General features: G+C 39.9%; 2 protein-coding genes across 8 annotated transcripts; one reads left to right on the top strand and one right to left on the bottom strand.

Annotated features, from left to right (window-relative positions):
• Positions 1-6,234: 6,234 nt before the first annotated feature.
• Positions 6,235-33,557, top strand: Cap1 (cyclase associated actin cytoskeleton regulatory protein 1). Of its 6 annotated transcripts, none has more exons than XM_027937401.2 (14): positions 6,235-6,335; positions 7,195-7,269; positions 20,965-21,089; positions 21,673-21,773; positions 23,541-23,618; positions 25,174-25,317; positions 25,417-25,502; positions 27,279-27,384; positions 28,865-29,042; positions 30,746-30,927; positions 31,103-31,226; positions 31,376-31,458; positions 31,785-31,928; positions 32,384-33,557. In XM_027937401.2, the coding sequence occupies exons 3-14, from the start codon at positions 20,978-20,980 to the stop codon at positions 32,465-32,467; spliced, it is 1,422 nt and encodes a 473-aa protein (XP_027793202.1). In that variant the 5' UTR covers positions 6,235-6,335; positions 7,195-7,269; positions 20,965-20,977; the 3' UTR covers positions 32,468-33,557. The 6 variants fall into 6 exon arrangements, with proteins under 6 accessions (XP_027793202.1, XP_027793200.1, XP_027793201.1 ...); XM_027937399.2 differs by having other exon boundaries at positions 20,968-21,089; XM_027937400.2 differs by having other exon boundaries at positions 6,249-6,354.
• Positions 33,558-33,624: 67 nt separating this feature from the next.
• On the bottom strand, positions 33,625-58,919 carry Ppt1 (palmitoyl-protein thioesterase 1). 2 transcript variants are annotated; one of them, XM_027937403.3, is made up of 9 exons: positions 58,791-58,919; positions 54,490-54,599; positions 54,153-54,280; positions 53,721-53,791; positions 51,160-51,262; positions 39,380-39,470; positions 38,321-38,419; positions 36,565-36,636; positions 33,625-35,005 (listed from the first exon to the last, which is right to left on the bottom strand). In XM_027937403.3, the coding sequence occupies exons 1-9, from the start codon at positions 58,912-58,914 to the stop codon at positions 34,883-34,885; spliced, it is 921 nt and encodes a 306-aa protein (XP_027793204.1). In that variant the 5' UTR covers positions 58,915-58,919; the 3' UTR covers positions 33,625-34,882. The 2 variants fall into 2 exon arrangements, with proteins under 2 accessions (XP_027793204.1, XP_027793205.1); XM_027937404.3 differs by lacking the exon at positions 38,321-38,419.
• Positions 58,920-71,835: the final 12,916 nt, after the last annotated feature.

The following is a 71,835-nucleotide window of genomic DNA, read 5'->3' on the forward strand; positions in this document are numbered from 1 at the left end:
TCCTCTAGCTAGGACTACAGGTATGTGCCACCAAACTACAAAGATTTATTATAGAGGACATCTACCCTCCTCATTGGACACTAAACATTTTCATCCCCTTCCAGCGACTTCCCAAATGTGTGAGATAGTGCACCTTATATTCTCAAAGCTGACAATGCTAACTGTCAGTTCCTACTGTAGTGGGCCCAACCAATTCCAATCTCTTTAGTTTGGGTTCCCTGAAACAAGTTGTAGAAGGCAGAAAAGTCAAAATAGGGTTTGTTAGTGAGTGGTTATTACTGTGGGCAACTGGGCTAAGGCCCTTTCTGGACCCTCAGAAACAGTGTGAAATGCATCTCAAAAATCTTCCTCTGAGAAACAAGGAAGCTGAACTTTTTGTTCACCATTAGATCTGGCTGTGAGACGGGAAGCAGGGTTTATTTTGTAAGTTCCTTAGAAAACTAGCTTCCCAGTTTCAGAGGCTGCGCCTTCCCTTCTTTTTCTTCTTTCCTTGAACATGATGTGACAGTAGGGACTGCAAAGGCAATAAGCTACTCTAAGGGTAAGATGGCCTGAATCACAGACACAGCAACTCTGACATTACTGAGCTGGTAAAACTGCCTATCTCCACTTTTCTTCTATGTGAGAAAAAAAAAAAAAAAAAAAAACTTTAGCTAGTCATGCTAACTTTGGCACACACCTCTAATCCCAGAGACTCAGGAAGTTAAGGCAAAAGGATACCAAGTTCAAGGCCAGCCTGGACAACTCAGACCCTATTTCAAAATAAGAAAATAAAAAGGGTTGGGGATGTAGCTCAATGATAAAGCATTCCTGAGATCAATCCTCAATAACGGGGGTGGGGTACTTTATAAGAAGTATCACTACCATCAAATTCTCTGTTATCTGTAGGCAAAAGCATTCCTATCCCTAACTGATTTAATTTAGTTTCACTTGCAGCCAAGGGCACAGGTCCTGGCTTTGAATCAAAAAGATAGCGATAAAAATGAGCAGAGACTGGGGAAACTGTCTGGTGACAGGGATAGTAGTGATAATAATTCTGGTACCATCATCTACTGTGTTGACACTTTAGAGCTTATTTCCTTCACCAGGGTCACAAACAATAGATTTTCTGTACTGAATTATAAGTGTTAGTAGTCACTGAAGGTCTACGTGGGTCAAGTGTTTTATACATTTTCTCTTAATTCATATCAACTATTCAAGATGGGTGTTAATTTCCTTCTCTGAGGTTAAATGAGGATATCTCCAAGACCACACAGTCAGTGCCAGAGTTGGGATTCTGTTTCAGGTCAGAGTGACTCCAAGGCAAGCTCATATCCACTACAACTATATTGTTGTATTTCTCTTGGCAACTCCTAGTTTTTGGACCTGGGATCCTGCTCAGGCTGCAGTCTAGGGCCCTATCTTAGAAGGAGAAGAAAGACAGGCTCCCATAGACTGTTGTCTGTCATCAGCTCCTTCTGGCAGGGGGATACAGGATCTGCCCAAATGTAGACAGGCTCTGAGCCAGGCTGCACAGATGTACACAGTCCTCTGAGCCAGGCTGGGAATGCTCCAGATGAACTGCCAGACTTCTGTGTCTGAAACTCTGAGAGATAAGGAGGAAACTTGGGTGGCACCCTCAGAGACAAAGCAATTCTGCAGGTTTGGAATGTGCTGAAATCCCAGCAAAACCCAAGAAGGTGGTAATATATTTGAAGAGGGGGGCATGTGAGAAAATCAATCAACTTTGTAGCAATTCTTGCTTGTAAATTAACTAACTACATTCCTTTCTCCCCTTTTCTTTCCTGACTGGGTTTTGAGGTTTGAGACTCACTGCCCATAAATCCAGAATCACTCCTCTTCCCCTCACTCCTTCCATCACTGAGATTCCAAGGCTCAGAAATCCTTGGCCCCTCTCACTTTTTCCATTTAGTCAATTTTTCCTACAAATATTTATTGAGTACCATTTTTTTCAGGTAGACAAGGACTTATAGGGAGGAAGAAACTTACAGGGGAGAAAGATAATTGCATATATAATGAGGATGTAATACCTGTGACAAAAGAAAAGTAGTATCAAATGAGAGTGAATACCTGGTGTCTTAGCTCTTCCTGATACTAACAAAATACCAAAGACTAAATTGTTTATAAAAAGCATATATTTATTTCTCATAGTTCTGTAGACTAGAAATTCAAATCAAGGTGCCAGTAGATTTAGGGCCTGGTAGAGGACCTGCTTTCAACTTCCATTATGGTGCTTTAATGCTGCATCATCACATGGTAGAAGGGAGAAAGGCAAAAGGGCCTTACTAGTTTCCTCAATCCTCTCATAAGACCCTAATCCCACCCATGAGGGCAGAGTTCTCATTGCCAAATCATTTCCTACAAGCCTCTTAATTGGTGACTAAATTTTAATATGAATTTTGGAGGGGTACAAACATTCAAACCACAGCACCTGGGGCCAGATCTAATCTGAAGAATCATATTCAAATCACCTCCTTTTCACTTGTCCTCTTCCTATCATCACCCTCATTATTCCTTTCATAAGAATGGTGTCTTCTGAATTGGCCCCTTTGCTGTGTCCCTATACCACAGCTTTGATTCAGATCCTTCCTAGATCATTGTATCTATCATCTAATAAGTCTTCCTGTTTCTTTTTTATTTTGCCACTCAAGCCCATTCTATACACTGAAGCTATAATCTGTAAAATACAAGCTCCTCCTTGCTTTCACTTTAAAGTTTTTATTTCTCCTTCCTGTACAGTTTGTTCAATTTTTTTTTAAAGCCTTATCTCCTATTCTTCTACAGGGACCTCTCACTTCAGCCTGACACAGTTTCCCATCTCCAATATTGTTTATTCATGGCCTGCAGTGTTTTATGTATCCATCTCAGTACAGGAAATGACTCTTCTGAATTCAAGGCATTCACTGATGAGAGCACACTATAGATGAAGCACTTTGCTAGGCACAGGGCAAGATGAGTGAGGAAGAAAAAGCTGGAAGCCAGAAGTCAGCACATTTGATGACCACCCCAGATGGTAATACCTGTTTCCAGAATAGACTACATACTTTTTGAAGGCAGCAACAGGGTCTGACTAAGGATACTGCAGTATCCTTGGTTAAATGATACATAGAAATAATTCAATAAACTTATTTTACTGTATAAATAAATAAATGAATGAATAAAAGTGACAGATGTTGGAGTCTGGGGAATAAACCCAGGCCTCAAACATACTAGGCAAACACTCTATCACTGAGCTACATCCCCATCTCTTTTCAAAAATTTTGAGACAAGTTTTTCCAAAATTATCCAGACTATTTTTGAACTTGTGATTCTCCTGCCTCAGCCAGGAGAGTAGCCAGGGTTACAGGAACGCACCACTACACAAACCAGATATTGTTCTTAAACTATCTTGCTCTGGAGTTACAAGTGTATGGGTCTAGACTCCTTAAAAGAGAATATCCTGAGGGGTAGGAGTTATGACTTATGTGCACTTTTCACAAACAATTATTTTACAGAGTGGTTTCACATGGATTATTGCTTCTGTTTCTCTTTACAACCCCATGAATTACCATCTCCATTTTATAGATGAGGAAGCTTCCTTTCTTTCTTTCTTCTTCCCATTTCCTCCTCTCTCCTCTTCCTTTAGGATGCATGTATGATCTGTGCATTTTGTATCCCTATCACAGAAAGAGATTTGGAAGGGTTAAATGTAAAACGAAGATTACAAGGGCTAGTGGGGCTATTTGCCCTGGGTTTCACATACACTTAACCTTTCTTCTTTTTTCCTTCTGTTGGGGATTAAACCCAGAAACACTCTTCCACTGAGCTATATCCCCAGCCCTTTTATATTTTGAGAGAATCTCACTAAATTGTTGAGGCTGGCTTCCACCTTGTGATCTTCTGATGAGGCCTTCCCAGTCCCTAGGATTATAGGCCTGTAAGACTGCCCAACTCACTCCAGAATAGTAATTATAAAGAATACAAGTAACAATAAATGTCGTGAGGATGTGGGGAGAAAGGTATTCTCATACATTTCTCATGGGACTGCAAATTGATGCAATCACTATGGAAAGCAATATGGAGATTCCTTAGAAAACTTGGAATGGAACCACAATTGACCCAGCTATCCTACTCCTCAGTCTATATGCAAAGAACTTAAAATCAGCATAGTACAGTGACGCAGCCACATCAATGTTTATAGTAGCTCAATTCATAATAGCCAAGCTATGGAACAAACCTAGGTGTCCTTCAATAGATGAATGGATAAAGAAAATGTGGTGTATACACTCAATGGAATATTACTCAGCTTTAAAGAAAAGTGGAATTATGGCATTTGCCAGTAAATGGATGGAGTTGGAGAATATCATGCTAATGAAATAAAACAGTCCCCCAAAACCAAAGGCTGAATGTTCTGTCTGAGGGAAATAGGAAGGACAGTAGAATTAATGGACATAACTTTCCTATCTTTGTATTTGAATACACGACCAGAATAACTCTGCATCATGTACAACCACAAGAATAGGATCCTAATTAGAATAAGTTATACTTTATGTATGTATAATATGCCAAAATACATCCTACTGTCATGTGTATCTAAAAAGAACAAATAAAAAGAAAAAAAGACTATGCCCAGCCTAAGTTTGACATGCCAATGTTGTCCAAATATAGTTAGTGTGTACTGTGAGACAGTGTTTTTGGTTAAATGTAAATTTAAAAATGTACTACAATTTTTGTACCATACTTTCTCACGTTGTCATTTTTCTTTTAAACATACTGGAAGTTATAAAATTGGGAAGAGGCCCAAGGTAATCGAGCAAAGTCTGACCCCTAGTAAAGGGCTCAGGCTAGGACTGAGATGATGAACCTGAGATCTCCAGATGCAGAGGCTTTCACTGCCTCAAATAATTCCAGTATGGTCTTTCATATGGGTTAAACTCAAGGGGGTTAGAGTCAGATGTGTTCCCTTCAAAGTTCCAACAGTTACTTTATGACCTTGCTTGGCAAATTATTCAGCTTCCTTATTTGAAAACCTGAGGGCATAGAACAGAGATGCTTTTAGAATTAAACGAAATCGCGTTTGAAGCATTCAGCACAGGCCTGGAGTGTAGTCACTGCACAGAAAATGGTAACTATTATTATAAGAACTATATTTGTTGAATGACTCTGGCATATAATACCTGCATTCCACTTGAACACGGAGCTGTCACAGGCATTCGGTTGAAGGGGTGGGAACTGTAGCACTTACCAATTTTTTTCTAGAAATAAATCATGTGGGAGGATAACGACCGGTTGGGAAAGTGTGAACCCAGAAGGAACAAATATGCAATCACCGGTCCAAGGAGCAAGGAAGCGAAGTCTTTCCCGCAGGCTGCAACGCTAAATCGCCCTCGGATTTATTAGCAGAGGACTGGGTATACCTGCCTGGAGCAAGGATGCCTCAGAAACCGGATTTTTGCGTAATGAGACAATTTCCTCATTCAGCTCATCTTATTCTCAGGGACCACACCCTGCGCGCCGGGAGGAAGGACTGCAGCTGCTAGGCGGCGGCTTCCGCACAGACCCAGACCTGACCATCTATGGTCACAGAGTGCACCCAGCAAACAGGAAGTGGGGTGAGAATGGAGAGTTTTTCTCCACCTTCCCAGCCCGGGGCGAGAAAGTCGGGCGAGGGCGGGAACGCCCAGACCCACGGGCTGGGTACAGAGCGTGCTAGCTAATAGCCTTTCTATCGCCCAGCCTCCCCAAGTCCTCTTAGAACACTGGGCAGCCCAGCTGCCTCTGCGTATCACAAACCCGGAAACCGAAGTAGAGGTGAAGTTGGCCTCGACCCCCCATAGAGAGTTGATGGCCTCCCGGGCTCGGATACTCTGACTCCGTTTCTCTAGTCCTTCCAAGACCCCTTCCATAATGCCGTGGAAACGGTCCGGACTTTGCTATTGACACCAAACTGACAGGAGAATCAGCCACTCATCTGTTCTCTCTTCTGGAGGAGGGGCTTTAGCCTGTGATTTCGGCCCTTCATTGGTCCGGGGCGACTCCTGATCGGAGCGGTGGACAGAGGAGCGTGGCCGGACCTACGAACACGCCCTCCCCGGCTCGCTCCCGCCTCCGGGCGGGGCTCTTTACCAAGTGCCCTCTGCGCTAGCCCTGATTCGCTTTCCCAAGCATGGTGGATAGGGGCGGAGTCACGAGCCGGGCAGCCGACTTCCTCTCCAGTGCGGGTCCAGCCTAGCGGTTCAATCTGAGGTTCATTTCCGGTGGGAGTGCCGCGCCCAGTGAGGGCCCGGAAGTGGGGCGCGCGAAGATTGCTGGGCGGTTCTTGCCGGAAGTGGAGAGCGGCTGAGCGGAGTCCCGAGGTGAGGCAGAACTCTTAAGGTGAGGGTACGCGGCTGGGTAGGGACTGGGGTTCTTTCCGGGACCCACCGGTTCCTGGCATTGTTAGTGGCCGATCCCTGCTGAAGGGTCTGGGGTGAGGCCCTCAGGCTGACTCGGACTCCTGGGTGCGGTCTCTTGAGGTGGGGCCGGGGTGACCGGCTGAGCCGGGCGGTCCTGGAGAGGCCCCTCCATTCGATTTCACAGCGTTTTAGGTCAGCCTCAGCGGAGACCTTATTCCTAACGTGCCCTAACTGAAAGAAATCTCCGAGACCTTAGAGTCTTCCCTTTCCCCCGACTCGCTCCCATCTCACGGATGGGTAAATTGATCCCCGAAAACGGGAAGCAGTTGGTCTATGATCATGTATAGAGTGAGGAAGAGAATCGGAATTATTACTTTGTTTTCATAGATAACCAGTACCAGATCCTTCCGACGTTCATTACCTTGATATGCCTCTTTACTTGGAGTAGTCTTCCGGTCCGGGCAGCTGTTGGTTAAAGGCCACTTGATGCGTGGAACTTTTTTTTTTTTTTTTTAATACATTTAGCTGTTTGAGATACGTGGGAAGTTTTTAAGAGAGGCAAGTCCTGCCTTTGCTTTCAGATAGCATCTCTTTACTCCGAGATTGCTGCTCTTAACTCCGAAAAGCCAAGCCAACTTTATTGGCGGGGTTGTGTACTTTCGGAACTAAAATCAGGTGTTGGTGTGGCCCCATTACTGAGAATCTATAGTTACAGATGCCTTATTTAACTGCCCTCGCTCCCCATACTGGGGATTCAACCCAAGGATGCTGTACCACTGAGTTAAACCTCCAACCTTTTCTATTTTTCATTTTGAGACAGGATCTCCGCCAAGTAGCCCAGGGTGGCCTGGAACTTTTGATCCGCCTGCCTCAAGTCTCCGGAGTAGATATTACGGTTGGCTTTATTTAACTTCTTTATGTCTCATTTTGCTTATTTTTAAGTGGTCTCTGCTCACCTCCCAGGATTAAACTCAGAGTATAACATTATCTTTATTCTGTACCAGCCTTCTCCCGGATTCAGTGAATGCTGCTTTGAAACAAAACAAGCTAGTCCCTGCCTTCATGGACTAACAGTGTTTGCAGAAACCTTTCAGAAATAAGTATAAATGTGTTGAGTGTTAGGAAGAACAGGGTGCTATGGAATTATGTAACAAGGGGTTCAGAAAAAAATTTGAACGATGAATAGAATAATGAAGAGGAGATGAGGACATTTTATACAGAGGTTATTTTCAGAACTATGTAAATTTGAGCTCTTTGTAAGGATCCCTAAATGAAAATCTAGGGGTAGCCTGACACTTTCATTATTTATGGACTTTTAAAGGTGTGAAGTACATATTAAATGAGGCATTTAGCCCTTGTGGCTAAGAATATACTTGTTCTCATGAAGTTTACAGAACAGGAGGAAACAGGCAAGTAAATCAAAGATAGCTTACTATATGTACTGTAATGTATACAAGGCTATGAGAACATAGAGGAGAAATACCTAAACCAGATTTCCAGGCTTCCAGGTAGGAATGGGAGGATAAATAAGATTTTTTTTTTTTTTTTAAACCATATAGTGATCTGGGAAAGGTATTTCCAGGTAAAGAGAACTGCATGTGCAAGGACATGGAGACCTGGACTTGTGAAAGACTGACTAATTCAGTGTGACTGGAATTCCATAAATGCTTGGAGAAGTGGAGGAAGTAATAAATGATGGAGTCAACTATGGAGGACTTCATGCTGAGGAATTTGGATTTTGCGCCAGAAGTTATGGGAATGCTTTGATGGTTTTCTTAAAAAATATTTTTATTAGTTGTTCATGGACCTTTATTTACTTATTTATATGTGGTGCAGAGAATCAAACCCAGTGCCTTGCACATGCTAGACAAGTGCTCTACCGCTGAGCCACAACCCCAGCCCCCGCTTTGATGGGCTTTATGTGGGAAAAAGATGTGATCAGATTTGTTTTAGAAAATACACTATCTTGAGTGGAAAGGAACCAGACACTGGAGAAGTAGAAGTGTTTGGAAGCTGTTGCTGTAGTCATGGCCTGAACTAAGAAGGGAAGTGGAAATGGACAAGAGGGATCATATTTGAGAAATGTTAAGAAAATGAAAACCAGGGATTGGAGGCTGATTATGGTAATGAAGAAGTAGGAACAGTCTGGACAATTGCCTGGTTTTCTGGCCTAAAAAGCTGAGTAGTATTTAAATAGGGGATATAAGAGGTAGATTGGGAGAGTGGTAAATTAGGGAAGTAGCACATAAAAAATGAATTTTGGACTTGCTTAGTTGGAGGTGTTTGTAGCATATCTAAGCAAAGATGTCCAATAAGGTGTCCCAGCTAGAGCAAACAGCAACAGCAAAGGTGTGAAGCAGGAAAGAGCCTATTTTATTCAGTAATACCGGAGTCTGGAGTTTGGCAGAAACTGGGGAGGTGGGGTGGGGTTCATCTGCCAGGTTGTGAGGGTTTTGATGCCTTGTTTGGATTTCTTTTTTTTCCTCTCTCTTTTTTTGTTCTGGGGATTGAACCCGGGGTACTTAACCACTAAGCCACATCCCCAGCCTGTTTTTAAATTTTATTTAGAGACAGGGTCTCACTAAGTTGTTTAGGGCCTCATTAAATTGCTGAGGCTGGCTTTGAACTCTTCATCCTCCTGCCTCAGCCTCCCGAGCCACTGGGATTACAGGTGTGTATTACTACACCTGGCTCCTTGTTTGGATTTATTCTGTAATTGACAGCTAATTTGCTTGGATTATTCTGTAATTGGACAGCCATAGTCCAACATAAAAGAAATTTCTTTAGGCATTTCCCACCTTCATCATATGGGCGTAATTGACATCTCCGAGGGGTTGAAATAAAATGATAGCAATGAAAGTACCTTATAAAGTACAGCCTGCCAGGCAAATCGGAAGTGGGGTATTGTAAGTCTATTTTTGTTTAGAGTAGGTTAGCTATTAAGTTTGTAAAATGTTTTGTTTCCAGCCTGAGGGTTGATCTTTTCTTCTTACCCTTTTCTTGGTCATTCATTTGTTTAGTTATAATTATGATTTTAACTAGAATCTGAGCCCTTAAAAAGTGACTTCATGAATCAGGAATGGGGGCACATGCCTGAGGTCCCAGCTACTCTGAAGGCTGAGGCAGGAGGATCACTTGAGCCCAGGAGTTTGAGACCAGCCTGGGCAAGACTAACAAGATTTCAACTCAAAAAACAAAAACAAAAAAAATTAATAAAAAGTGACTTCCTCCTTTTGGTTTTCTGAGATTCATTTTGTTTAGAACAACCAAATGTAAAGTGTTATTGGAAGTTGAACCCTCTGGTTTGAAATTTAAGTATCCTTAACCTGTATCTTACCCAGTCCTAGTGATTATTCTTTTGAAATGTCATCATCATTTTCTTTGTTTACTACTGACCTGGCTTTCATACCTGATCTTTTCTCTACTATAATTAATCTCTTATCAGTTCTTTAGAATAATTTAAATATTATTTTCGCTAGCTTTGTGTTCTCAAAAAGTCATGTTTAAACTCCTTTATCTTACTTAAAAGTTCTCCACAATCAGTTTTGTGTGGGGGGGGTGGGGGCGGTACTGGGCATCAAACCTAGCTTCTTGTGTATGTCAGGGAAGAGCTTTACCACTGCACTATATCCTCAGTTCTACCCAGATCCTTATCTAAATTTTTATTGGATGGCACAAACAGCTCTACTAGCTCTACTACTGAGCTATAAACCAGACCTTTTGGTTTTTTTAATTTTAAAACAGGTTATTGCTGTACTGCCCAGGTTGGCCTCAAACTTGAGATCCTGCTGTCTCAGCTTCCTGAGTAGCTGGGATTTCAGATTGACTTTCTAATTTAGATTGGCTTTTTATTTGAGTCGTTTGCACTTCTCATTGGCAGTTCCTTTATATCAGAATAGGGTTTCTCAGTCTAGGCATAGTTGATATATTGGGCAGGATAACTCTTTGTTGTGGTGTTGTCGTGTGCATTGTAGGATGTTTAGCAGCAGCCCTCACCTCTGCCCATTGAATGCTTGTAGCACTTCCTCAGTTGCAGCAACCAAAAATGTCTTCACACCTTGCCAAATACCTCCTGGAGGACAGAATTACCCCTATTTGAGAACTACTGCATTAGCAAGTAGTTTACTACTGACCTGGCAATAATTGTGCAATGTTGGGCTGGGGATATGGCTCAAGCTGTAGCGCGCTCGCCTGGCATGCGTGCGGCCCGGGTTCGATCCTCAGCACCACATACCAACAAAGATGTTGTGTCCGTCGAGAACTAAAAGAAATAAATATTAAAAAAAAAATAATAATTGTGCAATGTCTTATCTCCCCAGCTAAATTCTCTGAGGACAGGCTCCATGGCTGTACTTAGCACAATGTACAGATTAAACATTCAGTACTCTAGAATGAATCAGTTATTTGTTTTCATTGAGGCATCCAGAAATTATTGGGCCTTCAAGGAATTCCTGGGTGGTCCTCAAAGAACTTGGCCCCTTCCCCCCATTTTCGGTGTGATCTTGTCTTAATAGAGAAATGCCACTGATTTGCACTAGAAGTAAGCTTTGTGTTGTCAGTTCAAGTCATCAGATTTCCCTTTCCTCTGTATTGTGGATATATAAATTTCCATTTTGTTCATGTTCATATGCCTTTGTTTAACCTGCTTAGTTTCATTGGGCAGGGATTATGTTTATTTAAGTTGCTTATGATTTATAGAGTTGGTGTTCACCTCTTTTGATCGATGAAATTATTGTAGTATTGTTAATGCAGTTATAGCCTTCACAATGAAACTATTTCTTCTTGATATACTATCATGTAAACCTAATAAAAACAACTACTGCTCTAAAAATATTCTTCAGCTACATTTGCAGCTCCGTTTGCCTTGTATTACCACACATTTGTGCCAGACTTTTCCATTTGGCCGGAAAATAGTTGAAATGGAAAAGTTTGGCGCACAAGTCTGGTAATACAAGGAATGGGCTTGCTATTTTTGTTTGAGGTTTTGGTTTGGGGGTAGGGATTTGTTTGCTTTTGTTGTTGTTTCCTCCATAGATCATTAAAAAACTCGTGTATTGTTCATTATTGACTTAACAATTACAGGTCTTTTCATATATTTAGTTGTTGTTGAATCATGGCTGAGGATAAATATCCTTAACCGTATGTTTACATGTGGGAGTAGAAAATGCTGTGGGTTTTTTGTTTTTGTTTTTTAACATTTATTTATTTTTTTTTAGAAGTTGTTGGACACAATACCTTTATTTATTTATTTTTATATGGCGCTGAGTATTGAACCCAGGGCATTGCACGTGCTAGGCTTCACTGCTGAGCCACAATCCCAGCCCTATGAAATGCTGTTTTAGTAAAATAATTCAGGATGAAATCAGCCAGTGCAGTTGTTCTACAGTGGAAAATATGTATAAGATGAAAGGGCCTGCTGAGTACTCAATGCATTTAGTCTTAAAATATTCTTTGAATGTAAGGGAGAATGGAGCCAATGACCACATGAAGGTAGGTTTGCCTTAAACCATAGAAACAGCTAGTTTCTAAGTCTGACTTAAGCTTGTACACTGTTACTCATTTTGCTTACTCCTGAAGTTTCAGATAGAGGACTGTGTGTAAGGAGGGAACAGGAGACAAACACTGATACTGGGTTGGATTCCTTCCCTCCCTAGAAGATAGGCCTTTCTTTTTCTTTTAATCTAAACCTCAGGTGGCAGTAACTCAGGCACTAAATGTCATTGGTTTCATCAGCGAAACCAAATGCTTAGGGAAGAACAGTGGCTCATGATTTGGGTTATTAGATTTAGATGACATCTTTACTGGAGCAAAGTGGTGTCCTTTGGTTTCTGGGTTAAACCAGCCAGAAAGTATCTCCTATTAGCATGTTTAGGTTTTACTTGTGATATGTTGGAGCCTAGTGGTAAGAATTTCTATATTATTAGGAGTAGAACTAACTAATATATAGTTTAGTGGTAGCTTAGAAGAGATATCCACATAGAAATTTTTTTTGTTATATAAAAGTTACGTTTCTCTGTTAAAATTTGGAAAACAAAGGGGGAAATTTTTGAAGACCCCATCACCCTAATGTGACAAATACTGTAAATTTTATGATCTCATCACATTTTTTTTCTTTTTTAATATTTATTTTTTAGTTATCGGCAGACACAACATCTTTGTTTATATGTGGTGCTGAGGATCGAACCCGGGCCGCACGCATGCCAGGCGAGCGCGCTACCGCTTGAGCCACATCCCCAGCCCCACATTTTTTTTCCCACTGTGCATTTAACTATTTCCCCATAATTAGAAGTCTAAGATACATATAACTATAGTTAGATGTCTAACATTGCAGTGGACATCTTCCTGCCCATCACTTTTCCTCATTAGGGTTTACTTAAGATAAAGTCTCAGGGGGTTGGGGATTTAGCTCAGTGTCAGAGCGCTTGCCTAGCACGCACAAGGCCCTGGGTTTGGTCCTCAGCCCTAAGGGGGGAAAAAAAAAGATAAAGTCTCAGGTAGGATTTATTTTCTTAGCATAAAGTCTCAGGAACAGGATTACAAGGCTAAGAAAAGCATTTTGAAGCAGATCAGTTGGGCTACCATAGTATGTATATAGGCTGACTTGTATGGTTGCTTTTTAATTTTATTTGAGTGATAACTTAGAAGAACATCTATGGGGCAAAATAGGAAATATTTTAACATAGTAGTTACCTACCAAGATAGAAATTCTTACTTCTGGCTTAATCACCTGTTGAGATGTGACAGAACTACAGGAGAAGCCTGGTTCTACTTCTGGAATAGCCAGAAGGAATTATATTGAATTGTTAGAATAATGAAAGAGAAGCAACTTTGATAAGAATCTCTTGCCATTTCTGTTTTGTCTTGGTTTCAAAGCACCAAAGAAATTGCTGGAGAATCAAGCTCAGTTTCTTTTTATTCTGTGTGCTATTCAGTCTCATGATCTCATGACATTTCTTTGTCAATGATTTGCAAACATCATCTCCAGGCTTGATCCTTTTCCAGGCTTTATTACTAAATACTGGACATGTTCACTTAGAAACTTCCTTTTCACTTCAAACTCAGCATATCCCAAACTGACCCCATCTTCTTTTCTTTAATAGAAAATGCTAGAACGAGTTTCTGCCTATAATGTCATCATTCTCTTAAGGCCCCCCATATGTACAACTCTGGGGTCATCTTTACCTCCCTTCTCTGAATGCCACTGTGTTTTCAGTCAGTACCACACAGTTTAAGACTTGTTCTCTGTTTAATTCACACTTGTTTTGTGTGACCTCCAAGGGCCGACCAAGATCAGTGGGTGGAAGTTGCAGGGAGGCAGATTTGCATCCATATAAGGAAGAATTTTTTGATACTTTTGAGTTGCTTAATAGAATGGGCTGTCTCAGAAGTTTCAGGTTCTCCATCACTGAAGGTGTTTGATCAGAGGTTGCCAAACTAATTGCTTAGAATTTTGAAAGGACTGTTCTACCATCAGATGGTGCTTTTATGATTTCTAGAAATGCTGCTAATCCTGAGAAATGATAATTCAATTGAAGGAAGCTTTTTCTCTTCTGCTAGACTCCCCTGAAGGCAGGGAAATTATTTTACTCTTCTTTTATAGTCCACACACATTTAATTCAGGTGCTGGTTCCTTATTTGCCTAAAGGTAATTATTCGTGGGTTAATTCTTTTCATTTAGTTTCAGTATCTGGTTAGAACCAAATGTTTTCTAGTAGCCTTCTTATTTTATAGCTAGATGAATAATAGCTTTTAGCCTAAACTTCCAGGCCCTAACATTTTCACTTTTCTCTAAATTCCATTTTGTATATCAAATAGTGCTTATTTGCTGGTTGATTTGTTTTTAAGTCCTTGGTATTAAACCCAAGGGTACTTTACCAGTGAGCTATATCCCCAGTCCTTTTTTTTTCTTTTTTCTTTTGAGATAGATTTTGCTTAGTTGTCTAGCTGGGCTGAAACATGAAATCTTCCTGCCTCCGTCTCCCAAGTCATGGAGATTACTGGCAGGTACCACAGTGCCAACTCAGTGTACTTGTAAATACTTAGTTTTTATCAATAGCCCTTCACTCAAAAGATAATGTCATATTTATCACAACATTAGATCTAAATACTACCTGTGTTTTAGTGTTTTCCACAATTTGACCCAGCTTGCATATTTATTCTTATTTCCCATGATACTCCATGATCTTCACAGACTAATCTTTCTGTACATGCTTCTCCTATTTTCTGTATCTGGTTTGCTTAGTCTTTTTACTTTGATTTTCACTGAAATGTCTTTATTTTTTTTGTTTCTTTTTGTATTGGAGATTGAACCCAGGGCTTATTAACACATGCTAGGCAAATGTTAGCAGCAGAATCTTTCCCTTTTTTCCTCTTGCCTTTTTATTAAGACACCCCACTTCCCTTCTAAAACTTAACCGCCTCCAGTCTTCATTCATTTCTTCAGAACGCTGAGAGCATATATTCATTTATACCATGTAATTCAGAACCATAGCAACAACATTCTGCAAAGAAAAATCTTCAGTATTCTGATATTTTACTTTCCCTTATCTATCTGAAGTTAGATAATCTCTAACAGAACTTTTAAAAATATAGCATTCAACATCTTATTGGCATTCCATTTTGTTGGCCTTCTCAAAAATAAAAGCATCTGAACTGTAGGGACTGTTTCTTCTGCAGCAGTCACAACACACTTTGATTTTATGAGCATCTTATACGTACTTGGTTGTTCTAGGTGCTGGGAGATAGGGTGGAACTGGCGGGAGAATGGATAAGTTCCTGTCTTTCTGGAACTTGTATTGTAGTACATAGTATGCAGTGCTAACATTTTACATTTGAGTTTCATTTTAAGACTTCCAAGGTGATTATTCTCAGCTAGGAAATCAAGTTCTTTGATTTTTTTTTCCCCCACAAAACTCTGTGCTAGGTGAGGATTATAATCTATGAAACGACTGTCCCCAAGTTTCACAATTAATATGTGGCTGGTTGAAATTCAGATCTTCATTTCCTAAATTCTAGTTTTACTTTAACTTGTGTATGTTTACTTATAGTTCTTGGCTATTACCATTTAGAAATAAATGGCAAGGAACAAAGTTAGGCAGAACTGGTTTTCTGCTCTGACAGTTATCCTTTGGGAGAAGTCTTATTTTAAATATCTGCTTTCCAAATATGTCATCTATCCTGAAAGTGATTGAAAAAAATATTGGCCTCCATGGAGAAAATTGAAAGCAGAGAAATTTAAAGTTGCTAATAATGTAACTAATGACACCATAAAGAGGTCTTGAACCCACAGTGATGTTCCCAAGAAACAGTAGGGGATGGATGCTCTGATGAATCACATAAGTCCTTTAAAAGCCATTATAGAATGACAGAGCCTCAGACCCTTCCGAATATTTGTGCACAAGGCCTAGGTTCTCTGCTTATTGGTTATTTGCTCTCTGGTAAGCTTTTTTTTTTTTTTTTTTAATAATATTTTTAGTTGTAGATGGACAACAGTTCCTTTTTTTTTTTTTTTTTTTTTAATGTGGTGCTAAGGATCGAATCCAGTGCCTCACATATGCTAGGCAAATGCTCTACCACCAAGCCACAACCTCAGCCCCTCTAGTAAGCTTTTAAATTTCTGTAAATGTCAGTTTTTTCATTCTAAAAATGGGGAATAATATCTATATAACACACCTGACAAAATTATTTTAAGTCTCAAGAAACCACAGATTGATGATGTAGAGCATAACTGCGTGGGATCAGTTTCTAATTAATATTCTAATAAATAGCGTTATTTTTCTTGTGGTACTTAGTTGAAGACCTCTATATCAGTGTGATTTGTGCCTTAGAAAACATCATTTATTTGAAAGATGGAAGTGTTTATAGGGTTCTGCAAAAGCAGGTAGGTGGGGTTGGGAGTTTGGCTCAGTGGTAGATTGCTTTCTTAGCCTGTATAAGGCCCAGGTTCTATCTATAGGACTGCTCCCCACCCCAAAGGGCAGGTAGACAAAAAGAATTACAAAATAAGAAGAGGGAGTAAGGGGAAACACTTCACAGACTTGACAGGAAGAAGAGATAGCCAGACTTGTATTGAGGGGAGAGTGGATATGGGCCTTAATTCATTCATCTCTACATCTACCAAAAACTCCTATTGATCTGTTATATTTTTAATGCCTACTACATTTATAGTTCTGGAATTACAAAGGCAAAATCTGGTCCCTATCCTGGGGAAGCTAATCGCTTACTGTTAAATTATTTTAAATGTTCTCTGTTAGAGAAAAGTGCACAATGTCATAGAAGCACATGCTGGAAGTGCTTTGTAGGGAGGTGATACCTTACCTTAGACTTAAAGGACAACAGAAGTTCCAGAGAAGGGGTAGATTGCAGAGGGAAAGCAGCCAAGCAGATAGGATAGCATAAAAAGAAGTGAGAGAAAGCACGACTTTAGAAAATGCAAGTAGGTCCTGAATTGCTGTGTTTGTGCTGAAGAAAGGTGTAACGAGATAAACCCATGGAGTAAAAGGAGATAAAGCAGGACTAGATTATGGAAACCCTTGTTTGAACTTCACCCTGAAATCTATGGGGAGTTTTGAATGATATTAAAGAATATCTTTATTTACATTTGCATGTGAGATGGATCATTCTGGCTATAATATGGAGAATGGATGAAGAAAAGGTATATTATTAGAATTAGGGGAGACTAGCTAGGAAGTTACTGCAATAATCTGTGCAAAGTCTTGATGACAACTTTTTTTTTTTTTTTTAATTAGAATGGAGCAAGGTACCTCTATTAGTTAGATATGCAAAATAGATCTTTTTTTTTTTTTGTAGATGGACACAATACCTGTATTTTATTTTTTTTTTTCTATTTTTATTGGTGGCGGGGATTGAACCCAGCCCCTCATGCATGCTCGGCAAGCACTCTACCATCGAGCCACAACCCTGGCCCCCAAGCCTATGGATTTTGATGACTGATTAGCTGTGGGGAATAAGGAAGAAGACAATTTAGTTAACATTTATGGAATTTTTACTATTTTCGAGGACTATTCTCTCTGTAACTCTCTGTATTTTGTGGATTGTTATCCCCATTATGTAAATAAGGAAACTGAAGCTCAGGAAGTTCAATTAACAGTTCAGAGCGAGGTGAGTTAAATTCAAACCCCCAATCTATCTGACTACTACTTCTTTTTTTCCTATCTGCCCTCTCTAAAGACTGCTTTTGTCCATACATAGTGGTGTATGCCTGTAATCCCAGCAATTTGTTATGCTAATGCAGGAAGATTACAGGTTCGAGGCCAGCCTGGGCAACTTGGTGAGACCCTTTAGCAATTTAGGGGGAAAGGGTCTCCAAAAAAAAAAAAAAAAAAGTCTGGGATATAGCACAGTAGTAAAACACTCCTGGGTTCACTTCCCAGTAACACCCCACCCCCACCCCCACCACAAAAAAAGGACAATTCTTGTTCACTGTTTCTCTCCTACTTCCCCAGTTACCATCTTGGTTATTCAAGTAATTGCTGATAATGTTGGATTGTAGAGACTGTGAGAGTCAGGGGTAGGAGAGCAATTTTAGGGTTTTGTTTTGGATATTTCAGTTTGAGTTGCCTTTGGAACATCTGTGTAAAGATGTGCTGGATACAAGATTCTGAATCACAGAAGAATGGCCCAAGATGGATATGCTGCTCCAGGCATCTATAATTATAGGTGGTTGCGGTGGTACCATTGGCAAATGAGCTAAGTGTCTTAGTTAGACTTCAACAGTAGTAGCTGAAGACTACAAGGAGTGCACATGACCACCTAAAGAGTGTGAATGTTTTTAGAGAGTGAGAAAAGGTGTGTGTTTTGGTCCCTTTAATTCAGGACATTCTTTCCCATAACATATCAAATCTCACCCTTCCCCCACCAAAACAAAAAAAACAAGTACTTTTCCTCTGTGTTTGATTAATGGTAGAATGAGATTAGCTATAAGTGGTAGCTGTATTGTCTCTTTTTCATGCTTCTTAACTCAGCAGAAATATAGCCTGTATAGTACAAGTTAAATATAAAAAAAAGGGAACCAAAATCCCCTGGAGGTGTATTATTAAACTTTTGAGATTGGTTGTTGTTCACAACCCTGGCAGCTTGTACAAACCTACACATCTTGTACTCCTGTCTTCATGTTAACACTAGTCTCAACTTGTAGTGTCCATTGTATATGAAGAATATGTTTTATAATATAACTGGGTAATATCTATTCATGGAAGGTAGCTTGGGAGTTCATTGTTTTCCTTGCCTTATCTCCTAGATTTTTTTTTTTTTTAATACAGTTTTTTGGTACTGGAGATTGAACTCAGCCAGGGGTGCCTAACCACTGAGCCACATCCCCAGCACTTATTTATTTATTTATTATTTATTTATGAGGCAGGATCTCACTAAGTTTCTTTAGGCCTTGGTAATTGCTGAGGCTGCCTTGGAACTTGTGATCCTCCTGCCTCAGGCTTCTGAGCTGCTGAGATTACAGGCATCTGTCACCACACCCAGCTCCTCTAGGTTTATAAAGTGTGGATTATGTCTCAGTTTGTCCTTGGCCAATACCCACTTTGGATATTGGTCAATAGTGTAACATAAGGGAGAGTATATTGGCTGCTTCTAGTTTTTCTATCTGTGAATAGAGTATAGATCTGGAAGTTTCTGCTTTTTCTCCAGGCCAGGGAATGGAGACTGATTTGGTTCTCTTTGTCATTTTTTTCCTTTGGTATCCTTTCTCTGTTTATTGTGGTATTGGGGATTGAACAGGGGCTCTCTATCACTGAGCCCTTTTTATTTTTTATTTTGCGATATGGTCTAAGTTGCTCAGCTTGGCCTTGAAGTTGGTGATGCGCTTTCCTTAGCCTCCCAAGTAGTTGGTATTACAGGCATGTACTAGCCTTTGGGAGTCTTTCAGACAGGATTCTCTGACAAGTGACTAGACACAGAGAGACCAGGGCCTATACACAGAAAAGAATGGACAGGGATTATATTGTCTTGTGAGCTGCTGATCTTTTTCACAGTGAGGACAGTGTGTTGAGATATTCTGGCATGTCATCATTTTGGGGTGAATCATAATTGCTGTGGTCATTTTAGGCATCTTCCAAAGGAGTTAAAGTCTTTCAAGTTTAATTACCTAAATTAATTAATGAAGGATCTTCCAAAGTCAAGGCTTTAATTGAAATTTTTAAAAAATATCTTTGTTTTTGTTTATTTGTTTTTTTATGTGGTGCTGAGGCTCGATCCCAGGGTCTCATACATGAGGAGCAAATACTCTGCCACTGAGCTACAACTCTAGCCCCTTTAATTGAAATTTTACTGACTGATTTTTATAAGATCACTCAAGGATTCTAGTTCTTTATGTAAATGTATATTGGTGACATTTTATTTACACTTAGGTATATAGTGTGGACAACTTTAAGAACCCTTGTCTTAGCATTTTGGAACACTATATGTTAGATTCATTAACTTTTTAATTTTTATTATTTTTTATGGTACTGGTCTGAATCCCAAGACCTCACACATCTTAGTGTTATTCTAGCACTGAGCTACATCCCCAGCCCTTTTTATTTTATTTTGAGACAGGGTTTCACTAAATTACCCAGGCTGACCTTGAATTTGTAATCCTCTTGCCTTAGTTTCCCCAGTGGTTGAGATTACAGGCATATGCCACCATGCCCAGCTAACTGCATGAACACCTACTACCTGTCAGGTGGTGATCTAGATGGTAGAGTATAATAAGGAACAAGTTAGATAAAGTTCTTTGTATTTTGGAGTTTGCTTTCTTTAGGATTTGAGACATCAAATGAGGCAATTCAGGTAAGTTAGTACTTGTGAAAAATATATAACAAGCTTTTTTGAATGTGTTCAGTCTTCTTTATCATATCCAGATCCTTCCCATCCTCATTTGAAACCTGGCTCAAATGACAGTTTCTCCATGATATCCTTATCTGATCTTTCCAGCTGAAACCCTCTTCCTTCCCTGAAACCCCATAGCACTTTATTTTCAGTTCATTGCGTTAAGCATTTTTTTTCTATTTACTTTATAGTTGTTAGTGTATATGTTAAATCTCCCCCATAGATCACAAGTAATTGAGGGTAGGGCAAATATTCCATTCATCTTGGTTTGGGACATTTTGCATGCAGGTAGTGGGATGTTATGTGGGTTTGAGAGTTATAGGGGAACTACACTGAACTCGAGCCAGACTTGAGTTGACTACTGACTTCTCCAATTACTAGCTGTGTGACTATAGACAAGTCCTTTATTTTGCAAGTCCTTTAATGTCACTAAAATTTAGTTTTCTATTTTTAGGAGTGTAGTAATTATCCTTCCATTCCTCAATATTGTTGGGAGTCTTAAGTAACTGAGATAATGACCATACTTATAAATTCTAAATATCTATGCAAATGCTTGTTAGTGTTATAATAGTCAATAAGTATGTGAATGAGTATGATTTGCTTTAGTAAATACCTTTTTCTAAGTAGTTCTCTTGTTTAATGAAGTTTATATAATTTTGCAAATTTGTTAGACGACTTTTCCATCTTAATATTATCGTCACCTCCTGTGGGTGCTATGTAATATTAAAGTAACAAATGACATTTGTTTCAGCAGGTGGTACATTATGGCTGACATGCAAAATCTGGTAGAAAGATTGGAGAGGGCAGTAGGCCGCCTGGAGGCAGTATCCCATACCACTGACATGCATCTAGGATATGGAGATAGTCCTTCAAAAGGTAAGAAGTCTGCAGCCCAGCAGAATGTCTTGAGTAGTGTCTTGGCCTTAATTTTTCTGTCATAGTGAATTTTCTTTGGAGCTGACCTCCCAAAACACTTATTCTAGGTAGTTTGTTTCTTTTAATTCTTACTGCTGTGAACAGATAGGGAGGAAGTGACTTGTGCAGGGAGGCCTGTGGTTAAGTTATTTTAACACAAGAACTTCCTGCTTGTGTGATATTTCCAGTTCTTTTTTAGCAGATGACTCCAGTTTAAGTCAAATGACAAGTGATATTAAAATTTCTTCTCCAAATGATTGTCAGATCAACCATTTTGCACAAGCACTAATTGAAAATAGAATGTTAGAGCTAAAAGGAATCTTAAAGGATCATTTTGTTTATTTTCATTTTATAGATAAAGAAAATTAAGCTCAGAGTTAGTGGTGATATTAGAACTGGAACCTGGGTTTCCTGACTCCCTTTCCAGTATTCTGTGTACTATACTACCTTGTCCCTTCTCCCCCATTTTCACAGGGAAGTGTGCTTTAAAGTGCACATCCTTTGGATTGTGAATGATTCTTCCTGGTGTGTTTGTCTTTACCAGGAGCAGTTCCATATGTGCAAGCATTTGACTCACTGCTTGCCAGTCCTGTGGCAGAGTACTTGAAGATCAGTAAAGAGATTGGAGGAGACGTACAGAAACATGTAAGGATGTTGTGCCCTTTCCTTTTAAAGGCTGGTGGTTTTCTTAACATCCCACTTATCCTTGGTTTAAGAACCCTTTTGAGAGGCTCCTGACTCCTTTTTCTGTACCTGCACCAAGGAGTTCATTCCAGGCACAGAAATGAGTCTTCATTTTTCTAGGTATCCTGCCTTTATTACATATTCTGTGTGGGTTTCTTTATATAGAAAGCTTGCTTGTTGTATAAAATCGGACTCTGTTCATTTTTGTGATGAAGAATATGCTACCAGCCTGATCCCAACATATTATGTAACCAGGCCTAGGATGGCTTATTCCAAGGAGTCATTATCATGACTTAGCCTTTACAAAACTGTTTGCTAGGTATTAGTTATGCTAATGTGGGTTATTTTCACACTTGACCCACTGCAAGAATATGAAATAAGTAATGATGGTTGCCTATTTACCACCTCCTTTCTGTTTCCTACATTATCACCACTACCATCACATACTCCACTCTTCATATACATCCTGCCTCTCTTTGGAACCCAGAACTTTCCTACTAATGCACTGAATGACCCATTTTTAGACTCTTCCTCACTTAAACCCTAAGCCACTCATATACCAGCTGTTGACAGTGGTCTTAGCTCTAGGGAATAGGACTGGAATTTGGACTTACACAGGTGTGGGGGAGCTTGCCTTTTTTCTTTATATAGTTCTATAACATTTGAAAGAATTTTAAAATGTGCATCACTTTTTATCTTTGAAAAATGCAAATTCAGAAAAAAATAGATTATCTTCTTTTAGTAGTACTTTTATATTTTAGTAGTGCTTAGTAACCTTAAGTTTCTTAAATTCTTTTGACTATGACCCCTTAGTAAGAAATAACATTTGTAACTGAGATAAAAAGTTTTGGGGCTGGGGTTGTAAGCTCATGGTAGAGTACTTGCCCAGCATATGTGAGGTACTGGGTTCAATTCTCAGCACTGCATATAAATAAATAAAATAAAGGCATACACACACACACACACGTATGTATTTACAAAGTAGTGCTTATAATAGTTATATGACTAGTTATATTGCATTTTTTAATTTTTTCACTGTTTTGGAAATAATTGCAATTTAGTTTGCTGCTCTCTTACTTTATTAGTTTTCACTTTTAATAAAATGCTGGTTATGGGCTGGGGTTGTAGCTCAGTGGTAGAGTGCTTGCCTAGCATGTGTGAGGTACTGGGTTTGATCCTTAGCACCACATAAAAATAAATTTAAAGAAAGATTATGTCTGTCTATAACTTAAAAAAAATACTGGTTATGTCTCACTGAGTTGATTTCATTAATTGTATGCATGATCTAGCATTTGAGCAATAACTTAACCTGAAGGAGTAAATACCTTAAAAATTTTAGGCATACATTTGGGCCTTTGCCTTTACTCCTACCTCCAGTTTTTGAGGAAAGTGATTTTTGTTTTTATTAATTTTGGTGATGTGAGGAGGGATTTTTCAGTGCATGTCAGAAACAACATATGTGAAGTGGCTAACTTGTCTTCATCTGAAGCTAGCCCTGATTATCTTCATTCCTAAATCTGGCTACATATCCCTGATTTGTTTTAGCAGGAACAGTAGTAAATGTGATTCTGATATCAGTCTCTCGAATCTGGAATTCATGAGGAAAACAATATGAAGGTCCTGGGTGCTACCAGACCTCATGGAAGTAGAGGTTTCAGGTTATTCTTATCAGGATCTTTCCAGTTGTAATGTGTCATCGATAGAGCTGATTTTGCTTCTCTCCTGCAGGCAGAGATGGTCCACACTGGTTTGAAGTTGGAGCGAGCTCTCCTGGTTACAGCTTCTCAGTGTCAGCAGCCAGCTGGTGTAAGTTGATGACTAGCTGGTTTAGTTTTGGTTTTATGTTTAGGTCAAATTGAGAGATTTCTGCTAAGTTATCACAGCATGGTAAGACCTACCAGACATTCACACAATGTCCCAGGGTTAGAGTCAGACTTAAAAGTGCCATCATGGGAATGTGCCATTGAGTATTTATTGGTCTGTACTGGCTTTTTTCCTCCCTCTCATTTTGCTTAGGATTTATTTACCCATGGGACTTAGCCACTTCTCTGAATATACAACTTATTATTGTAGAGATAGTTCTCCTCCTTCATCATGGGTAGGATTTAGTAAAGCTTCTATGGAATCTGAAAACATCTGAAGTACTGCTTCTCCCCTTATTACTCACTGATTGGGGAAAATTTCCCTTTAATTTTACCCCAACTCAAAATTTTATGCTGCAGGATGTGAAAAATTGAATTAGAAAAAGCTGAGATGTTTCTCAGAATGGAAGATTTTTAGTATTCTAGGCATAGGAGGGTAATCCAGCAGTCTTTCTGCTACTGTTGTATTATTAAAAAGCCTTGACCTTGGCATGGGTCATTACATAGTTTGTAAAAATAATGTAAGATAATTTGAATATATTAGAGTTTAGTCTTTAATCTGCCCTGAATGGCTATTTATCTAAATATATTCTCTAAACCCACACTTGATCATAAGTCAAGCAGCTGAGACACTGTTACATTTTCTTTGCTGTAGAAGGGGCGGCAAACCACAGCCTGCAGGTCAAATCTAGTCCACCACCTATTTTTGTAAATGAAGGGTTTTTTGGAACCAGTGTTTATTGTCTGGTTTTTTCAGAGAAAATATTTGCGGACTCCTGGTTAGACAGTATTCATATAAAGACCTAAAATTTGAGGTATTTGGAAACGAAGCTTTGAAGGAAGGATAAACACTGAAACTTAAGATCCATCTGTTTTGCTGAGCTGTCTGCTCAAATGTCAAGTCCCCTAATTACATTTGATTCATTACATCTCTATTCAACAGCTGCTATATGATTAACAATGCATTGAGGGCTATAATGATGACAAAGGAGAACTAAGACAAAACCCCTGGCCTTTGAAGAATTAATGAGAAAGAAAAACATGCTCACATGGGTCCATTGTACTGGTGTATAGTGGAGTGCCAAAATTAACTTTGCTAACTGTAAATGTTATAGGAGGCTGGTGTGGCTGGGGTTGGAGAAATATTTGGATAGATGGAAAAAGAAAACATCATCACAAGATGCAGACATAAACTAATATATCCTGTTAGTAGGACAGAAAAGAGACAAGTAACTGAAATGATGGTGGTTTTGTAGTATAACTGGAGTATGGGTACTAAGCATGAAGAAACACACAACCCATCCTGAGGAGTTGGAACTTTATGCAGAGGTGAGATGATGAGGAGTATTTTAGTCATGTAAATCAGGATAGGATGAATATTTATTTATGTGCTCATTGTATTCCATAAAGATTTCTTGCTTTCAGGATCAGAGTTGACCAACATATACAGCTTTTGAGGAAAGATTCTAATCTAAACCTTTTCCTGTCTCTTTTCCTAGAATAAGCTTTCTGACCTGTTGGCACCCATCTCAGAGCAGATCCAAGAAGTGATAACTTTTCGGGAGAAGAACAGAGGCAGCAAGTTGTTCAATCACCTGTCTGCTGTCAGTGAAAGCATCCAAGCCTTGGGTTGGGTGGCTATGGTGAGCAGCATTAGTTTCAGGAGATGAAAGGGATACACTCAAAGAGGGAAGAAGATAAGATTGGAAAAGCTAAATAACTGACTGCTTCTTTCTCTCTAGGCTCCCAAACCTGGTCCTTATGTGAAAGAAATGACTGATGCTGCCATGTTTTATACAAACCGAGTCCTTAAGGAATATAAAGATGTGTAAGTCTAGCTTTTCCTCAAGGGGTAGAGGACAAATCCAGCTGGTTACTTCCTGGAATAGCACTTTGGTTAATTAAGGCTATCCGTGGCTTCTGTGTCAGTTCTCTATTTTCAGGACTACTTTTGCCTCACGCATGTTAGGCAAGCATTCTACCACTGAGCCACAGCCCCAGCTCCAGGGCTACTTTCTAAAAAGCGTGCTAAATACTGGTTCATTGAAGGTACATTTGCAAGCAGGAAGTGTTTCTGCTTTCACATCTCTTTTTTTTCCTCCATAGTTGGTAGAGACCCTTTTAGTTTTCTGATTCTTACGCTTCCAGCTTAGGAAATTTTGCTGTAGGTAATGTGGACTAATGTCCTTTGATTTGCCTGTTTATACAAGATTTTGTTCCTCTATCACAGATTTCTCACTGGTGCCATGGCAAGGGGTTCAGTAGGACTTAGCTAGAAAATACCATGACTATTAATGCAGTCAGGTAAAATGAGAGAGTAAGGCTGCCTTGCCAATGCAGGCATGAAGCTAGGAAGGTTATTTTATGTCTTAACACACAGGCAGACCTGTCCTCACTGGCTTCTCGATTGCTAATTTTGAACTTGAGTGACTGTAAGCAGCAATTACTTAGTTACATAGCTTTCTAAACACCTCTGACCATCACTGGTCAACCAACATTTGTTGAGTAACTGTTCTGTGCAAGAAATAAGCCTTCATTTGTATGAAACGTGTTGCAGAAAACCAGGCACATCTTTGATCTCTCTAGCAACCTGGAATGAACATCACAGTGATTTGTATTTACCTCATTATTTTGCAGTTGAGGAAAGTAGGTCTTGGGCTAAGTTACCTTAAAGTCTTATAGCTAATAGGTAGGAATAGAGAAGACCTGAAACATAGTGCAGTTCTATTTTTATAATTCAGTGCTGATTATTTTCTAAAGGAAAGTTTGTTCATTTGATTGTTTGTTTGTTTATGAGGGGATGGAACATATTAACACAAGACACTGTCTCATGAGAAGTGAGTTTCTTCGAGTCCTTGAGTTCCATAGTGATGCCTCAGAAATCTTGGTTCTACCATGGCTTCATGCACAAAATACTTGCTTTTGTGTTTTACATGTTAGGTTCTGGCTAAGACCTACTTTGAAAAAATAATTTTGCTTTTAAGAAAGTTTTGAGAAATATTGCTGCTATAAGAGATGGAAGGAGATCTAATCCAGTGTCCCTGTCCTACTGAGTTTGGTCTAATTAGGATAATTGGCTAGGATTTTTTCTCTTTTTTAAAAAAATTATTTTTTAGTTGTAGTTGGACACAATACCTTTATTTTATTTATTTTTATGTGGTGGTGAGGATTAAATCGAGGGCCTCGCATGTGCTAGGTGAACGCTCTACTATTGAGCCACAACCCCAGCCCCTTTTCTTTTTTCTTTAAAAAATAAAAATAAAAGTAAAAAAGCTTAGTGGCTGGGCACAGTGGCACACACCTGTAATTCCTGCTACTTGGGAGGCTGAGGCAGGAGGATCACAAGTTCAAAACTAGCTTTAGCAACTTAGCGAGACCCTGTCTTAGAATAAAAAGAAACTCTGGGATGTAGCTCAGTGGTAGAGTGCCCTTGGGTTTACTCTGGAGTACACCACAAAAATAAATATTTTAAAAAGCCCAGTATTGATGAAAAGCTACCATTGACCAGAGCCTAAGAAACACCACAGGCGAAGATATGACTTATAAGCAGGAGAGGTTTTGGAATCACTTACTGCCTATCACAAGTTCTTTTTAATTCTTTTAGGGATAAGAAACATGTGGACTGGGTCAAAGCATACTTGAGTATATGGACAGAGCTACAGGCTTATATCAAGGAGTTCCATACCACTGGACTGGCCTGGAGCAAAACGGTCAGTGAGTCTTCCTTCCTTCTCTATTTCTCCAGGACCGTAGAACCAGAAGGCCTGAGAAGGAATGCTAGTTTTTCTTTGGTGGAGAGTAGAAAGGAAAGGGAAAAAGAGAAGAAAGTAAAGAAAGCAAGTTTCAGTCAGCCTTTAATCCTAGGAATTCAGGAGGCTGAGGCAGAAGGATCATAAGTTGGAGGTCAGCCTCAGCAGTTCAACCCTGTCTTACCACATTAAAAAAGTTTGTTGAGGGGGTGAATCAGTGACTATGGGAAGTAGCTCAGTGGTAAGAGGCCCCTGGGTTCAGCAATCCCCAGTACCAAGAAAAACAAGTGTCAGAAAGAAGAAATATTGAGTTCTGTTTTTGTGTGTGTGTGTGTTTTAGTCATAGACAGGCACAACACCTTTTTATTTTGTTTGTTTCTATGCAGTGTTGAGAATCAAACCCAGTGCCTCACACATGCTAGGCAAATGCTCTACCCCCCTGTTCAGTTTTAATAAACAGGTCACGGAGAGCAATTGGTGTTAGAGGGGAGGAGGCAGATGAATGAGTCACACTATCCCAGCCCTCAAGGCACCTATAGATACTAGGGTTCTTGTGGTGGTTGCACTTGGCATGGGGTTTCCTGTCTCCACTGTACAGGTTCAGCATGAACCCTTGCGCATGACCCAGACTGTCTATGGCTCTGACTTTAGATGAGCTGCAGAAAGATCTAGAAGAGGCCACTAGGTAAAAGAATATTTGATGCCCTTACAGTAGAGAAAAGCAAGATTGAGACAGAAAGAAAAAGTTGCAAAAGAAATCACAGAAGAAACCATAACTTCTTCACAGTGAAAAACCAGCCATGGTGTTTGTGAAAAATCAGTATATAATGGGATATAATGTGAAAATCAGTAATTATGGATAGAATCAGATAAGCTTGTGAAAAATCTGTATTACTTTAATAGGAGTGAGGGGTATGGGCTCATTCTCAGACCATGGAAGTGGTCATGATGCCAGGGGCTATTAGAAAAGCATTTGCAGAAGATAGCTTCAAGATTAATTTAATGAGGTCAAGGGAGTTGGAAGCCTCAAAGAAGATCAAATAGTCAAGCTTGGATGTCTTTTCATTGAAATAGGGACCAGGGAACGATGTACAAATAAGGGAGCAGGCAAGAGATGATGAAATCAGTCTTAAATGTGTTAATCTGAGGTACTGGTACCATACTAAGGAAGATGTCAAGTAGACTTTTAGAAATATGGGTTTTGTTGGGAGTCAGGTGAGGTCAAAGGTAAAATGTGAAGGTTGAGAAATAAGAGCTGAGAGTGGGATCCTTGGGAAAGGTTGAGAAGGAATAAAGCCAAATGTGGTGGGGGTAGGGATGTTAATTGTTGCCTCAGGGCTATAGAAAAGAGCCCAGATACACTGGACACATTTGAGTCCCTACTGGGAATGGTACAGAGTGGAAGAGAGAGGATGACTATTAACTTATACTTATATTCCAGGGGCCTGTGGCAAAAGAACTGAGTGGATTGCCATCTGGACCCTCTGTTGGATCTGGTCCTCCTCCTCCCCCACCAGGCCCACCTCCACCCCCAGTCCCTACCAGTTCAGGCTCTGATGACTCTGCTTCCCGCTCAGCCCTGTTTGCACAGATTAATCAGGGGGAGAGGATCACACATGGTGAGTACTTTGGCAAGAACAGTTGGTACAGCAAATTGGACTAGAGCTCACCAACCAGACACTATAGCTAATCTGCATGTGGAAGGACTTTTTTTGGGTGTCACTTTCCTTCAGGTTGCCCACGGGGACAGCAAACATGACTTAGGTTGAAATTGAAACTAGGTGATATCAGTTGGGGGAAGCCCTCTGCCCCATGAGAAAGTGACTAAATATTAAACAGCATATGTAGAATAGCTTCTTGTGCCAACCATACAGTACTGGCAGTTTTCACCAGAACTTTCTCCATAGTACCACATGGTCCCTCTGGGATTTCACTGTGTCAGGAGCTAACTTTCTCAGAGGATGCTTATTAGCCACATGGGAAGTTTGCATAGGACTAGACCTAATGTTATAAAATATGAAAGCCTTATACACAGCTGGTGGAAGTCTTAATTGTACAGCCCTTTTCTGGGAATTGACTCAAATATTTTTAAAAAGTTTTGTATTATAATAGTAACTAAAAATGGTGTGACAATAAAAATATCCAACAGTGAGGGAAAAGGCTAGTTAACTATGCTATATCCTATTCATGGGGTATTATGTAACCATTATATTTTCTTCTACCTAAAGACTTGTAATGTTTAAAGGGGAAAAAAATGTAAACTTATAACCACTTTCAGCCACTATGAGGCTCAGTAGACCCAGCCCAGCTGAAGAAGTTGGATCTAATTGTCCTCCCCACCAACTACAAGCCCCTCCACAAGATGGCTCCCCTCTGCCAGAAAATAAACTATAACCATTGACTGTGGTAGAACTAAAAACATCATCCAGTATTGGTTCTAGGGTCAGTATAGATGGGCCATGTTTAGGAGTAAGGTGTGGGTCAGTCTACTAAAGGAGATTATGGAATCTCTTTCTTAAAAAAAAAAAATTATATATATATATATATAGAGAGAGAGAGAGAGAGAGAGAGAGACAGACAGACAGACAGACAGACAGATATAGATAGGTATTAATATATCTAGCTATATAAATATATAAGGCCTGCGGTTGTGGCTTAGTGGTAGAGCGCTTGCCTGGCATGTGTGAGGCACTGGGTTCGATCCTCAACACAGTATAAAAATAAGTTAAAGGTATTGTGTCCATTTACAACTAAAAAAGTATATATATCTACATAGATATATTTTAGAACCATAGGTTAACAGGTTTTATTAAGCATTAATTGGTTGCACCAATTTTGTTAATAGTGTATACGGTTTTGGCCAAATAAAAACAATATGACTAGAAAAAAATACTGGATATTTTCCACAATGATTGGCATTGGTATTGGGGGAAGAAGGTTAGTTAGAGGTGAGGGTTTTGTTTTTTGGTTTTTTTATTTTTTAGTTATAGGTAGACATAATATCTTTATTTTATTTTTATGTGGTGCTGAGGATCAAATCCAGTGCCTCATGCATGCTAGGTGCTCTAACTTTGAGTCACAACCTCAGCCCTGGGTTTTTTTTTTTTTTTAATGAAGTCATGTAATTTAACCTAGGGAGAGAAGAGAAATTATAAAAATACTTCTCCAAAACTGCTTATAAGAAAACATCCCAAAGTCTCCAGTTTTTGCTTTAAATTTTCTACTAACAATCAGTTTAACTTCCAATGGCAAAAGTTGATAATTGGCTCAGCCCAAAGCTCTTGTAGGAAGAACGGGAACAAGGTAGCTGTTGTTCTTACAGCCCTGAAACACGTATCTGATGATATGAAGACTCACAAGAACCCTGCCCTGAAGGCTCAGAGTGGCCCAGTACGAAGTGGTCCCAAACCATTTTCTGCACCTAAACCCCAAACCATTCCATCCTCCAAACCAGCCACAAAGGAGCCACCTCTCCTTGAACTGGAGGGCAAGAAGTGGAGAGTGGTGAGTTAAAAATACCTGGAGTAGGGGAAGGAGGAGTGAGGACAGGGGGTTTAAACAGAATTCAGCCAAATGAATGTCAGGGTTCTGACTTATAGTGGAAGAACAAAAGTTTGGGATAACCTCTTGTTGTTGGTGTGTGCTTTATGATAAGAATTCTGGAGTATCTCTTTAACAGGAAAATCAGGAGAATGTTTCCAACCTGGTGATTGATGACACAGAACTGAAACAGGTGGCTTACATATACAAGTGTGTCAACACGACATTGCAAATCAAGGGCAAAATTAACTCTATTACAGTAGGTGAGTCTTTGTAGTTGTCCTGGGCACGTTCTGTGGTATAGCCTGAGTGGGCTAGAACCATTTTGCCTACCCTCATCCTAAAGATTCTAAAAAATGTGTTAACTTTCTTTTAAAGTTACACTGCTGACCTGCTTCCTTTCTTCTCCTAGATAACTGTAAGAAACTTGGTCTGGTATTTGATGACGTGGTGGGCATCGTGGAGATAATCAATAGTAGGGATGTCAAAGTTCAGGTAACCTGATATCTTGGCTCCTTCTTTTGGTCTCTGAGGTATTAATTGAAAGAGACAGTGGACTCATAGATATTGCCTTGGTAGGAATCTGATTCTACAAAGTCTGTAAGCTGAGCTGCTTTGGATGTAGCAGAAGAGGGTTGGCGCTTCAAGGGAGCTCTTTCCAGCATCCATCCCAATCCACCCCCAGTATCTAGTATCTGTTGTGCACCTGAGAGCTTTTTCATGTAGTTGCTAAATCACGCGAAACAGTGAAAACTTTCCCTACACCTTACTATTGTCTTTCCCTGCCTTCTGGGACTCAGTTCTCTTGTTTTTCTCTGCAGGTAATGGGTAAAGTGCCAACCATTTCCATTAACAAAACAGATGGCTGCCATGCTTACCTGAGCAAGAATTCTTTGGATTGTGAGATAGTCAGTGCCAAATCTTCTGAGATGAATGTCCTCATTCCTACAGAAGGCGGTGACTTTGTAAGTTTCTTGATTTCTTTTAGTAGTATAATGATAAAAGCAGAAGGGACTTAATAAGACATCTTGCACTCAAAAAAAAGCTATTTAAAGGACATTGGACACCAATGCAAACCAAATAGAAGTGCACAGAAACAAGGTAGTCCCATGTAGTGGAGCTCCAAAGGAAGGTGGTTTCTGCCTTTATTTTCTTGAACTCAGGGTAGGAAAAAGAGTCCCAGCACCCTATGAAGCTAGCACTATTAAAGCATTCATCTTCTTGTTTCACACAGTGTGTCTGAAGATTACAGATCACTGAACAGTATAACACAGCATGACTGGGTGGCTTCAGTTTGTGTCACTCCATCCTACCCTGCTGTCTGGGTTAAGTGGAAGCAAGAAATGGAAAAAGTGTGAGATTTAGCTCCAGCTTGTTCTTTAGCCTAGATTTCAACCTATTATCTCTTCATTATTTGCAGAATGAGTTCCCAGTCCCTGAGCAGTTCAAGACCCTATGGAATGGGCAGAAGTTGGTCACCACAGTGACAGAAATTGCTGGATAAGCAAAGTGCCAGTGGGTTCTTTGCCCTCTCCCTTCACACCATGGGATAAATCTGTTATCAAGACGGTTCTTTTCTAGATTTCCTCTACCTTTCTGCTCTTAAACTGCTTCTCTGCTCTGAGAAGCCCAGCTACCTGCCTTCACTGAATATACCTCAGGCTAAGATTTGGGGTGGGATAGCAGGTCAGTTGATCCTCTGCAGGAAGGTGCAGCTTCTCCATATCGGTGTAGCCACACCACCAGTCCATTCTTAAGGAACTGCAGACCTGGACTGGTGCAATTTAGCTTTCAGCTTTTGGAGGTTATTCTTCCAACACACAGTCCTTTGGGAGGAATAAAACAGTCCCAGGAGTTAACAGATCAGAATGTGCACACTAGTTAATTTTTTTTTTTTTTTTTTCCTAACAATGAGCATGGAGGTAGCAGAAGCTGGTATGATTCCTGATAGTTTTCCTAACCAAACTAATTTTTCACTGTTGACAAGTGAGGCAAGGGTTGCATTGGACCAACAGCTGAGGCTTGGCCATCTAGCATTCCAAGCAAACTTTTGTTTCCTTTAAGCATTCCTTTATTCTGCATTCCATCCTGGGTCTGCCTCAATCATGAGACAGTAGGTTCTCCAGTCCTGGCTGCAGTAGCAGTGCTATGGGTCTTGTACCCTTTCTTTCTCTGGGATCCCTGCTCAGCACCTTCCTACAGAGATAACTTTAAAAGAAAAACATCACGCCATTCCAAGGAATGGGGCCCTCCTCCTCCTCCCCTGCTAGGTGCCTGTCATCCACCTTTGCTGCCTCCTTTTGCGTGTCATGCTCAACAGCTTAGGGCTCCTGTCCAGATCCCTGAGCAGAGGACTAAAACCTCCACTGCAGGTTGGTTTTAGGTCTCAATTTACGTAAGAATCTTGCACAGCATTGCTAATATCAGTTTTCCCCTCTAGGACACACTTACCAAAATATGCAACTTTTTTTTTTTTTTTTTGGTGGGAGGAGAGATTGTCCTGTGACTTCTACCCATTTCCTAAGGCCTGTGGAAATAAACCTTTATGTACTTAAAGTTATACAGAAAATAGAATAAAGTTAATACCAAACTTGCTTATTTACCTATGATATTTGCTAAACAGAGATATAAAAATATTGAAAAGAAAAATAACACTAAGGATAAGAAATTACTCTTTATTTTAGACAACCTCATAAAATTTTCACATCCCACTTCTTGTCCTTAATCCTTATCTTTCAGTTGAAGAATAAGGCTTGAGAGAGGAAAAAGAAAAGGTAAACTGCAGCACAAACAAGGTTCTTTCATGAAAACATCTTAATCATTTCTGCAGCTTGGCATTCTACAGAAGTTGTCCAGAAAGTGTTGATAGGTCTTCATAGAGTGGGGGCTAAGACTTCCATGCTCAAATAAGGTAGAAAATGGTAGATTAATGGGTATTTTCCTTTACTATTCATTAGGAATTCTCAGTCCTTAGTCTGATGTGGGTTCATCTCAGAGAAGGAACATACAGTATTCTTCAAGTTTTGTCCTTCTCTCAAAGAACATCTCAGTTTGGGATACGCTGGTAAATATGACTTGTGGGGTGAAGTTAGAAAACCTGATCTCTCTACATTGTTCCTCCCATGCTCTGCTAAAGCCAGTAATAGAGTAGTTACATCCACGCCACTTAAGAAAGATGGAATGGAAAGAACCAGCTGCCTTGTTTTTATTTCCAATCCTGTTTTCTTCATGGTCATACCCTACCCTGCCACTGTCTTTTAAGTTATGCAAGGTATACATTTTCTCTTTTAAGCAACCCAATTGGGTGCTATTTCCCTCTTTTTAATGACAAAACAATTAATTCATTATTACCTTACGAGACAGTGGTTTTATAGAGGCAAGATGGAAGGCCAGTGGAACCTGTCTAGTAATTGCTAAATACCACAGAAGGCAACATATTCAAAAGAGGAAAGCAGCCTTATCAAGCAATATTTTCCCAAGCACTAGTTAAATCTTCACCAGCAACACAAAGTATTTATATGAGCACCTCAGGCCTGGGTAACAGCCTTCTACTTGCTTGAATGTGGCTAGAGTTGCCTTCAGAATCTCTACTGCTTTAGTTTGTTCAGTCACCTGTGTCCGGCACAATTTTGGCATCGATCTGCAGCAGACTCCCTAAGACTGAGCTTGACCACATCATAAGGTTGTAAAACAATCTCCATGGTTATTAGCTGATTAAACTTGAATTCAACACCATATGGTGATAGGAGGCAGCAAATGATAAGATTCTGATCTTAGATCATTCCAAGTAGGGCATGTTAGAGAGAAGGATTAGTTGCAAGCTGGATCTGAGCTCAGGGTTGGGCATGAAGAACTAACTGTTCCATGTAGTTTGGGAGAGCTAGGGACTCCCTGAGCTGTGTTGTGAACTGCAGGGGCTTCATTTAAGGAAGGGTATGATGTGGGCATAAAACCATTCTTGAGACAGTTGAAGATGGTCCCCTTCTGTAGCCAGAAACACCAGCTGTCCAGCTTTGTCCATTTCCTTTAGCCCCAGGCGGTCCTGCAGAAAGAAAGGCATAATGAAAGGTTTAAGTAAAACAGTAAAGTGACAATGTTCACTTGCTATATATTCTCAAAATGCATTTTTTTCCCTTAGTACCTTAGAGGTGTACTATTATACTGGTTTCTTTTCGGCGGGGGTGGTGGTTGCTGGGGATTGAACCCAGGGCCTTGTGTATGCTAGTCAAGCACTCTACCAACTAAGCTATATCCCCAATCCCAGGTGTATATTGTTAGAAAATGTCAAAAAGGACACCTCCTTCAGTTCCTTCAGTTTTCACTAAGCATTAAATGTATGTGCAATTTGAAACTGTTTTATATAGCTATATTCTGTACCCCACCACCACCACCCCTGTGGTGCTGGATTTCTAACCTTCTAACCCAGAGTCTCACACATGCTACTGAGCTACATCTCCAGCCCCTACATACCAAATTCCTTTTTCTTTTTTAGGCGGGGGATTGGTGATTGAACCCAGGGGCATTTAAGTCACTGAGCCACATCTTCAGCCCATTTTATTTTTTGAGACAGTGTCTTCCTAAGTAGCAAAGGGCCTTGCTCAGTTGCTGAGGCTAGTTTTGAACTTGTGATCCTCCTGCCTCAGCTTTTGGAGTTGCTGGGATTACAAGCAGGTTGCTAAACATACCCAATTCTTAATAACAATCACACATAATTGCCTCTGGCAGAGAAGATAAGCAGTTATGGCAGGGCCAAAATGGCGTTTCTGCTATGGCTACCATCAGACTGAATTTCTCAGGGAGAAATTTCCAAAACTCTGAATCAGATCCTAGCTGCCCTTTCTTCTACCTTACCCAGGCTGGAACACAAAAAGCAAGAGAAAAGTCAAGAGGATAAGATGGCCTTTGAAAAGTGGAAGAATTCTAGGAGATGGTGATTGTGCATTTGTGAGAGATTCTGCCTCCAATATAAATCCCTTAGTGTGCAGCAGGCCCATAATGATGTGAAATATTGCAGGTTCTTCTTAAGAAACAGACCTATTACTGAACAAAATTAACAACTCTACACCTGCTTGACCTGCAGAAGGAGCTCTCTTCGTCAATGCCATCTTTATTGATATTTTGGTGCTGGGGACCAAAATCATAGCCTTGTACATGCTACATAAACATGTGCTCTGATCTATATCCTTAGTCCCCCAATGTTTAATTTAAAAACAGGATTTTTATGTCTGTGATTTTTTTTTTTTTTTTTTTTTTTTTGGAAAGTAGCTCTCTGTTCTGTTTTCATTTCCGTGGAGGCTTCTTGGATTTGTAGCAAAACCCACCTTACAAAGGAAGCCAGTTCCAAATCTTTTCTTCAAGAAGAAAGTCTTATGTTGTTCTTGTTTTTGCTTGAAAACCATGAGACAGGTCTTACCTTATGACCTAATGAATTTTGATAAGCCAGTGCCTGAGAAGCTAGTGCAATAATCATCCTACCAAGACTTGTCCACATCAGACAGGAGTCAGATGGTTCCTTAGGCAGAGCAGGGGAAGGCTCTAGCACCAGAGAACCCAGGAGCTTCAGGAACCAGAGATGAAAGATGATCTTTCTCTCCCAGTTACCTGTATGTACAGAGTTGTCTCTTGTAAGGGAATGGTTTCCTTGGCTTGGCCACTTCTATAAAATCCAAACCACTGCAGGAGGGAGAGAGGAAAAAAAAAAAAGGTCAGATACTCAGCACATACTGCCAAATTCATTTGACACTGGCTACCATATCAACAAATATCCCAAAGCTATATATGTAGCTAGCAAGAAGGAAAAATGGATAAGGGGATATCTTAAGTCACTTTGTTTTAAAGGTTAATCCTGAGGGATGAGTTAATCTTCCCAAAGAGCTTTCCATCTCCTCAGAATTTCTGCTTCCTTTTCTTATTGTATACCAATCTTGAAAATCCGTGTGCTGAGGGCTGGGCTCAGCAGTAGAGTGCTCACTTAGCACATGGGGGGGGGGGGGGGGGGCTGGGTTCAATCCTCAGCACCACATAAAAATAAAGATACTGTGTCCAGGGGCTGGGGCTGGGGCTCAGTGGTGGTGTGCTTGTCTGGCATGTGTGAGGCGCTGGGTTGGGTTCTCAACACCTCATATAAATGAATAAATTGAATAGAGGTCCATCAATAACTAAGAAAATGTTTTGAAGGGGAAAAAAAAGATATTGTGTCCAACTACAACTAAAAAAAAAACAAATAAAATAAAATTTAAGAAAAAGAAAAATCCCTGTGCTGAACTCTAGCCATTCAAAGGTGAATATATGATCTCTTTTTCTAATAAGCTTCCAGTCTAGCAAGGAACAGAGACAATTCATTGTTTAGCAGAGGGCTGGCAAACTTTTATTTTTATAAAGGCTAGATATAAAATGTTAGAGCTGTATGTTTGGAACTACTCATTGCTGCCATTTTAACACAAAAGCAGCCACAGATAATATACAGATAACAGCTGTATTCCAATGAAACTCCATTTATGGATTCGGAAATTTTACTTTCATGTCATTTTCACATAAAATATACTTTTTAGTTTTTTTCCCAACAATTTAAATCAATAAAGTTCTTAGCTCACAGGTCATTCAAAACTGGCAGGCTGGATTTCGTCCTATAGGCCTGTTTGCCACCCACTGGTGGTCTGAGGCAATGTGAGGAGGGCTTTACTAGGGGCTGGTGATGATATAAAAGAGGAAGCAAATTCTGGGGATAAGGACACCTTCCTAGAGGAAGTAACATTTGCATTTGGCCTTGACAGACAAATAGGAGTTAAGACAGGAAAAAACATTCTAGAAATGAAAAAGCATGAGCAAAGGCATGCAAGAGGGGGAAAAGCTCATGCCAAGTTTGGGGCATTTCAAATACTACAATATGGCTTGATCAAAAAAGTAAATGATGTGAAGGGAGATGAAGGTGGAAAGATAGGTCAAAGCCAAATCAAGCCTACATTTAGGAATTTACAAATTCCTGAACCTTTTGGGGGTCATAGATCTCTGAAAATCTGACTAAAATTATAGATCCTTCTCCAGAGAATGCAATCACATACTCTTACATAAAATTCTGGGGTGGAATTCAGGATTACAACCAATTCAGTATTCATTTATGGAACTCAGAACCACTGCTCTGTACGGAAGTAGGTGGAGCTGGGGATGTAGCTCAGTGGTAGTGTGCTTGCCTAGCAAGCACAAGGCCCGAGGTTCAATCCTGAGCACAAAAAACAAAAACAGAACAAAATAACAACTAATGTACGTGGAGAAGACTAAAGGATTTTGCCCAGTAGGCAGCTGTGTTTTAGTGCCACTCTCAGTCCCCTGGCATGCTCTGGCCTAAGTAGTACCTCACCTCAGAGTCTACAGGGTCCACAATGGAATCATTGAGGAATTTCACCATCACAAATGTCTTCAGGGCCATGAGGTTTTTTTTGTAGGACTCATTGACACTCTGGAAGAAAGGCCAGCAGCACCTCAGAATCATTACCATCACTTTCCAACAGAGGGATTAAAGCCTCTCAGTGCTTTGTCTTCCTGACCCTGGGCAACAGTTTCATTCCCATGAGCATGGGCTGCTTTTCCAGCTTTCTGCCTAGATTATGCCCTGAGTAGCCTTTTTTTAACCATCTCTTCTGACTGACATGCCACCAACCATGGCAAACAGGTACTATGATGAATCTATATAGACATCAGTCCCATAGGTTAAAGGCTTCTAGCCAGAGAATGCCAAGGAAAAATAAACAGAAAATTCTGGGTTGTTCTTGTTATTCTGGGTTGTTTTCTGTTTATTTTCCCCTTCAAATTTTCTGTTTAAAAAAACAATGAACGGGCTGGGATTGTGGCTCAGCAGTAGAGCACTCGCCTAGTATGGGTGGAACCCAGGTTCAATCCTCAGCACCACATAAGAATAAAGGCATTGTGTTGTGTCCATCTACACCTAAAAAATAAATTTTAAAATAAATAAATAAATAATAAAATAAAAAAACAACGAAAACCCTCAAATGAGCCTAATAAAAATACAACCACCAAGTTACCAGAACCTCCAAAGCCATGCTCATGTCTGGGGCACACTCAGTGCCCTCTGCAGTGTTTCTACTAGGTTAATCTCTTTTCTGAGAAAATCTGCCCTAAAAGGTCCCACTAGGAAGATTCCCTCATGAAGACAGTAGGTATGAATTTCCATATAGCTCAGTCAGCAATCTACTGACCAAAAGGGAAAGGCCATTGGGGAGGAAGGCCTAATGAATTCTAGTCTCCCTGAAAGGAACTTCATCGCATAAGCACTGTCTCCCCAAAAACAGAACTTCTGATTCCTGGGTTCTGCCCAGGACAGTTTGGGTAAATTGTTACTGCTCATTTGCATCTGATGCCCCAAAAAAATGCCAAACTGGGAGCCCAGCTGGGTCCTTACCCGCTCCTGATTTATATCTGCCAAGAAGATGCTGTGGTTGCGGTACACATCCTCCTTTATAGGATCATGCCAATATTCTGCTTGTACCAGGCTACAGGGAGAAAAAGGAATAAAGGTAACTAAGCTGCCTGTCAACATGCCTCAGGCATATGCCAGTATAAAAGCCACCAAGAGGCTTCAAAAGGACAAAAGACCAGAGTCCCCACTTCTCAGGCCTTATCTCCAGTACAGAAGACAAGACCTCTACCTACAGGACAGTTCATCGACAATACATCTTGCTGAGACAAAGATGGGATATTTAGCATGGTACAGAAAATCCAAAGGATTTAGGGAAATGGTTCATCAATATTTGATTCCTTTATGGCATTAAGCTTTATCACACTTAAGCCTTCCAGTCATGTTGGCACATGCTGTCCTGTGCCACAGTCCCACGTCCCTTACTGTCTTTTGCATCCTACTCATCCTGCAAGACTCACCTCAAACATCACTTTCTGCCCCTTCTCCATCCAGTCATCTCTCTCTCTTCATCTTGCCCTCCTCAAACTAGAATGGAGTGCTAACACATCCCAGTGAGGCTATCAGTAGTAGTAGTTAGGATGACATTCTATAATCTGTTTATAAATTTATTTGTATCCTTCACTGATTTGGTTTCACTGATCTTTAAAAATTCAATGAACTCTGAACATTTATAAAATACTATTAGTACTGGTCTTGTCATTTTGTTTTAGTATTGCTGTTTCTTACATGTAGAAGTGGTCCTGTCTGTCCCCTACAGGAGCTACAGGGCCTTAAGCTCTGTGGCATACAAGAGATGCTTGGTGGTAAGGATTTGCTGAGTGAAATGGACTGAACTCTGAAAGAAGCTGCCACTGAAAGAGGGTTAGGATTAAGAGGTGTGAGGAGGACTGGGATTGAAGCTCAGTGGTGGAGCACTTGCCTAGCATGTGTGAGACACTGTGTTCAATCCTTAGTACCACATAAAAATAAAAAATGTATAAATATAAATATATATAAAACCGAGCAGCTCAGGAGGCTGAGGCAAGAGGATTGTGAGTTCAAAGCCAGCCTCAGCAACTTAACGAGGCACTAAGCAACTCAGTGAGACCCTGTCTCTAAATAAAATAGAAAAAAAAAAAAGAGCTGGGGATGTGGCTTAGTGGTTGAGCGCCCAAGTTCAATCCCTGGTACCAAAAAAAAAAGCAAGATAAGGTGGCACACACCAGGGAGGCTGAGACAGGAGGATCATGAGTTCAAAGCCAGCCTCAGCAAAAGTGAGGTGCTAAGCAACTCAGTGAGACCCTGTATCTAATAAAATACAAAATAGGGTTGGGGATGTGGTTCAGTGGTTGAGTGCTGGTCAATCCCTGGTGAAGAAAGAAAAGGAAAAGGAAAAGGAAAGAAAGAAAAGAAAGAAAGAAAAAGCGGTGGGAGGAGAGGGGAGGCCAGCATAGTTAGAAGAACAAGGGGGAGAGGCAGCTTCAAGAGTGTGTGGGAAAACTATCCCAATGACTTTGGAAACTAAAGTAGGAGGACTGCAAGTTTGAGGCCAGCCTGGGCAATTTTGTGAGCATGAGCAAGTTCCTGAGTTCAATCCTCAGTAGTGCGCGCGTGCACACACACACACAAATACAAAAAAAGTGGGTGGACAACACACCTCTCAGAAAGGTGACCACTCTTGGCTTACACAGACACTATAAGGGAATGAACACAAAGGTCTTTGGATCTTGCCAGGCAAGGTTTCTGGTGACCCAGAATTCCAGTGAGCGAGGCCTGATGGTTGAGGATGAAAAAAAGAGTAAGGATGGTAGCCATAGGTCACCTTTTTGCATGAAAAGGAAACAGAGCCATGAAGGGGCAAGGACATTTTGTTTTGTGAGAATCCTGGAGTAGCCAGGCGCAGTGGCACTATAATCCCAGCAGGTCAGGAAGCTGAGGCAGGAGGATCACAAGTTCAAAGCCAGCATCAGCAACTTAGCAAGACCCTGTCTCAAAAAAATTAAAAAGGGGCTAGGGAATGTGCTCAGTGGTTAAGCACCCCTGGGCTCAATCCCTGGTACCAAAAATAATAATAAAATAAATCTTGGTGCAAAGAGTGAAGGGAAGGCCTGAGGATGAATAGGAGCTACAGTTGCTCACAAGGTGGGGCACCAAGGAGGTGGAGGTTCCAAGTGCAAAAGGCAGATGGAAAAGGAACACAGGTTTGTACTCATCTCATCTCCTTGTACCACTGAAGGAACACATTCAGACAGGCCAAGTAATAAGCTACATAGCTGGTGTGAATGAAGTTAAGGTAAGAGCTTGAGGGGCTGGGATTGTAGCTCAGTGATGGAGCGCTTGCCTAGCACACGTGAGGCACTGGGTTCGATCCTCAGCACCACATAAAAATAAATAAAATAAAGGTATTATGTCCATCTACAACTAAAAAATATACAATTAATTAATTAAAAGAAAAAAGATGAGAGCTTGAACCATCAAGTCCACACTCTTGCCAATGCACCATGCTCAAGGGACAGGAAAGGATAGCTCCCCAAGCCAAACTTATCAGACACAGGCTAAAGCCTGCAAGACAAGTCTTTGCCACTTGAGACATGCTCTAGCCATGTGGCTTAGAGATAATAGTAATACTTGTATAACATTTCTCATACCAGGCTTATTCTAAGCTCTTTAGCTATATTAACCTATTTAATCCTCCTATGAATTCCATGGGGCAAATTCTATTATTATCCTCATGTTTCCAAATAAGACAATGATATTCAGAGAGATTGAGGAACCTCGCCAGGATCAGACTACTTGTAAGCATAGAGCCAGAGCAGAGACGCAGGCAGTTTAGCTCCAGATGTCCTGCTCTTCACGACTCCCCTCCACTCTCTTCTGTATATGGGATATAGACAGTACCAGCAGATGTCCCACAGACTTGGGTTGGAATCAGGTTTTTACCTGTCTGAGTTTATAAAAATTAAACAAGGAAAGGTCTAGTGCTACATCTACCCAAGGTATAAAATCAATATAAGATAGTGATATTAGATCTGTTATCATTCTCTTTTGCTCTTTTTCTCCCCTATCCTGAGTTGAGCTATCAGTACAGATGTGGTTCACATTGAGACATGCTGCTCAAGGGCCCAGCTTGAGAGGTAAGGGCCTGAAAGAGGGAGAGCAAAACGCACAGGAAGGTGTGTTGAGATAATATAAAAACTCACTAAGGAAATCCAACTGAAATACTAAGGTGAGTTTTGGTTTTTGTTTGTTTGTCTTTTAATTCTGTAGTACTCAAAATCAAACCCAGGGCCTTGCGCAAAACTAGGCAATCACTCTACCACTAAGCTCCAGTACCCTTAAGATTTCTGGTGGAATCTGACAAACTAATTCTAAAATTCAGATGAAACAATAAAAGCCCAAGAATAGCCAAGACTTGAAGAGTTAAGTAAAAGTTGCTATAGTAACTAAAATGGTGTGGTAATGAGGTAGCAATAGACAAATGAATCGGACAGAACAACCCCAAAACAGACTCAAGAATAGAACACACAGGAGGTAGATGAAATGCATAAGAGTAAGAAATAAAATTCAAAAGAATTAGAGGAAATTATGGAATAGAAAAATAGCTTTATGCATTAATCATAAAGATGGATAAATTTGACTACATCCAAATTAAAAGCCACTGTACTGGTTTATAGCTGTACAACAGTGTGAGTAGAATTAATACCACTAAAAAATGGTTAAAATGGAACCAGGCACACGTTGCACATCAGTAATTCCAACTAGTAGGGAGGCTGAACTAGGAGGATTGTTGAGTTCAAGACCATCCTGGACAACAAAGTAAGACCCTATCCCCCTGCCTCCTCCAAAAGAAAGATTAAAAGACAAATCTTAGGTCATATATATTTTACCATGACTTAAAACAATTAAAAATATACCAAAAAACAATATATACATTAAATGGGTAAATTATAATTATTTTATTTCTATCTCAATAAAACTGTTAAAAAACAAACCTGGGGCTGAAGGTATAAAAGTTAGTGGCAGAGATTGTGTTTAGCATGCAGGAGGCCCTGGGTTCAATTCCCAGCAGCACAATAGCCAAAAAACACAAAACCCTGCTGCACCAAAAGGCATCATAAACTAAATTGAAAGATGCCACAGGCTGGGAAGAGGTAAGTGTAACATATTAAAAGTCTTAATATTAAAAAAAAAAAAAGGGTGGGGCTGGGATTGTGGCTCAGTGGTCCACATATGTGAGGCACTGGTTTGATTCTCAGCACCATAAATAAGTGAATAAAACAAAGGTCCATCAACATCCAAAAAAACATTTTTAAAAAATTGTGTATATATGATACAAACCAATGAAAAAAAGACAACCCCCACCCCAACAGGAAAATAGGCAAAAGCTATGAATAGGCAATTCACAGGAAGGGAAACCAGAGTGACCAATAAACATGAGCAGATGCTCGACCTGACAGACAATCAAAGACTTGCAGATCAGGATAGTAACCATTCCATGCACATTTGATTGGCAAAAATTTAAGACATAGGATCAAAAATTAATAAGAACAGTAAAAACAGGAACTCTTATACTCTGTTGGTGAAAATAAAATTTGTACAGCCATTTTGTCAATATTGACTAAAGTTTAAATTGCACATTTTAACAATCACTGTCATGGGGCTGGGGATGTGGCTCAAGCAGTAGCGCACTCGTCTGGCATGCGTGTGGCCCGGGTTCGATCCTCAGCACCACATACAAACAAAGATGTTGTGTCTGCCGAAAACTAAAAAATAAATATTAAAAATTCTCCCTCCCTCCCTCCCTCTCTCTCTCTCTCTCTCTCTAAAAACACAAACATTAAAAAAAAAACAATCACTGTCATAACAGCAGCTGACATACACTGAGTGTTTTCAAGTACTATTCTAAGCACACTATATCTATTTACCTCATTTAATCTTCTCTACAACACATGGGGTATAATTATTGTCCTGTTTCACAGATGATGAAACTGAGGCAGAGCAATAACTTTCCCCAAATTAGCCAATTAATAACTGATAGAGACCTCCTGCCTTTGCCTCTTGAGTTGCTGGATTTATAGGCATGAGCCATGATGCCCAGAATTACTATTATTTTTTAACAGACAGAATATTTCCAGAAAAAGAAGTGGCAAGTTTACTAGTTGAGCACAAAGATGTAGAGAAATGCAACAATTGAGGAAAAATACTTTGAAAGAGCCATTGAGGGCAGGGAGGGATGTAAGCCCTGCCAAGCTCCCAGTACACAGGCTGGAGCCAGGGCCTGGGGAAAACCCAGTTAATGACATGTAAAAGTTTGAACTGGGGTTGTAGCTCAGTGCTTAGCACGTATGAGGCCCTGGATTCAATCACCAGCACATCCACATAATAAAAGGTGTGTAAAAGCTCTAATTTCCTCTGAGCTGGCTAAGGATGAAAGGCCAAGATGAAGGCCAGGCAACAATGGAGTATTCACAATGGCAGGGAGTAGGAATGGGGATAGGAAGGCAGGACGGGGTGACAAGAGAAAACTAGAGGAAAGAAGAGGCCAGGAAGGGCTGACAACATCTGCAAAATGAAAGGGCAGAGTTCACATCTAGGAAGGAGACAACTGTTTTGCTCACACCAGTCCTCACAGCCCCTGCCAGGCCTAGACAGGGGTAGGGCTTGAAAGATGCTTCCTACTAGTTACTGAGTATACCAGGATATCACATTAGCTTTGCTAAGGTTAAATTACCTGGAAAGTATAGAAGACATCTTTTGTTTTTATCTAAAAACAATTGTCCCTTGTTTGGGAACTGCGCTTCTACTGCCCCACCCACTAGTTACAGGGTGGGGAAAGGTTGGTTCATAGGTCCCACATCTTGGGTTGCAGCTAATAACAGCAGAGGTGGGGACCCGACCTGAATTGGGGCATGGCCCTTCTCTAAGAATCTGAACTGGGACTAAGAGATTATAGCTTTGGGTGAGCGTGATGACACACACATATAATCTCAGCAATGTAGGAAGCTGAGGCAGGAGAATCTCAAGTTTGAGGCCAGCCCGTGCAACTCAGTGAAACCCTGCTTCAAAAGAAAAGGGGTTGGGGATGTAGGTAAGTAGTAAAGCACCCTGGGCTTAATCCCCAGTACTGCAAAAAGAGAGATTCTAGCCTCAGACCAAAATATCTCCTAAACAGAAGAATAAACACTTGAAAACTGCACAAGGCCACCTATCACCATGTGGTTAGTACAGGGTGGTCTGCATGGCAAGGGAAAAGATGCAGTGATAAAGAGAACTAAGAATAATAGCTAGAAAGAGATGCTTTGGCTCCTGATGGCTCCCATTTCCTGATTTCAGGGCTTCTGAGGCCTTGGGAACCAAAATGTTATAAATTTATTTTTTAATTTACCTTGGCTTGATTTGGTTTCTTTCTGGTAATCAGGATCCTCCCTAATACAAAGGGCAACCTTGGACAATACTGCAGAGAGAAATCCTGTTTCTTTTTGTTATCTTCAGCTCTCACTATCCCCTTTCCCACCACTGAATTTTAGCTACTTGCCTCTTTAGCTCTCATACTGGCCATCTGATAAAATGAGATTTTGCCCATACAAAGACATTTTTAAAAGAAAAAGCAAACAATTCCACAAAATTAGAAAAGTATCCTAAAAGTTAATCTAAATATGAGCTGCTGAAAATTCAGAATGCTTCCCATGGAAACAGCTCAATTTCAGCTCACAAGTATAATTCATCTACAATGTCATAAAACACCTCAAATCATTCCTCTTCTCTCACTCCCACTGTCACCACCCGTGTGGACCCATGACCAATACACTCTTACCTAGATTGCTACAGAGCCCCTAACTGGTTTTCTATTTTTCCTCTAGCCCCCTTACAATCCACACAGCAATGAAGACTTTCCAAAAACATAAATCAGGTCATGTTAACTTCTGCTTAAAACCTCCCTATGGCTTCCATTCTGTTCAGAATAAAGTCTCAATACCTTATGTGGCCTACAAGTCCTTGCATGATGCAGACTCTACTTTTTTGTTCAACTTTCCCCATCTTGCACTAAACTGTAGTTACCCTGGCCTAGAACAAGCTAAACTTGTCCTAGCTTCAGTGCCTCTGCCAGCTGTTCTTCTGCCTGGTCCTTCTTTTCTTAAATTCTCTTTCCATCTCATCCTTCATATTCTAGATTCCAGATCTCTTCTCCAAAGACCAATTCTGTCCAAAGTAAGTACTCCCTCCATTACTCTGCATCACAGCATCCTGCTTTTTTCTCATGGCTTTATCCTTGTTATTTAGGGCATCCATATGCCCCTTTCCCCACTAATATGTTACTTCATGAGAGCAGGGACCCCAATGTCTTCTTTTCCATGGTATCTGTGAAACCTACAATATCGCAAAGAGCAATAACTCAATATTTGATGAATTTATAAACTGCAACTCAAAGTTAGAGAAAACAAGCTGAGTGCAGTGGTGCATGCCTATAATCCCAGGTACTCTGGAGGTAATGGACACTGAGGTAGGAATAAAAATAAATAAATAAAAATTAATTAATTAATTAAAAGGGCTGGGGATGTTGCTTGGTGGCAGAGCACTCCTGGATTCAATCCCCAGTACTGAAAATAATAAATAAATAAATAGAAAACAAAAACACTACAATATCTATAAAGGAAACAAAAAACTAAATAAGTATTTTGAACACAGCACCACTAGTAATAACAACAAAAGTCTGGCCACTTAACATGAACTAAACATTGCACTAAATGTTTTATATCCAGTTTGTTTAATCCTCACAATAGCCCTCTAGGAAAGTACTAATTTCATAGACATCGAAGGAAATGAGGCTCAAGTTGCCTAGGGACCCCATAACTAAATGGCAGTAGGACTGAAGCTCTTTATCCACCCCCTGGAAAGACAGCATGGAAGGTGATTTTTTTCCCCGTTTTTGCATGTCTGAAAAAAAATCCTTATTTTCCCTCACATGTTTAGTGCTACTTGGGGGTTAGCATACAGAATTGTAGGTTGGAAATTATCTTCCCTCAGATTGCACAGATCTATGCCACTACCTTCTAGTTAGTAGTTTTGCTATTAGGCATGAGCTGCCATCAGGATTCTGACTCCTCCTGTGCAGCCTCAATGGGATCTACTCTTTACCTCTACTGTTCTGAGATTTTACAGTAATATACTTGGTTATAGTTTGGATTTTTTTGGGGGGGTGGGCAGGGTACTGGGGATTGAACTCAGGGACACTCAACTACTGAGCCATATACTCGCCCTGTTTAGAGACAGGGTCTCACTGAGTTGTTTAGCATCTCACTTTTGCTGAGGCTGGCTTTGTACTCGTGATCTTCCTGCCTCAGCCTCCTGAGCCACTGGGATTCAGGCATGTGACACTGCACCCACCTATACTTTAGATTTGTATTGTCCCCAAGACCTATGTATTGATGGCTTGGTTGTCAGTCTAGCAAACTGCCTAGTATTACTTATTCAATAATTCCAAATTTAGGGCTGGGATTGCAGCTCAGCGGTAGAGCATTTGCCTAGCATGTATGAGGCACTGCATTCAATTCTCAGCAATGTATAAAAATAAATAAATACAAGTATTATGTCCATTTACAACGAAAAAATAAACAAACAAAAAAGACTCCCATTAGTCAGATACTAGCTTCCTAAACTGCTTCTCTAATTTTATCTGTTCTCCCAGTTTCTCTACCTCTGAATTTTTGTTCTAATTTCTAGGAGATTTCCTCAACTTTTCCCATACCCCCCCCTTTTTTTTTTTGGTTATTATACTTTTAATTTCTAACAGTTCCATCTTACTCTGTTGATTTTATTCACATTCTAATATCATAAATGCAATCTCTCTGAAGATAATAATTATGGTTATCCAACAGTATCTGTGGGTGACTGGTTCTAAGACCCATACAAAAAGGAACTCAGAAAAAATGGATGACAATGGAAGGAACAGAAGAAATCTTAAAAAAAAAAAAAAAAGCCTGTCTAGTTGGCCCTGATTCTATGGATTCCACATCCATGGATTCATCTAACCTCAAGTGAAAATATCCAGGGGAAAAAAATATGTACTGAACATGTATAGGCTGTTTACATGTGCATCTGAGGATGTTCAGATCTCTTATACAAAATAGTATAATCTATGTACATCCTCCCATACACTTTATATCATTTCTACTTTACTTATAACCTATATTATACCTGGTATAATGTATATGCTATGTAAATAATTGTATGCTGTATTGTTTGAGGAATAATGACATGGAAGAAAGCCTGTACATGTTCAGTACACAGTTCTTTCCCCAAATATTTTCACTTGAAGGTAGATGAACCCATGGATGTGGAACCCATAGAAACAGGGCCAACTATATAGGCCTTTTTTTTTTTTTTTTTTTTTAAGATTTCTTCTGTTCCTTCAATTGTCATCCATTTTTTCTGAGTTCCTTTTAAATTTTTGTTTGTATGGGCCTATCCTTCATGTTGGAAGCTTTCCTCTCAGATGTCTGGCCAGGGCCTTTGATTCAATGCTCATATTTAACAAGGCATGTCAAGGCTGACAGAAGCTTTTTATGTAAGAGCAGAGCTTATCTACGGGTGGGCTCAGTGTACCGTAATGGGGAGGGGGTGGGGGGCCTGCCTTGGAGGATCCTCAAACATGGATTTGTCCATCTTTTCTTTAAGTCAGTTCTTCTAAACAGTGTTGACCAAACTCTGCCTGGTAGGTAATCTTGGCTGGCTGCTATCGTTCTGGAAGCAGGCTGGGGAAGGGGATGTGTTTTCAGTATGGCATTGCTCCTCCATCCTGTGCTTGCTATCTCTAAGTCTGGAGCTTCTCTAGTTAAGTTGCTCCAAAGAATAAAGTTTGCTTCTTCTGTTAGGGTGGGGGAAGAGTAGTCATTTGGATGTACATTTAATGGAATTGAGGAGTCCACAGATTTTCAACAAAAAGCTCTGCTTTAGTACTACTCACTTACTTCCATCTTCAAATTAACTTTTAGCTCTAATTCCTGAGCCTTCGTGGAGCTATAGAAGATGAATCTGCTCCTCTTTGTCAGTGTAACCCTCTTCAGGCCTGAAGGTTCCAAGTTTTTCTGTTTTCTCTTACTCATTTATCTGCTTTAAATGATATATTTATTTACATTTTGTATTATCTCTTATCTCCTTTCCTGTTCTCCTTTGACTTTATGGGTTTATCCCTTTTTATTCTTCTGCTTCTGAATTTTAAGAAGAAAGTGAAGATAATACATTATTCTACCATTTCAATCAGTATTTAGGTATCACTTCTTACCACCCTTCAACTGTTTATTGATCATTATTAACATAATTCTGGTTGCCAGTGGTTATATTTTTTTTGGGGGGATAGGTATTGGGGATTGAACTCAGGGGATCTCAACCACTGAGCCACATCCCCAGCCCTATTTTGTATTTTATTTAGAGACAGGGTCTCACTGAGTTGCTTAGGGCCTTGTTTATGCTGAGGCTGGCTTTGAACTCGCAATCCTCTTGTTTCAGTCTCCCAGCCACTGGGATTACAGGTGTGCGCCACTGCCCAGTTTGTCAGTAATTATAATTTAGATAACGAAACAAAGAAACAAAAGATGGGTTTTTCTGAAGCATCTGATCAAGAGTTAGAAGAATAAAGATTAAAGAAGTAAGAGTGAAATTTAAAGAGGCCATATACATCCAATGAGAGCAGAGAATACATAGCCCGTGAACAACCAATATATCACTAATTAAACCAGGTATAGTGTAAAGCTTGGCACAGTCTGAGTTGCTGGAAGGGTTAAAAGAGGAGGTGGAGATATACAGCTTCCTGCACTCACCATCAGGTGGAACTGTCAGCCCAGGACAGCTTTGTGTCTGGAGTGCAGCCATTGGGTCGGAAAGGAAGAAAGCCAACTGTAGGGTTTTTGTATCTGCAAGTCAGTCACAAGGCTACTTTGGCAAATGGCTTCCAGGATGTGTTGTGTGAAGAATTGTTATTTGACAATAATGATGCACTGGGTAAACCCACAGGATAGGGCTGGGGATGTGGCTCAAGCGGTAGCGCGCTCCCCTGGCATGCGTGTGGCCCAGGTTCGATCCTCAGCACCACATACAAACAAAGATGTTGTGTCCACCAAAAACTAAATAATAAGTATTAAAATTCTCTCTCAAAAAAAAAAAAGAGAGATAAACCCACAGGATAGATATAGCCACATTAGTTGATCCCAAACCCCAGCTACCACCTAGAATTCTCCAGACTTATTGGATCAGAATTTCTAGGGATAGAGCCATTTTTAGTGAATTTCCCAGCTGTTCTGAAGTATAATTCAGTATGTAAACTAAGGAACAAAAATACACTCCCAAAGTGATTCTGTATATTTTTAAATAATCAAACACATTTGAATAGTTGGGGATACTGATGTAAGAGTGGCTAACCTCTCCCTGCTGACAACATAAACAATCTGTCCTCCAAATATTAATAGTTAATTTCCTGGGCTTAGTACTATCTAGATGCTGTTTTATTTGTTAATGATGGTGTTTTATTTGTTATCATTATATTTTTCCCATAGCAAAATGCCTTTTTCTTTCTTTTTTAAAAATTAATGTCATTGTTAGAGCAATTTTAGGTTTACAGTAAAACAGAATAGATAGTGCAGAGCTAGTTATAAAAAAATGTCTCATTTGAGAACTGGAGCTATAGCTTCATAGCTATAGCTCCATCCAGCTAGCATGCATAAGGCTCTAGGTTCAATTCCCCAGCACAGATAATAAATAAATAAATAAATAATAAAAACAGCTCATACCGTTCTTGAACAGCTTTGGAGTAAGCCCCAGCATTCAGTGTTTTTCTGATAAAGTCACAGATGTGAGAGCTCTCTCCTGGGCATCGAGGGAGTCCAAAAACACCTAAAACAGCAAAAGACAAACATCCATTCCTTCAACAATCATGTCCTGGATCTAATATGTTCAAGGCACTAGGATAAAGAAAAACCAACAAAAGCCAGACCTTAATCTCATTAATTTCTCCCTCAAGAAAGTGAGTTATTGAGAACTAATATAACCAGCTTCATCCTGGTGCTATTATGATTTGGATCTGGAATGTCCCCTGAAAATCTCATGTGTTAGGCAATACAGCAATGTTCAGAGATGAAAAGACTGGCTTATGAGTTGATTAATATATCTGATGGACTGAAAATCGGAATAGACAACTTGGTGGTAACAATAAGCAGGAGGAGCAAGACTGGAGGAATCAGGTCACCGAGGGCATGGCCTTGGGGATTCTTTCTGTCCTAGAACCCCTTCTTGTTGTCTCTGCTCTCCAGCTGCCATGAGCTGAGCAGTCTTCTTCTGCCATGCCTTTCTGCCAAGATGTTTCTGCCTCAGAGCCAGCCAACCATGGGCTGAGACCACTGAAACTATGAGCCAAAATAAACTTTTTCATCTCTAAATTGTTCTTGTCAGTTATTTTGATCACAGTGACAAAAAGCTAATGAATGCTTAGTCCCACATTCTTTGTTGACTAAGGACCTCTGCACCTGCTCTGCACCTGCTCTGCACCTGCTCTTTCCTAGAGGATGTGCTGCTTCTGTACTCTACCACATGGCTAGACTCATTCTCATCTCCTGGGTCTTAGCTTGTGGATGTCAGACTATCCACTATGTGAGGTGGTGCCTGTTCCCATTCTCTTTCCCTCCCCCAGTTATACTTTTATTCTCAGCATCCTCATCAGTAACTTTTTTGGGGAGCGAGGGGAAGGTACTGGGAATTTAACTAGGAGCATTTTACCACTTAGCTACATCCCCAGTCATTTTTATTTTTTATTTTGAGACAAGAGTCTCGCTAAGTTGCTTAGGACCTCACCAAGTTGCTAAGGCTGGCCTTATATTTGCTATCCTCCTGCCTCAGCCTCCCAAACTGCTGGGATTACAGGTGTGCAAGCCACTGTGCCCAGCCATCAATAACTTTTTTAAGTACCAAGTATAGTTCTAAAGCATATATAGTCATTCCTTGGTATCTATGGGGAACTGCTTCCAGGACCCTCCTGAAGTCATCAAAATCTATGGATGTTCAAGTTCCATGTATAAAACTGTGTAGTATTTGCATATAACCTATATACATCCTCCCATATACTTCATTTAAAAAAAATTTTTTTTGAGGTGCTAGAGAATGAACCCAGGGCTTTGCATACTAAGCATACCCTCTACCACTGAGTTATGTTCCTAGATTCCCTATAAATCATCTCTAGATTACTTATAATACCTAAAATAATGTAAATACTATACAAATAGTTTTTATGTTTAGAGAATAACAAGAAGAAAAAAAGCCTGTATGTGTACAGTACAGATGCAATTTTTTTCCCCAAGTATTTCCAGTCCATAGTTGTTTGAATTCACAGATGTGGAGCCCACAGATTCAGAGGGCCAACTGTGTTGACAATAATTAATCTTCCCCATGGCCCTCCAGAATAGACATCCTTTTTTCCCCATATCACAGAGAAAACTTTAAAGAGAGGTTAAATACCTCATCCAAGGTCACACAACACTGGTTACAACAAGGAGTTTAACACAGGTAGCTTGGCTCCAGAGCCCCTCCATAAATATTTGTTGAATGAATGATAAAAATGTTTTTTTTTACCAACGTGTATATGTAAAATTCTTATACTTTTGAAAAGTATTTTCCCACCCACCATTTTACTTCAGTCTCTGAAAAATTCCCAGAAAATAGACAAGGCCTTGTTTACTTTACCTCATCTGTGAAAGGAACCTAAGATACACTGATATGCCCATGAGTAACAGTTAATAGTGTCAGTCCAGCTTTTCTGAATACACGAAGAATTCTCTTGTTCCTGAACAGTTACATTCATCAGAATAGAGATAAAATCCTATTCCAAAGATATATCCTTCCCCCCAAATATGTAATTCAAACTAGAAAACCTAATGTTTTTCAAAGGGTTTAATCTATATTGTTAAATTTATGACCAAAAAAGGCTTATACACACTTTTTTTCCTTAAGCCCAAATTCAATAGCATAGCACCAACACCAGAAAACAGGAAAATTCATTATATTTTCCTAACTCCTTAAGTGCCACCTGCCATGTGGCTGCAACCAACTCACCTGCACATAACATCAGTTAAATTGGAGAACAATAAATGGCAACCTAATGATTCACCTGTGTAACTGGGCTCTGGAATCCTGAGTCTCTTCCTATTTCTCATCAGTGCTGGCTAGTTTGTCACAAGCTGCAGAAACAGGATTTTACAAAGATGGCTGACTTCTTATGCAAACAGAGCTGCTAGATTTTTAAAAATCAAGTGGTCTTGTGGGTTAGAGCAGAGAAAGAAGGAAATAAAGTGGTCAAAGTTACCTTGATGTTGTCCCCCAACTGAGATGAGATTGATCATGGGAGGTGATGGGCATCTCTGAGCCACTGCCCTCCTGGGGATTAAAAAAACAAAAAAAAAGCGGGAGGTGGGGAGAGATTATCAATGCTGGCAGATGAAAATGTATCATCATCAGTTAGCATCATAGATTAAGCTACTTAATACCCAACTGTGCCCCCAAAAAACTATTATAAGACTCTCCTCTACCATGGTCAAACACAAAACCTTTTTTGTTGTTGTTGTTTTTCTCATAGAAAGTACATTATGTTCCCATGTTCTTACATGGCTACATTTTAGAATAATTTTCTTTCTAAGACAGGGAAGGATCCCAAAAGAATTAGAGGAAAGAATTTATCTGAATATAAGAAAAAAATCAATTCCATGCAAGTAGCAATATATATCAGAGAAGGACTTACAGAAATTGGCCTCCCTGGGAGAATCCCATAGCATTGTAACCTTGCTGCAATTTAGGATCTTCAGCAAGAATCTGGCATACTGTTGTTACTTGGGAATTGACATTCAAGAAGAAGCTGTTCTCCACATCCTAAAAAAAGGAGTCACAGACAAGTGAAAGGATGGGACTGAAGCAACCACTAGCAACTGCAAGAGGTGACCTCAAGTTGGCACTTTCACACAAGCCGTCCAGAGTGAAGGTGTTCTTGTATAATTTGCTTCTGAAAATGCAATGTGAAGCATTCTAACAGCGCATTCAGTCAGCAAGCCTTCAAGGAACAGAGTAGCAAAGGGCCTTACCTCTATCATGGTCTTTCCAATCTCTAAAGACAAGACGTAAATTCCAGGTATTTTCTTCTCAACCATTTTTTTAATAGCACCCATGCTTAAGGGATTACAACAGCTGTCTCCTAGCCAACAAAAACAATGATGGAAACTCATGAATCAAAACATTACTTACTTTTTAAAACTTTTGTGCCTCAAAGGGCATTATCAAGAATATGAGAAGGAAACATACAGAATGGGAGGATATATTTGCAAGACATATATCTGAGATGGATTTCCAGAATATATAAAAAAAATCTTTACAATAAGACAATGTAATTTTTGAAATGTGAAAAGGCCAGGGGAGGCAGCAACATGTAATCCCAGCAACTTCAGGAGGCGGAGGCAGGAAGATTGCAAGCTCAAGGCCAGCCTCAGCAACTTAGCAAGAACTTGTTTCAAAATAAAAAATAAAAAGGGCAGAAGATGTAGCTCAGTGATAGAGCAGTCATGGGTTCAATGGCTAGTACTACACACACACACACACACACACACACAAAAGGACTCTGACATTTCTCCAAATAAGATATTATAATGGGCAACAACAAATATCATTGATCATTAAGGAAATTCAAATCAAAACAACAATGAAGTACAAATTCTTTTTTTTTTTTTTTTTTTTAATATATGGTCTATTTTAATTTTTTTTAAAGATAGAGAGAGAGGGAGAGAAAGAGAGAGAATTTTAATATTTATTTTTTAGTTTTTGGCGGACACAACATCTTTGTTTGTATGTGGTGCTGAGGATCGAACCCGGGCCGCACGCATGCCAGGCGAGCGCGCTACCGCTTGAGCCACATCCCCAGCCCCGAAGTACAAATTCTTACTCATCTAGATTGCTTTAATAACAACTTTTCTAAAAAATGGAAAGTAAGTGTTGTCAAGGACATAGAGAAATAGAAACCATCATATATTGCTGGTGGAAATGTAAAAACAAAGCCACATGGAAAAGTTTGGCAATCTCTCGAATAAATAAATAAATAAATAAACAGACAATTACCAAATGACCCAGCAATTCCAACTCCTAATTATATACTCAAGAGAAATGAAAACATACATCAATACAGAAACTTGCACACAAATGTTTACAGTAGTATTACTGGTAATAGCCAAAAGGTAGAAACAAGCCAAATGTCCATCTTATGGATGAATGAATTAACAAACTCTGGCATATTCTTTTTTTTTTTTTTTTTTTTTTTTTGGTGCGGGGGCACCAGGGATTGAACACAGGGCACTATACCACTGAGACACATCCCCAGCCCTTTTTATTTTTTGAGACAGGTCTCACTTAATTTCTTAGGGCCTTGCTAGTTGCTGAGGCTGGCTTTGAACTTGTAATCCTCCCAAACTGCTGGGATTACAGGGGTACACCACCACGCTCAGCCTGGAATATTCATTTGATGGACTATTATACAGTCATAAAAAGGAATAAAGTATTGACATATGCTACAACTTGAATGAACCTCAAATACATTATGCTAAATGAAATAAGTCCAACACAAAAAGTCACAGTCCTATAGTTCCTTTTATATGACATACCCAGAATAGACAATCCCATAGATACAGAAAGTAGACTGTAGGTTACCAGGGGTGGTAGGAGGGGAAATGAAATGATTACTTAATGGCTGGCATGTTGAAAATTTTTGAAACTAGAGATAAGTGGCGCTTGTATGACACTGTGAATACACTAAATACTACTGAATGCTGTACTTTTAAATGGTTAACTTTATGTTATATGAATTTCATCTTAATAAAAAGATTAAAAGAATACTTTTTTGCCCTCTACCAGTTTATCAAATAATAACACACTTCAAAGGCCTGCATGATATACTTGAGACACTAAATTTACAATTGAAAACTAAGCAGAGGTATACATTCCCCCTCCTTTACCATAGGGGACATTTTAGGCAAAGAAAGAAAGATTTCTCTTTATAGCCAAGATTAGGGTAAGGCAAGTGAAGCACCTAGCACAAAATTTAAGGGGGTACTCACTCTCCAGTTCCTTCCAATTGCCAACCCTTCACTTATAAAAAATTGAAAGCAAGAGCTTCCTTAAATTTGCATTCTAGCTGCTTCCTAGACTCATCCTAGTCCCAGACTTGTTTCTCTTTCCATTAAGGATCCATAACTAAGAACTGAAGAAAACTCAGTAGGGAAGTGGACTGAGATCATTTCCCATTTTTCACTTAATCATTCCATTTTCAATCTTAGAAGAAGCTTAAGTACCAGTTTAAAGAAGGAAAAACTATGGCCTGGAGAATCGTCTATTTCTCTCCCAACAACATTCATCACACTGACCTGTTTATTGTTGGCTACTGAACTGCCTCCCTTGTGACTGACCGCAAGTACTGGGAGAGCAGGAAGCATGTATCTTGTATCTTCTTTTAACCTCACTGTAGTAGCTCCTAGCTTGAAATGGAGTCTTAAAAGAGCTGTCCACGTTTGCTGACTCTAATTCCTTTCTGAACATGTTTTTAATCTGTTCCAGTAAAGCTCTATTACCACTTTCCCCCAAAACTGTTTTTGTCAAGATCATGAATGATCTTCACGCTGCTCAATACAATAACCAGTTCTCAGCCCTCATCCTACTTAATCCATCAACAACATGTGATACAGTTGATTGTTCCCTTCCTCTTGAAACATTTTCTTCCCTTGGCTTCTGGAACACTGCAGTGTCCTGACTTCCTTCCACCTTGTCTCCCTTGCTAGTTCCTCCTCATCTCCTCCACCTCCAAATGCTTTAATGCCTCAAGGTTCAGTACTCTGTCTACACTCACTCCCTAGGTGATCTCACACAGTCTCAAGGATTTAAATGCTAGTCAGATGCTGAAGGCTCCCAACTGAAATCTCCAGCCTGTATCTCTCACCTCCACTAGATGCTCTTATGTCTCTATGACATCTCCCAGTTGTATAACAAAGATCTCACATTTAGATAAGTCCAAAACCAGATTATATCTGGGGGAGGGGGGCGTGTAAAGGCGTGCACCACCACACCCAGCTCAAAACCAGATACTTGATTGTTCCTCATCCCAAATTTACTCACCCTACAGGCTCCCCCACCTTGGTGAAATGACAACTTCAGCTGGGTGTGGTGGCACACACCTGTAATCCCATCAGCTTAGTAGGCTAAGGCAGGAAGATCACAAGTTCAAAGCCAGCCTCAGCAAACTTAGCAAGGTTCTAAGCAACTTAGTGAGACCCTGTCTCAAAATAAAAGTAAAAAGAGCTATGGCTCAGTGATTAATGCCCCTTGGTTCAATCCCCAGTACAACCTTCTAGTTGTTCTGGCTAAAACCTATGGTCATCTCTTGACTCTTGTGTCACATCTAAATCCCAAAGTTTCCACCTTCAAAAGAGACCTGTACTTTGATCACTTCCAACACCTCCACTGTTAATACACAGATCCAATCCCCATGATCTCTTATGTTATTGCAATAATAGCTTCCTATCTTGTTTCCCTGCATGACCCCGAGTCTACAGTTAAAATGTAAGTCAGATCATGTCACCCATATGTAGAAAAGGTTCCTGTCTCACTCTAGCCAAAGTCCCCTTGCTCACTCAGTTCCAGCCACACTCATCTGAATATTGCTCCTTGCATATACAGGACATAATTGTGTCTCGAGGCCTTTGCATTTGCTGCTGTTCCTTCTACCAGACATCCAAATGAAATCTTTTCTTATCCACTTCTGGTCAGTGAACCCTTTCCTGACTTTGCTTTATAAAAGTACAGGATATCACCTTCCCTCTCTATCCTCCCCACTTTGGTTTTCTCCATTGTACCTGTTACCATTTGACATATTAATGTTTTACTTATTTATTCTTTTACAAGCTGTCTCTCCTACTGCAAAGTAAGTTTCAAAAAGGCAAAGATTAGACTTTTTCATTCAATGCCGCATCCTCTGTGCGCAGCAGATGCTCGCTAATATGCTGGATGTATAATGTAGAGCCTAACGAATTTCGATTCAATGTGTGAACGAATAAAAAGGATGGATGCACCGCTCAGGTAGGCAAGACCAGCAAGCCTGAGCAAGTTCAAGACGCTGCACGCTGTGCAACTGCTGCAAGGATGACAGAGACAGCCTAAGACCCCGTCGCAGTACACAGCTATGAGCGCTCAGTCCCGCACAGCCCCTTTCCCTTCTCCCGGTGCAGAGCAGCGCCCCAAATCCTAAAACGGACGGGTACTGGGGAATCACTGTCCTCGCCCTCCACACCCTCATTTTGCAGACGTGAACCCGGAGAGCCGCCAAAGGCTTGGACCCTCCTCGCTCACTCACCCATCCCGTGCCAGATCACCAGCGGCAGCGGCGCCGGCGGCTCGAGATGCCCCAGTGCCCGGGCAGCGCAGGACCAGGGCAGCAGGGCGACAGCCAGAAGCCACAAGAAGCCGGGCGCCGCCATCTTGGCTGTCACATGATCGCGGGCGCACTGCGCCAAGAACCGCACTCTGGCCGGGGCGGGGCCGCCGCGGGCTGCGCTGGTTCTGGTACTGCCGCGAAGTGCGCGCCAGGGGGACAGTTCCCGGCGACCACGGCCCCATCAGGGTTCCGCGGCCACCACCACAAACCAAAAATATTGCTAACGTTTATTCAGCGCTTGCTGCATACCAGGCACCATGCTTTACATCCTTTCCCTGGTTAAATCCTCTTAACGCTATACACTTCTTACCATTTTACAGGTAAGAACACCGAGGCCCTGGGAAATTGGGTAAATTGCCAAGATCACAGAGAGAGCAGCAAAATGGTGGGGTCCAGAGTCGTTGCTCTTCGCCACTGCACCATGCTGCCATTGGAAGGAAATGCTCTGTGGAAGGAAGAGAGGAAGAAAGGACTCAGCCTTGTGTTTGAAATGGAAGGGGAGACATCATTTCCAGCCAGGACTAATCATGACAGGGGTGGTGTTTATTCTGGATCATGAAGGAAAGCTAGGATTTCAATAGGCAAATAGGACATTTGGGAAAGGACTGACATGAGCCCTAGCTCCCTAGAGGAGAGAGAGTAGGCGTATTTTCTAGAAATGCCAGGGCTACCAGTGTAACGAGAGCATCTGTGGGCTGCTGAAGAGTGAAATTTACTGCCACTTCCAAGTCTATTCTCAGAGCTGGATTGTTGCAAGAGGCCCTCATCAACCATGACCCCTTTTCCATCCTCCCCTCTTCAATTCATTTTATGTTATATTGCTGGATCCTCTTTCTTAGACCATTTCACCATCTCAATTCCCTGCTCTTACTCACCCACCCACCACCACCACCACCCCAGAAAAACATCAAAAATTGTTTTAAAGCAATTTTAGTGAGACCGCGTCTAAAAATGAAAAAGCAGGGCCTGGGGGTGTAGCTTACCCCTTATGCGTGAGGCACCAGGTTCCATCCTCAGCACCACATAAAAATAAATAAATAAAATAAAGGTATTGTGTCCACCTACTTCTTTAAAAAAAAAAAAAAACAGCAAAAAGGGCTGGGGATGTAGCTCGGTGGTAAAGTGCCCCTGGGTTCAAGCCCCACTAACAAAACAAAATGCAAATGGTTTTAATAAGGAAGCTGTTACAATGGAATACTATGAGGCTGGCTTTTCACAAATGAGGTAGATATGGTGACATGAAAATTTTTCTCAATATATTATAAAGGAAAAAATTTGTTAGACATGAAGCCCTTCCATCTGGTGCAATTACAACTAGTAGGTGCCGGTTGAAAATTCCATTAAAATGCAGAATCATATAGAATTGTTCAATATGCAGTTTTGTTTATCTAAAGAAAAGTAAACTTATTATATATTGTAAGTATTTTCTTTTAAATTTAAGGCCTATAAATGTAAAGTCTTTCACCAATCTTTTTAGATTGAGTTAGGCCCTTTCTATGATTATGGTACCTCTGAAGCATTTCTTGAAATGATTTGTTTCTTACCTTTAATGAATCATCTGTGGTTTCTTTAAAGATTTTATTAAACTGAAGTGATATTTGAAAGACACTTGTAAAACAATTCAAATGCAAAATTATTCTGGATGATCCTAGTGTTTCCACTTACAGATTTCTCACCCAGACCTTATTTAACAATTTTTTAGCAATTTGCCTTTAGCAAGCCATTCCAAAGCATCCAATTTAGTGTTTTTGTTGGTTTGGTTTTTTTTTTTTTTTTTTTTTCTTTTTTCTTTTGGTACTAGGGACTTAACCCAGCAGCACTTAACCACTGAGTCACATCCTCAGCCCTTTTGTATTTTTATTTAGAGACAGGGTTTCACTGAGTTGCTTAGGGCCTTTCTAAGTTGCTGAGGCTGTCTTTGAACTCAAGATCCTCCTGCCTCAGCCTCCCAAACCACTGGGATGACAGGCATGCACCACTGCACCTGGCTCCAATTTAGTTTTTGCAGAGAAATCTCTTTATATTCATATTTCAAGTGTTTCCACAAATCTAAATTACAGTAGAAAATATCACTGATATATAAGTGGAATATCAATTGGCATTTGGTAGGCACTCAGGCAACAGGAATAGAAGTATCAGAAGTTGCCAAAAGAAGTTTTGTAGTCATGTTTATCATGCTGTTGGCATCAATAAGAAATTTTGGAATTGGCAGTAGGTTGAATAGGGATTAAGAAAGTAACTATGTATCTATGTACCTATATACAGAGATGGTTGCACAATCATTGGAGTATACAGATAAAATAAGTGTATTTTATGACTTGTAAAATATGCCTCAACAAAACTGTTCTTTAAAAAAAAAAAAAGACATCTAGGGCTGGGGTTGTGGCTCAGTGGTTGAGCGCTTGCCTTGCATGTGTGAGGCATTTGGTTCGATCCTCAGCACCACATAAAAAATAAATAAAATGAAGATATTGTGTCCATCTACAACTAAAATAAAATATTAAAAAAGACATCTATATATTCATATATTTCTAGTGGGCATTGACAAGAAAAATGAAAATAGATGTATAAAGTAGATGTATATCTGGAGACTTTAAAGTTCTTCTTTTTTTTTTTTTTTATTTTTCAGTTTTTGGTGGACACAACATCTTTGTTTTATTTTTATGTGGTGCTGAGGATCGAACCCAGCGCCCCGCGCATGCCAGACGAGCCCGTTACCACTTGAGCCACATCCCCAGCCCCTATTCTTTTTTTAATATTTATTTTTTAGTTTTAGGTGAACACAATATCTTTATTTTGTTTTTATGTGGTGCTGAGAATTGAACCCAGTCCCTCACACATGCTAGGCGAGCGCGCTACCACTTGAGCCACATCCCCAGACCAAAAGTTATTCTTTTTTAATACTTTTTTTAGATGTAGATGGACATAATACCTTTATTTTATTTATTTATTTTTATGTGGTGCTGAGGATCAAACCCAGTGCCTCACAAGTGCTTGGCTAGTTACAAAGGATATGTAACTTTTATAATCACAAAAAATAAAGATATATGCATATTAAAAAGTAGTGCATGTAAACATGCTGCACCTGTGTGAGGGTGGCGCCTGATCTTGTTTGGGCACCTGGGAGAAGCTTGCACTCTCCTCCCTGGTGCTGGCAACACCCACATCCCCCCAAAGACAGAAGCCAAGGCAGCTGAATGGGGAAAACCCACTGAACTTCTATGTTAAGAAATGGAGTAAATTGAGACTCATTTTGTAGCTGAGTATTTGGTCGGTTTTCATACATGTTCCATGTATGTTTGAAAAGTCTGTGTATGTGAGAGGTTCAGGTTTTCATGCATGTCCCTTAGATCAGCTATTTGTGCTTATCATCTCTTGTACATAGTTATTTGTCCATTTCATTTTTGAGTTTCAGGTAGTGATGTTAATATTTATTATAATAATGGATTTTTCTTGTACTTGTATCAGATTGTTTTCCCCCCATAAGTTTGGGGACTTATTTTTAAGGTGCTTGTGCGTTATGAAGCCTTACATCTTACTAAGGAGTTATTTGGTTGTCATTTTCCCTAAACTTATTACTTAGTATAGTTTGGGGCATTTATTTGACATTAATTTTTTTTAATTGTTGAACACTTTTGTGTTTTTTCCACAATACCTTTATTTTATTTATTTATTTGTATGTGGTGCTGAGGATCAAACCCAGTGCCTCACACATGCTAGGCAAGAGCTCTACTCCTGAGCCATAACCCCAACCCCAATATTAATTTTTAATACTAACTTTTGATTCATATTTGTCTAATGGGTACTTTTTGTCTTTTTTTTTTCCTTCTTTTTCAAATTAGTTTTTGTAAACAACAACAAAAAATAAATTTGTTTTTCTTAGGAAATTATCATTTCAGATACAGGTGCAGCCCGTTGTATACCTTCACCTCCCTACTTCCCCACAGTTATCTCCTAAATTTAGTGTTTATTATTTTGGTAAAAGTTTCCATACAATCACTACAAATGCATGCATGTATGTGTCTGTAAAAATGTGTGGTATTTTATGTATTTTTTCAGTCTCATATTAATGGGATATTACTATACTTGCTCTGAAATGTTTTTGTTCAACATTATTTTGAGGGATTTATCTGTATTAATACATTCTGCTCTATTTCACTGAGAGTAAAAAAAGAAAATGGAATAAAGCTGTCTTACAGACTCCACCAATATCTAAGAAAGTTTAAAAAGTTCAACTTCTATCCACAAAAAACAAAGGGTAACAGCTCCATATCTTAAATGTCAACAAGTGGGCTGGGGATGTGGCTCAAGCGGTAGCGCACTCGCCTGGCATGCGTGTGGCCCCGGGTTCGATCCTCAGCACCACATACAAACAAAGATGTTGTGTCCGCCGAAAAAAAAACTAAAAAATAAATATTAAAAAAAAAATTTAAATGTCAACAAGTAGCAGTCAAGAAAGGGAATAGAAGATTCTGGACTGGTGCATGTCAAGGCTTCCAGTCCTTCTCCCATTCCATCAAATCTGGAGCAGTTGGGTTCACTATGTCCTGAAAATTAGCATACACATATGCAATACATTACAACAAAGAAGAAAACTAAGCAGTTTTCTTATTTTCATCTCTTTGGAAAAGTAAAAATGTCTACTGGGAAGAAAAAAGTGAGTGGACAACATGACATAGATTAACTCTTGAAGGTGGCACTGAAGGCACCAGGAAATCATACTGAATTGGAGGAGGTTCAAGAATTGGAGCTGTTCTCCCCATAGGAATGGGATACACCAACCACCAGTAGAATTAATTCTGGAGCAGACACAGCAAAACCTCAGAAGTACTTGCAGAACTTCAGAATTCTTTAAAAAAATATCTACAAGGGGCTGGGGATGTGGCTCAAGCGGTAGCGCGCTCGCCTGGCATGCGTGCGGCCCGGGTTCGATCCTCAGCACCACATACAAAGATGTTGTGTCCGCCGAAAACTAAAAAATAAATATTAAAAAATTCTCTCTCTCTCTCTCTCTCTCTCTCTCTCTCTCTCTCTCTCCCTCCCTCTCTCACTCTATCTTTAAAAAAAAAAAACTATCTACTATCTCTCTTGAGCTCTGACCCCTCCTGTCCTTTAGACAAGCTTATAAATCATAGAAAAACTACGATAGCATAAAATAACAACCTCCAACTACAGTTCAATAGGAAAGATACACCAGTTTCAGATAAAGTTGAGAGCAATTCAAAAGGCAGGTACATAGAAAAAAAATCACTTCAAGTGCTTTAAGTTCTAGAACAACCTAATACGACAACGAGCACAACAGAATCAGAACTCAAAAAATAAATAATAGGATTAGAGACATGGCTCATTAGTAGCATGCTTGCCTAGCATGTGCAAGACCCATAAAAAGAGAGAAATAATAAATCAACTGAAGTAAGTGGGCAGGGAATGTAATATATCTGAGAAAGCAAACATCTCCTTCATTGAATATTCTAATAAAGACACTAAACCCAACAAGAAACAGAGTAGACATGACTGGTAATGTAATTACTGATGTGGGGAAAGGCTTGAAATAATCTCAGTAAAAGCATATAGTAAAACACAAAAAATATTAAAAACAATTGAAGAGAAACTAATAGATATGGAAGACATGCTATTGGTGTCCCAGTTCAATGGAACACAAGAAGTGATCCAAAATGTAAAAACAGAAGTTTTCTCTAACATAAAGAATTACTCTGTAACTTTAAAGGTCAAAACAGAAGACATTTTGATACAGAATATTCAACCCTGAAACACGATTTTATTAATTTATTGAATTACAGGCATCCAAAGTGGGGGTGGGAGGACAGAATGCACTGTTTTCAAACTTCTCAGTAGCAGTTTCCAGAGACAGAAGACAATGGAGCGTGGGCCACTGTATTCTGAAAGAACAAAAGTGTGCTCTGAGTATGTTAAAATTGTGAAATTGGGCACAATGGTACACACCTGTAATCCCTGTGGCTTGGGAGGTATAGGCAGAGAGACCACAAGTTTGAAGCCAGGCTCAGCAACTTAGCAAGACCCTGTCTTAAAATAAAAAATAAAAGGGGTGGGGGTGGGGGCTGGGGTTGTGGCTCAGTGGTAGAGTGCTCTCCTCTCTCATGTGAGACCTGGCACCACATAAAAATAAATAGACAAATCCCTAGCACCACATAAAAATAAATAGACAAATAAAGATATTGTGTCCATGTATAACTAAAAAAAAAAAAAAAGGACTGGGGACATGACCCAGTGGTTTAGTGCCTCTGGGTTCAATCCCCAATATCAAAAAACAAAAAACAAACAAACAAAAAAGTCAAGATGTCATTTGTAATTAAGGATTCTAGGCAGAATTCCACAAATATAAAAGAGCCCCTAGAAAAATCACTCTTCTTGAAAAAAATACTTCAAAGTTAAATTCAGCCAATTAATAGGACAAGCCAGCTACCATGGCACACGCCTATAATTACATTGATTTGGGAAGCTGAGGTAGGAGGATGGCAAGTTTAAGGCCAACCTCCTCAACTTAATGAGGCCCTAAGCAATTTTATGAGACTCTCTCTCAAAAAAATGTTTAAAAGGGGGTGGGGCTGGGGTTGGGATGTGGCTCAGTGATTCCCAGTATAAAAAGAAAAATAAATAAATAAACAAACTGTCTTCCCACACCTACCTCCCTTCACTCCCACATTTGACAGAGCTAATCTATAAGGGTATTCCCCGAAATCCCTGCTTCTGCTTCTTTGCCCAAATCATTTCTACCATCTGGAACAGGCTTGACATCTTTATTCTGCTTAAACAAATGCAGCATATTACACATAGCTCAACCTGTAGTCCATCTCTTGCAGTGACTTCCCCAGAGCCTCCCGACATTTTTTTAATCAGGGAGTTAAAGTATGCAATAGAGAAGTAGAGAATTCTTACTTCCTCTGGATTTGGTTTCAGGAGGAACTATTTTATGGGAGACAAACAAAGTTCTCTGAATTTGAGTCAATTCCTGATTTTTTTTTTAATAAGCAGCCTCTGAAGCTTACTAAAATAATATGGGAAGTAAGAACTTGCAAAGCCTGAATTTCAACGTAACTTCAAAGAGTACTGAAAGTTAATAAGGTACATATCAGATATTCCTTGAATAGACTCTACACTGCATGGAACAATGGGAACATAAGGAAGTATATGAGTGCTCAGAAGTTTTAGATTTCTTTTTTTTTTTTCAGATTTCTTTTTTTTCCATGCAAGAAATGAAAACACTGTATAGATTAGAAAATTTTAATAAAGTTGCTTGCTATTAAAAAACATACTTAGGGCTGGGGATGTGGCTCAAGCGGTAGCACGCTTGCCTGGAATGCGTGCGGCCTGGGTTCGATCCTCAGCACCACATACAAACAAAGATGTTGTGTCCACCTATAACTAAAAAAATAAATATTAAAATTCTCTCTCTCTCTCTCTCTCTCTCTCTCTCAAAAAAAAAAAAAACATACTTATTGTAGGCCTTTCAATAAAATGAGATGAAATTTCACCAACTGACTAAATACAATAAATACTCTTGGATTGAGAAACAATCTATTTAATCATTTGAGCCGTGAAAAAAAAACTGTGATACCATTACCTGTGGCAGCAATGGATAAAAGCAATACCAAGTTTTTTTCATTTTTACTATTGAGGGATGAAAAAGTGACATTAAAAGCTGGGCTGGGGGTGTAGCTCAATAGTAGAATACATGCTTAGCATATGTGAGGTCCTGTGTTCAATCTCCAGCACCAAAAAATTTCGAAAGTTATATTAGACATACCTCAATACTAAAGACTTTTAAGAAAATGCTTTTATCTATTTTCTTGCCAAATGGAAAATAAACATTTTTCTGTTCCATTAAGACAACTTCTAAAGCTTCTGAAAAATGTTATAGTGTGCGGGCTTGGGATGTGGCTCAAGTGATAGCGTGCTCGCCTGGCATGCGTGAGGCACTGGGTTTGATCCTTGGCACCACATAAAAATAAAATAAAGATATTGTGTCCACCTAAAAAACTAAAAAATTTTAAAAAACTTTAAAAAAGTGTTACAAAGTGCATACACACACACACACACACACTGCTTAGAATTTAAGATCATGAAAGAGAAGATAAGGCCTCTTTTTTCTCCATTATTTCTGATTAAGTCTAACAAGTCCTGCTATTTAGTTCTCTGTATTTCTTCAATCAGTATATTTATTTATTGATTTACCAACTTTGTGTCTCCCCACCAGTGAAAGATAAAAAAATTAAAAATTTTTCCTTCATTCTACCTTTCCTTTTCATTTTAATCATTATAAAAATTTGTAACATTTATATTTCTGTGACTTGCATATAGATTAACTAAAATTAAAAACTCAAAACCAATATTTGCCATATTATAATTATATATATATGATATAATAAACAGTATGATTAGACCCTTAGTCATGGAAGTATATTCCTATGTCATTAAAACTTTGAAACTCAAAAAGGAGTGTTCTGTGCATCAAGATCTTAAGATCTTGCTTTTTTTCCCTTTGCTTATATATCTCAATTATTTTATATCCCCTAGGCACCTCTTAGATTCCTCCTCTTCCCACCCTCATCCCTCCTCCCTCTCTCTGTGCTGAGGATCTAAAGGAGAACATCATGCATGCTAGACAAGTGCTCTACCTTTAACCTACATCCCTAACCCTAGATTTCCATTTTCAATTTGCTGAAGTCTGTCTTTGAGAGATTTTCACATGAAGCATGTAAGAGACTCTGACAAATTCTGACAAACTCTCTCTTTGATCAAACTTTCGACAGGCTTCTCTGGGTTCTCTTTTCAATTGGGCCTCATCCTTAGGCTCCGTCCTTAGCCTGCCTTGCCCAGTTTTAGAGTAAGAATCTAAATCCTTGGCCTACCTTTGGCAAGAGTCCTGTTAGGCCAATTTGCCAAGAGTACCCTCACCCTTGAGGGTCTCCCTTGTAATTCTCTACCCACTGACCTATCACTCTGTTGGTTGGTTATAGATCTCCAGCCATTTTAGCTGTTTTTATTATTTTTAAAGTCCAGCTCAGTTTTACTGAATTTCTCTCCTTTATTGAATAGTACTGAAAGAAAATCTGTCTTTATTACCTTTAACTTAGGGTCTGGCTCTAAATCTCTTGAACAATTCTAGGGTCAAATACTTCTTATCTTACAATTTTGAAGACATTCATTGTTAAAGATGACTTCTCGTTCCTTTAAGGAAACCTGAGAGAGGTGGTTTATTTGCTTGGGTTTTTTTGTTTGTTTGTTTGTTTGTTTGGTTGTTGTTTTTTTGTTTTTCTCTTTGGATGCCTGGTTGCCCACTCACATTGCTATAGAGCAAGCTATCATGAGTTTCCTCTGCATGGGTATTTTCCCCTTAGGCCTATCCCAACCAGAGGCTCTATAAGAGCAAGAAGAGCATATCATCAGATAGCATACTCATAGGGTGCATGGGTAGGGAGTGGCAGGCAGTGTGGTACCTTCATAAGGGACTCCATCATGAGGGTGGTGGAACCCTTGCATAAAACTTTCCTGAGTAAAAGCTGCTTCTCCTTTTTATCCCCCTCATCCTTTTATGCAAGTCTGATATGCTTTCTGTCAGGTAAAATATTCTCTCTAGGTGCCTTTCCCAGGCAAATCCCTTCTGTCTTTAGAGGGCCATTCTTATACAGTGGCCTTAAGGCAAAGAGTACAGTTCCAGGTACCCTTACAAGGGAAAGGAACAAAGACCCAACTGTCCCAATTGTTTTTCTTTTTTCATTTAAAAAATATGTAATACTTTAATAAATTATCTGATATTTAGCTTAAATCTCACTTTTGATCTTTTCAAAATTTATTGACACTGAGAACTACCCAAATCTTCTAATGTTCATTTCAAGCATCTTTACTTTCCTAGACACTCCTGTGTTCTCCCGTAGCCCTCTTGTGCTCAGCTTGTTTTAGAGTATCTGCACCCATCTATTTACCCCAGTCTTTCCATTAGACTGCTAAATTCTCAAGAGTAGACGTTAGATCTTATTCTCTTTGTATTCAGATGATCTGGCATAAGATTGGTGCTCCACAGGTTCTTATTTAATAATTGATGAGTATTGAAGGCAAACATTGGAAATATGAAAATCCTTCAAAGAACAGCAGTCCAGATTCTAGTCTAAGGAAAGCATGAAAGGGAGACCTGGGGAGCCTGCAGTCTACTCATCTGTAGCTGCTACAGGAGAAGCCCAGGCCCCTTCTCTGTGGCCTCTAGCACAGGAAGGAAATGGATCATAGGCTCTAGGCAGCTGAAATTTTTTTAAAAATTCAATTCAAATCACATCATTCCTGTATCTAAACTCTTCAATTATATCCAATTTATTTAAGTAAGAGGAGGTGCTTGGAGTACTGTGGTCTACTAGACCCTATTACATAGGCCCCAGATATCTCACCAGGCCAGAATGGCAGTCTCTCCATCCTTCTCGCCCTGACCTCACTGGACTTCTGTCTGTTCCTCAGATGAGTTGTGAATTAGTCATCTTCATGTTACTATAATTAAATCTCTGACATAGTTAACTTATAAAAAGAAAAGTTTATGCAGAGTGCAGTGGCACACACCTGTAACCCAGAGCCTTGGGAGGCTGAGGGAGTTCAAGGGTGGCCTCAGCAACTTAGCAAGACTCTCAGCAACTTGGCAAGACCCTGTCTCAAAATAAATAAAAATGGGCTAGGGATGTAGTTCAGTAGCAAAGCACTTCTGGGTTTAATCCCAAGTGAATAAGGAAGGAAGGAAGGAAGGAAGATTGATTTTGGCTAACAGTTCTGGAACTTTCAGTACAAGATCAGGTGGCCCATTGCTTTGGGTCTCTGGTAAAAGTGGCACATCATGAAGGGTGAATGGCGGAGCAAACCAAGTACATCATGAGTCTCTTTACTGAGAGAAAGAGCAGGCTGGGGCTGTAGCTTACTGGTAGAGCACTTGCCTAGCATGTATGAGGCACTGGGTTCAATCCTTAGCACTATACAAAAAAATAAATAAATAAAATAATTATGTCTAACTACAACTAAAAATATTTTTTTAAAAAAAGAAGTATGACTGAAAATGAAAGGAGTCTAGAGTTATGGTTTGGATCTTAAGCATCTCCCAAAGACTCCTATATCAAAAAGTTTGATTCCCAGCTAATGTGCTGTTGGGATCTGGGGTAACCTTTAAGAGGTAGGCTCTAGTTGAAGGAAGCAGGGCTGTTGGGGGTATGCCTCTGATAGGATTTCATTTTCATTTGACTCCAAGTACATTGAGACCTAAGCCCCTTCCTCTCTTCTGCTTCCTGGCTGCCATGAGGTAAGCAGCTTTCCTCCCTGCCATGATATTCTTGCCTTGCCACAGGCCCAAAACAAGGGGTCCAAGCAATGATGAAATGAAAGCCCTGAAAGCAAAAGCCAATGAGCCAGAAGAACTCTTTCCTCCTTGTAAGTTGATTAGCTCAAGCAGTTTGTCACAACAACAAAAAACCGACAAATCCACTAAGCAAGGGTATGATATCAGGCAAAGCCTCACAGACAATCAGTTTGGCTCAAGCCACAGGAGACTCCTATAGACTTTTAGAGTCTTGTCCCAACTGGGACAAGGGAGCTGAAGGATTTAAATATCCCTGCTCATCAGCCATTGGTAAGGGCTGCTACCAGGAGTTACTACATTTTTAGGCACATCTGGCTCTTCCTCCACACGTGCAAGGAGTGCCCTGCAGCCTGCGAAGCCTTCCAACATGTACAGGTGCAGACAAGCACCACTGGGCCAAGCTCTGGGGGATGAATTTTTGGCAAGATCTAAGGTTTTTGTTGGATGTGCCCAGCACTATGTCATCCATTGGTCTGGCTTCTGTTTTAGTAATATCAAGATAAAGGTCAAGGCAACTGGGCTGGGGATGTGGCTCAAGCGGTAGCGTGCTCACCTGGCATGCTTGCGGCCTGGGTTCGATCCTCAGCACCACATACAATCAAAGATATTGTGTCCGCCGAAAACTAAAAGAATAAATATTTTAAAAATTCTCTCTCTCTTTAAAAAAAAATAAAGGTCAAGGCAACTGCTTTTCTTTAAAATGTTGCTGCAACGTTGCTGTAATAACATTGTAGAACATTTCTTAATTAAGTAACCTTCTATAATTTTCCAGCAAATGTTGCAACTATTTTAATTATTTGTACACTGCCTTCCAGATTCTGTCCACATGCAGATAGAACTCTTTTTCCTATTTTGCATACACAGAAGACACCATCAAAACTTTTTCCTTACAGGTGGTCTATTCCTGTAATTCCAGCTATTCAAGAGGTTGAGGCAGGAAGATTCCAAGTTCAGCCTGAGCAATGTAGCAAAACCCTGTCTCAAAATAAAACTAGGGAGTAGCTCAGTGGTGGAGCACTTGCCTTGCATGTGTGAGGCACTGAATTCAATCTCCAGTGCCACAGGACTGGGTATGATGGCACACACCTGTAATTCCAGCAGCTCAGGAGGCTGAGGCAGGAGGATCAAGAGTTCAAAGCCACTTAGTGGGACCCTAAGCAATTTAGTGAGACCCTGTATCTAAATAAAACATTAAAATGTACTGGGGATGCGGCTCACTGGTTATATGCTCCTGGTTTCAATCCCCAATAAGCCCCTGCCAAATCTTCAGTCCCCCACATCCCCCTCCCCACCCAAAGAGAATGGTCTTCAAGGCTATGGAACTAAGATAACACACCAGGAGCCTGGAAGCTGGGAAACCAGCTCAGCCTTCTGAGACTATGTGATCAGAAATACCAAGAAGCTGGAGCCGGATAAGACAAGGTCACTAAAACCAAACCCACTGACATAGAACAATAGTCTGTCCTGTTCTAAAAATAATATTAGGAACTCTCCCAGATGATAAGGGATAGATTTCAGGTGGTGAAGGGCAAACATATGCATAAAATAGTCTAAATATCCCATGTTACTGTTATTTTATTAGCAGAGTAAAAACCC

The sequence above is a fragment of the Marmota flaviventris genome, chromosome 10 (assembly GCF_047511675.1).
Source record: "Marmota flaviventris isolate mMarFla1 chromosome 10, mMarFla1.hap1, whole genome shotgun sequence".
Taxonomy (NCBI): domain Eukaryota; kingdom Metazoa; phylum Chordata; class Mammalia; order Rodentia; family Sciuridae; genus Marmota; species Marmota flaviventris.

Coding starts and splice junctions, on each gene's coding strand:
- Cap1 (XM_027937401.2), top strand. CDS start 20,978: ATGGCTGACATGCAAAATCTGGTAGAAAGATTGGAGAGGGCAGTAGGC. Junction 25,503..27,278: donor CTTAAGGAATATAAAGATGT/GTAAGTCTAGCT, acceptor TAATTCTTTTAG/GGATAAGAAACATGTGGACT. Junction 29,043..30,745: donor GGGGGAGAGGATCACACATG/GTGAGTACTTTG, acceptor TTGTTCTTACAG/CCCTGAAACACGTATCTGAT.
- Ppt1 (XM_027937403.3), bottom strand. CDS start 58,914: ATGGCGGCGCCCGGCTTCTTGTGGCTTCTGGCTGTCGCCCTGCTGCCC. Junction 51,263..53,720: donor AGTTGGGGGACAACATCAAG/GTAACTTTGACC, acceptor TTGCTGTTTTAG/GTGTTTTTGGACTCCCTCGA. Junction 35,006..36,564: donor AGACAACTCTGTACATACAG/GTAACTGGGAGA, acceptor TTCTTTCTGCAG/GACCGCCTGGGGCTAAAGGA.